Raw genomic sequence first — 72,089 nt, 5'->3', positions numbered from 1 at the left:
TGATCAGACTACTCGTTGTTGAGGTGTTGTTGTCTACTCTGAATAAACATTAGATAATTTTGTAACCTTAATCACCCCGATTCGTTCCTCACACATGGATCCATGGTTAGGGTCACCGATTTTATTTTTTTCGCTGCGTCGTAGGGGTGTCGGCGATCCAACAGTGGTATCAGAGCCACTTGTGTGATGCGGACTCGGGTTTAAATACTTGGGTGATGCAATTGTATGAGATGCATTCTTTAATTTTAGTAAATTTTGACTGTTTAAATCGTTTAATAGTAACCTGATAACCATTGCTTTTGACAATGGATTAAATGTTAATCATGATGTTATGGCCTATTTGGTTTTATGTTATTACAGTTAAGTGTTAATAGATCTATAATGGTGCGACGGTGGTGTTGACAGTTTCCAGAATGGATTACATGTTTGTGGAACAAGGGTTGTTCCGGCATGAAACTTGAGGGATTAAAATCCCGAAAACACGATTCTATTGATAAAAGTTATCAAATCGTGAGGTTTCACTTAAATGGGGTATGCGGCCCGCTCCCTCTGCCGCCTCAGCTCCCATTTTCTTAAATTATGTTTATGATAAATAAAACTTGGTAGGCCATAAAAGTTGAAAGGATATGTTATAATTCACCTTAATAAAGTGTTTAATTATGTATGCTATTTTTGACTTGCACGATGTTTGAAATGCATAATTATAGCCCAACGGCCCATTTGATAAAAAAAGGTTGTAATTTTATAAATACGGTCTGCGTGTCGTGCCTTGCTACTATTTTCTTGTATTTCTCTTCTCATCTTACTCCCTCGTATGTAAAACGAGTTTCTACATATTGTAATTTGTAAGAGTTGCTGTGGGCTAGCCGAGAAGGAAGATGGGCCAACTAGTGTGGACTGATAGCTTGAAAACCGGGTTACACCTTTAGGTTTCCTTTTGGTTCTCCCATTGGCTTGGGTTGCGCCACCTTAGTTTATGGGCTATAACTATTGCATTTATTTATTGCTTTATTCATGTATGAGATGCTATGGATGTCTAAAGCATGCCAAATTTTAAACATGTTAAAATTTGATAATAATAAACCACATTAATTGATGAGATCAATTAAATGGCTAAATGGACTATAGTAAACCATAATTGGTAAGATGAAACTATCTTAATAAAATCCCTCTATTAAAATATTAAGTCAACATAGCCTTCCAATTTTGCCCTCGTTAAGGCCTCGATCAATACTGTGTAGGTTTTGCTAAAGTGAAGTACTAGTATTTATCTTGGTTAAACGCGAAGAATAAACAAGTGATATTCGCAGGTTAAAATTGGTTAATGACTTGACTAGGTTATTCTAATAGGATTAGAAACCTAGAGGCAAGTAATTTGGATAAATCATAAGATGATTAGAACAAGAGTTGTTCACCAAACTTTAGGAGTTACATATGATGTAATTAGCAAGTGTTGCTTACCTAGATAACCATAATCTTGAGAGTAAATCCAAAGCTGACTTAAGAGGAGGTGAAATATAGATCCTTAACCCACTTGAAATGCTTTTCGAGAAAGCCTTTCCGAAACTAACATATGAGGGTATTAGTTTTGTAGTAAAATAGTGGGAACATCATTTAATTAAGTCCTTTTTAATGATTAATATAAATTTGATAAATTTTTACACGCATAATTTCATTGTTGTAGATATATTATGGCTGCAAACACAAATACACTATCATTGCGATCGATCCTTGAAAAGGACAAGTTGAATGGTTTAAATTTTCTTGACTGGTTTCGTAACTTAAGGATTGTCCTCAAATAGGAACGAAAATTATATGTCATTGAACAACCAGTTCCTAATGAGCCACCCACTAATGCCTCGAGGGCTGATAGAGACGCTTACAGGAAGCATCTCGATGACATGGTAGACGTTGGATGTCTTATGCTTGCCACTATGAATCCTAAGCTTCAGAAGCAACATGAGGACATGGTTGCTTATAAAATGATTGAGCACCTGAAAGAACTTTATCAGAGGCAAGCACGGCAAGAGAGGTTCGATATCTCTAAGGCCCAATTCCAATGTAAGCTGGCTGAAGGAAGCCCAGTAGGACCTTATGTCCTTAAGATGATTGGCTATATTGAAAGCCTGTCTAAGCTTGGGTTTCCATTGAGCCAAGAGTTGGCCACTGATGTTATTCTGTAATCGTTGCCAGATAGCTACAGTCAGTTTGTCCTCAATTTCAATATGAATGAAATTGATAAGACTCTGCCACAATTGCTCAGTATGTTACGAACTGCTGAAGGCAACATGAAAAAGGTTAGACCCAAGCCTATACTGATGGTCCGTAATAATAAGGGCAAGGGAAAGGCCAAAGTTCAGACAAAGCCCAAGGGCAAAGGTAGGCCCAAGCCTGGAAAAGTAACGGCTGCATTAAAACCTAAAGGAGGGGTAGCTAAGGAAGGAAACTGTTTTCATTGTGGTGTGACTGGACATTGGAAGCGGAACTGCCCTATCTATCTTGAGGAAGTCAAGAAGGCCAAAATAAGCGGAATGTCTGCTTCAGGTATTTATGTTATTGATATTAATTTATCAACTACTACTTCATGGGTATTAGATACTGGTTGTGGTTCTCACATTTGTACTTCTGTACAGGGACTGCAAAGGAATAGGACTTTGGCTAGAGGAGATGTGGACCTACGAGTTGGAAATGGAGCAAAAGTTGCTGCATTAGCTGTGGGAGCATATAATTTATCTTTGCCTAGTGGACTTAGTTTATGTTTAGAGGATTGTTATTATGTGCCCAGTTTGACTAAAAACATTATTTCAATTTCTTGTTTAGACAAAATTGGTTTTGAGATAATTATTAAGAATAATTGTTGTTCCTTTTATCTCAATAATGTTTTCTATGGTTCGGCACAATTGAATAATGGCCTCTATGTTTTAGATCAAATGAATCCCATCTAGAACATAAATACTAAAAGATCAAAAATAAATGACTCAAATCAAACTTATCTGTGGCATTGTCATTTGGGCCACATAAATGAGGAACGCATATCCAAGCTCCATAAAGATGGTTTCTTGGATTCATTTGTTTTTGAACAATTTGAAGTATGTGAATCTTGCTTATTGGGAAAAATGACTAAGTCTCATTTTATTGGTAAAAGTGAATGAGCTAGTGATTTATTGGGCCTAATACATTCTGATGTATGTGGGCCAATAAATATACAGGCTAGAGGAGGATTTCATTACTTCATCACTTTCACTGATGATTTCAGTAGATATAGGTATGTCTATCTCATGCTCCATAAGTTTGAATCCCTTGAAAAGTTCAAGGAATTCAAAAATGAAGTACAAAATCAACTAGGAAAAACTATTAAGACACTTCGATCTGATCGAGGTGGGGAGTATATGAGCTTAGAGATTGATAATCTTTTGAAGCAATGTGGGATTGTCTCACAACTTACTCCTCTTGGTACTCCTCAATGGAATGGAGTTTCTGAAAGAAGAAATCGAACTTTGTTAGACATGGTTCGATCCATGATGAGTCATGCCGATCTGTCGACTTCCTTTTGGGGACATGCACTTGTGACAGCTGCTTTCACACTAAATCGGTTCAAAAGACACCATATGAAATATGGACTGGGAAACGTCCCAGTATGTCTTTTATGAAAATTTGGGGTTGCGAAGCTTATGTTAAATGTCAGACGTCTAATAAGCTTGAACCCAAATCTGAAAAATATATTTTTGTAGGGTATCCAAAAGAAACCAAAGGATATTATTTCTTTAATCCCACTGAGAACAAAATACTTGTTGCTCGGACTGGTGTCTTCCTAGAGAGAGAATTTGTTTCTAGAAAAGGAAGTGGGAAAAAGATTGAACTTGATGAAGTTCGAGAATCGCAAAATACCACTGAACCAGAGATAGAACAACATCAAGTTCCACAAGGGGTTGAGGAACAAGTAATTGTTGTAGAAACACAACCACCGCGTAGATCTTTAAGGGAAAGCCAAGCACCTGAGAGATATGGATTTCTCGTTACAATGCATGGTGACATTCTACTGATAGATCAAGATGAGCCTAGGACTTATCAAGAAGCGGTGACGAGCCCAGACTTTGAGAAATGGCTTGAAGCCATGAGATCTGAGATGGATTCCATGTATGAAAACCAAGTATGAACTTTGGTTGACTCACCAGAAGGGGTTAAGCCCATAGGGTGCAAGTGGGTTTTCAAAAAGAAAACCGACATGTATGGTAATGTACAAACATACAAGGGGCGATTAGTCGCTAAAGGTTTTCACCAAGTTCATGGTGTTGACTATGATGAAACCTTTTCTCCTGTAGCTATGTTTAAATCCATCAGGATCTTGCTAGCTATAGCTGCATTTCATGACTATGAAATCTGGCAGATGGACGTCAAAATAGCTTTCCTTAACGGGAAACTTGAAGATGATGTGTACATGACACAACCTGAAGGTTTTGTCAATCCAAAGGATGCTGGAAAGGTATGTAAGCTACAAAGATCCATTTATGGATTAAAGCAAGCTTCTCGAAGTTGGAATCTTCGTTTTAATGATGCAATCAAAGAGTTTGGTTTTATCAAAAATGAAGATGAGCCATGTGTTTATAAGAAAGTTAGTGGGACCGTATGTGGATGACATACCTGTCATAGGAAATGACATACCTACCTTGCAGTCTATTAAGACTTGGTTAGGAAGTTGTTTTTCTATGAAGGACTTGGGCGAAGCAACTTACATCTTAGGAGTAAAGATCTATAGAGATAGATCAAGACGACTACTAGGTTTAAGCCAAAGTACATACATAGAAAAAGTACTGAAAAGGTTCAGTATGGAAGAATCTAAGAGAGGATTCCTACCTATGAGACATGGTATTTCACTCTCGAAGGAAATGTGTCCTTCAACTCCACAGGAGAGAGAACGCATGAGTAAAATTCCATATGCTTCCGCCATTGGATCTATCATGTATGCCATGTTATGTACCCGTTCAGATGTCTCATATGCCTTAAGCATGACGAGCAGATACCAAGTAGATCTCGGTGAAGGTCACTGGACCACAGTCAAGAATATCCTTAAGTACTTGAGAAAACTAAGGATGTTTTCCTAATATATGGAGGTGAGGAAGAGTTAAGTGTAAAAGGTTACACTGATGCTAGCTTCCAAACCGATCAGGACGATTCTCGATCACAATTAGGTTTTGTGTTTTGCCTTAATGGTGGTGCTGTAAGCTGGAAGAGTTCAAAGCAAAGTACAGTAGCCAATTCTACAATAGAGGCCGAGTATATTACAGCCAGTGAGGCAGCAAAAGAAGCAGTTTGGATCAAAAAGTTCATTACTGAGCTAGGGGTTGTGCCTAGCACATCAGATGCTATAGAACTCTAATGTGATAACAAAGGAGCCATTGCACAAGCTAAAGAACCTAGATCTCACCAACGATCCAAACATATACTTAGGCGCTACCATCTTATTCGAGAGATTATCGATCGAGGGGATGTAGAGATATGTAGAGTACCTACAGATGATAACATTGCTGATCCCTTGACCAAGCCTCTGACACAGCAGAAGCATGTTCGTCACACTAAGTCACTTGGTATTAGATATATAAGTGATTGGTCTTAGTGCTAGTGGGAGATTGTTAGAGTATGCCCAAAGATCAATCATGAGATGGTTGTAATAACATACTTGATTTATCATGTTTATTAATATAAGGCGTTACCATTATTATTTCAGTTTCTTTTCTGTGTATATAAATAAACTGTTTTATAATAATGTCCTGAGAATAATATGATTATTCTTAAAAGTTCCTTAGTCAAGTATTATTGTTGGATAGGACAACGATAATGCATTAAGACTAACATGTAGTTGATTGATGATAAAGAGTTGTCATTGATATGGAATGTCAGAATCATTCCATGAATATGTGTGTTAGAGAACAACATATTGGACTGACTCGTTATGAGTATGTTTCTTGGATTATTATGTAATTGTCACGACATTACTCATAATGATTAATATTTATATGATCCTCAGACTTGAGATCATTATAATCCCAACATCGTGAGTTGTATATTTTGGTACAGTCAAACGTACACCGTAACTGGTTGTTCTATAAAGACTGATGTTGGATATACCACAATCTATGTAGAGGGATATGGTTGGTCGATATAGGATAAGTCCCTCCTACATAATAGGAGTAATATCTTAGGCCACTTGATTAAGTGAGACTAGAAATGCACGGCCATGCTCAAATAAGTTGATATTAGATGTCATACTTATTTGTATATCGTAGTCTACTTAAGATATCAAGGAACATGGAATGGACAATGCAAGTGTGACTATTCCATGACTTGTGTCCAATCCAGAGATAAAAGACTTAAGGATTATTGCATAAAAGGTTAATCATAAAAAAAGGTTATGTCGAATCATAATCTCTTGTGACTTAGGTAGCAACGATGCATTGCTAGATGCCACTCATTGTTTGTAGCATTAGAATCATTCTAGTGTTACTGCTAACGTTACAGGAACCTACAGGGTCACACCCTATAGTTGAAATGAACGGAATAAACCCTAGTTGGTATTGTTTTTGGGGTCGCTTGAATTAAATTAATTATAGAATTAATTTAATTCGGTAATCAAATTTCCAACACATTATGTACAAAGTTGTTGTATGTATAGTGAGGAGATGAATTTGGTTAGCATAAGAATTCAAATAAATATATGGTTTACCGAACTTATATTATAATTAATGTAATTATAATTTTCAGTTTAAAATATTATTATATTTATTTAATTCCTAAAAACCCTAAAACAAAAGGATATATATAACCCCGTTTTTCTTTGTTTGAGCCTAGCAGCCGTCAAAGAAAAATAACTCTCAAAACTATTTTGGGGATTCCTTCCGTTCGTAGTCAACTGGGTGGATTACGTAGAGGCCGGGATCACGATAGATTGCGGCTTGGTTCGACAGCAGATCAGACTACTCGTTGTTGAGGTGTTGCTGTCTACTCTGAATAAACATTAGGTAATTTCGTAACCTTGATCACCCCTATTCGTTCCTCACACATGGATCCATGGTTAGGGTCACCGATTTTATTTTTTCGCTGCGCCGTAGGGGTGCCGGCGATCCAACAGTTTTCTCATAGTGTGCCACCAATTTTTGATGGTGGTAACTATCAAGCTTGAGCTGTTAGAATGATAGCCTATCTTGATGCAATGAATCTTTGGGAAGTAATAGAAGAAGACTATAATGTTCTGTCTTTACCAACAAATCCAACGATGAATCAACTGAAGACTCACAAGGAGAAGAAGACAAGGAAGTTCAAAGCTAAAGCATGTCTTTTCTCTATTTTTTCAAGCAAAATATTTATAAGAATCATGAATTTGGGGTCAACAATAGAAATTTGGGACTACCTCAAGAAAGAATGTTAGGGCAATGAAAGAACAAAAAATATGCAAGTGCTCAATCTGATCAGAGAGTTTGAAATGATGAAAATGAAGGAGATAGAAACCATTAAAGACTATTCTGACAAGTTGGATAAATAAAAAGGTAAAATTGTTAGGTAATGATTTTTCTGATGATTGAATAGTGCAAAAAATTCTTGTCACTTTGCCTAAAAAATATGAGTCTAATTTTTTTTTCATTAGAAGAATCTAAGGATTTGTCAAGTATATCCTTGGCAGAATTAGTGAATGCATTGCAGGCTCTGGAACAAAGGAGAAAGATAAGACAAGAAGCATCAGTAGAGGGTACATTTCGAGCAAAGTTTGAAAATTCAAGAGGCAAAAATAAGAAAATCAAAGATGAGACTAGCAATAAGAACAACAACGAGACATATCCACCATGTCCACATTGTAAGAAGACAAATCACTTGCCAAAATAATGTTGGTGGAGGCTTGATATCAAATGCAAAAAATGTGGTAATATTGGGCACATAGAGCGGGTCTGTAACTCTCAACAACATGAGGCAAAAGCATCTATTGAGAAACAAAAAGATGAGTTCCTTTTTGTGGCGACATGTTTCTCCAATGATTCTTGGTTGATCGATAGGGGCTTCGCAAATCATATGACCAGACCCAACACTTTTCAAAGAACTTGGTAAATTTGTTATTTCCAAAATAAAAATTAGAAATGGTGAGTTTATTCCAGTTAGGGGAAAAGGAGCAGTGGTTCTTGAAATTTTAACGGGTTTGATACATATAACTGATGTTCTATATGTGCCTAACATTGACCTAAATCTTCTGAGTGTTGGGCAGTTGATTGAAAAAGGATTCAAGATTATATTTGAAGAAAAATGGTGTTTGATCAAAGACTCAAAAGGTAGAGATATATTCAAAGTATAAATGAAAGCAAAAAGTTTTACTCTAAATCTAATGAAGGAAAAGTCAACAATGAAGCAATTGCTAGAGACTCATCAGTACTTTGATGACAACATCAATGATGTTCCAATTCGTGACACAAGATCTTTATCTAAAATCTATGAAAGGTGCAATGTTGTTGTATTTGATTCTGCTGAGTTTAAAGAAGCTGAGAAGGATGACAAACAGATTGAAGCAATGTGAGAAAAGCAACTTGAGGCATTCCAAGTCAAGGGATAGGAGGAGAAAGTCTACATGTTAAATAAGGCCTCATGTGGTCTTAAACAAACTCTTAGAGCCTGGTACAACAAGATTGACAGATACCATTTGAAAGAAGAACAGAAGATTGATGAAATCAAGTCTGTTTTTTGCAAGACTGAAGATCAAATTGCAGATATGTTAACCAAGGCTCTTTCAAAAGTTAGATTTAAAGTTTTAAGAAATAAATTAGGTTTTTGCAATTACTAAGGCAAGGAGGAGTATTGTGGATGTGCCTTAGACTTGCTTAATTATAGGTCTGTAGACCAAGTCTTTCGGGATTTAAATTTTTGTTACATAATTTTAAGAGTAAGTTAAGTGTTTGTGGCATGTTTTTTAGGAGTAAGTTTTGTATGTTATTTATTTATTTATTTATTTTTTCTATATAATATGAACAATACAACATATTATAGTGTGCTTCCAATATATCTTTCTTTCATATTTTCTATGTCTTATATTGTTGCTAAAATACCAACATATATTGTATAATTATTTTAATATTTAGTTTTAATTTACTTAAGTAACTTATTAATCTATTAACTAATTACTCATTAATGATAATAGGTAATGATTAATGATGATATGATTGTTCTCAACACTAATATGCATTACGAATGGTGTAATTGTTCTAAGGTCCTTAGTCAAATTACATATTAAATACCCTTTTTAAATTCTTTTGATTAAATTCTCCTACACTGCTCATTCTACAATTTAGTCTATGTACTATAATTAATAATCGTTCTACTTTAATTTCACATAATAATTCCACTTTTCCAGTCCAAACTTGACACTTAAATTATCCTATTTTAATTATTTAATATTTCAATTTAATAAATTCGGTCCAAAATATAATTTTCCGACACCGTTGAAAATCGAATTGTTACAAACAATTTCATTAGAACTCTGAAATACATTCGCTAATTGATGGTTCAAATCAAAAGATACCATCTTGTACGCATAATATTTGTTTGTATGAAAGATTATAAAGCAAGTTACTAACATTTTAAACTAAGGGAAGGTTGTTAATAGTTTATAATGTTGATAGATAGTAAGATTTTACCATCTAGAAAAATATTAACAAATTATAATTATTAATGAATAGTTGTGTTGTTTTTGTAAAACAACATTATCATATTAAATAGTATCTCATTAAAAGATGAATCCCTATGGAAGGATATCTCATGGAAAGATACATCTATGAGGTCTATGTAAAGAAATTTTCTATTCGTCTTTTTTATGATTCTGCTTGAAGTGTTGAGAGTTTTGTTGTATATTAAAAATATTTTTAAAGCTTTAAGAAAAATTTTCTATACCCCTCAAAGCTATATTATTTCAGTAACGTCATTTTATTTTTTTTCTTGTTTCAATTTTCCTCTCTTTTTTATCACCTTGTCGTCGAAGCCTTTTTGGCTTGTGATCGAAATGAAGGATTTACGGAAAATGCTGGAGATCATAATTATTATCGAATTAGACGGATATGAGTTCATTTGGCATGTTTGCATGGCATTGTTAGGGAGACTACATGATGCCAAGGAAGAGTTATTTTATACAATTTTATTTAATTATATAAAAATAAATTTTCATAAATAAACTTTTTTAAACTTTTTAATTTTTATATAAATTTTATACTTTTATTTTAGATTTTAATATATTGAAAGAACTTTTTAAAAAAAATTCAAATTAAAAGTTAATTGGTCAACGTCAATCAATCCCAGGTCAATATTAGTCAACAGGAGCACTTATGTGGGTTTTTATTCCACATATTACCATGTGATTATATATATATATAATATTTCAATTCAACGAAGGATCATTTTTCATATTTGAATAAAAAATACTTTAAAAGAAGGGGGGAAAAAGTCATATAGGTTAAAATGAGTCCTCTATTTGCATTACAAGTAAGAAATTGTTTTTGTAAATTGCATGAATGAAGTAGGCTTCAAAATTTTCATGGCATGAGGGAAAGCTTTCTTACTGTCACTCACTTATTTGGGCACCCGAGTGCATGCATGCATGTTGTTATTGTTCTTCAAACGACAAGAGACATCAATTAGCTTTGTTAAAAGTAGGGTCGGGAGAGGCTTCAATTTGATTGCAGTAAGTGGGAGATGATCCTTTTTTTTTCCCTTTTTGGTTTGGCTAACTTGTCTTTCAATTAATGGGGTGTTTTTATTTCATATAGCCTTTTCCTTTTCTTCTTTTGTCCGTGTCCATTCTTTTGCAAGTGCTGCTTTAAAAGTCTTACTATTTGGTCGACCAGGCAATTGGAAAATTGACTTCTGCTATTTCAAAATTATCACCTCATAGAAGAGAATGCCCAACTATATGATCATTTGTTCAAGGTCTTACTTTTGACATTTGTAAATGATTTCTCATAATTAATGAGGCATTGATGTTTAAATATAGGGATTGGTACGAGCTGAAGCTGAGTAGGTAGTTGACAATTGTTTCATATTGACATCTGAATTTATTTTAGTTTAAGTTAGTTTTTAAACTTAACAATTTCACATTGAGGTTTAAACTCTTTTTTTTCAAGTTAAGGTTCATTTGGGTGGATAGTGAGTTTGGTACTGGTGAGATTGAAAATAATGTTGGTAGTGAGATTAATACTATAGCAATGAGATTGAATACCATAACAGTGAAATTAAAACCAATGGTGAGATATGTATTTAGATGCAAACACAGCAGATGATGTGGTGAATTATTATAAAAAAATAAAATGACCATTAAGGATATTAGGTTAATTTTGTATATGAGTCATAACTTATTTAAAATTTCAATACATAATTAAAAGTTAGGGTTAAATATAAGATTAGTACCTGAACTTGTCCACTTCTCCCAGATTAGTACATATGGTTTCTTTTGTCCTAAATTGGTACGCGAACTTTTTTTCTGTGAGCGTTAATTTTTTACTGGCGTGGTAGTGCTAGCCAATCACATGTCGCCATGTAGCATCCTCTTATACCTCCTTTTCCTTTTTCTTTTTTATTTTCCCTTCTCTTCCCTTTTTCTTTTTTCTTTTTTAATTTTTTTTTAGTCTGCTTCTACTCTTCTTTACTTTCTTTTGTAAAAAAACCAGTTTCCTTGTTTGATTATGGTTGAGGAGTGTTTTCTTTTATTTTCTTTCTTCTATAAAAAACCCCATTTTCTTTTTCCATCATTGAAGAAGAAGATGAAGGAATCCTAATTTCTCTAATCCATTTCATTGTTTCGTTGCTCCTTAATCCCAAACCTACAAAAATCCCAACACAACAAACCCAAAAACCCAAGCTTTGACGCAGGATAAGAGTAGAAGTGAGTGCTTCAGGTGGATGATGGTCACTAAACTAACTATAAATATGACAAAGGCCAGCGCACCTATCGAATAGTAGTATAGCTATGGTGAGTAGAGAATATCTTATTTACGAGGACTAAAAGTATTAGTAATTACCGTTTTTCTATTATTTAGCCAATAATTTGGAGTGATGTGTTTTAATCTAAATTTACTAAACTAATTTAACTAAAAAAGTAACAGAGAATGAATAAAGAAAATAATCGAATATTAACCAATGAGATAGACAATACCCAGGAAAGAATCCACCTAGACTTCACCTATTATTATGAATCTGAATTAAATGATTTATTCACTTGTGTCTTGATCCGTAGAAATCCCTAAATTATGTTAATATCTCTTTCGAGAGTAAGAACAACTGAATCAAAGTTGATTAATTGAAATCTCTTTCTAATTAAAACCCCTATCGTCGCATTAACTCGATCTATGGATTCCCCTATTAGATTTGACTATAATCCGGTAGATTTATGTCGTCCTATTTATAGGACTGTGTGCAACTCTACTCAATTATACTAGATCTACTCTTGAATAGGGACTTTTCCTACACTGAATTAAGCACATTACACATGAATTAATATCCCAAAAATATTAAAACAAGAAATAAGCATACATAATTGAGAACAAAAATTAAGTATTTATCACGTAAATATAGACATTAAATAAAAGGATTCATCATAAGTTTCATCCTCCCTAGGTATCTAGGGAATTAGTTCATAATATTGAATGAAAACATCTCAACATTAGAATAACCACAAGACATAAAGAAACTCAATAAAACTTCGAAAGAAATTAAAAGGAGGTCTTCGATCTTGATGGAGATCCGCTTCCAAGTTGATTCCGATGGTGTTCTTCGAGTGTTTTCTTCAATCTTCTCTGATGACTCCCTTATGTCTTTTTCTAATCGGTATTTATAGACTTTAGAATGCTTAGAAATCCTAAAAATTGTGTTTTTCCGCATATTTGGGAAGCATGGTGTGAAATCGACACGAGCTGGCACATGAGTGTTTGTCTTGCCCATGTGGAAATGCTCAGGCATTGTGGCTCCTGAAAACAGCTCTATTTATTCGATTTTGGCTCATTTTTGACTTAGTTCACTTCTAAATACTCTCCTAAGTATAGAAACATGAATTTAGAGGATTAAGAGCATCAAATTCACTAATTTGCATAATTAATCATCCAAAAATGCATTAAGAATGGGATTAAAATATGTTACTTTTATAGCTTATCAGTGGATAAACTTCGATGCTCTCAACCTGGTTTAGATCATTTGACTATGATTGAAGAATGTTTCAACAATGGAACCCACCAGTTCATAGAAGAAGAAGCTATGCTACTATTAGGTTTTCATTTCAGTTGATGCAATATATACCCATAATTTTTTTTCTTTTCCCTCTCCTACACTCTATTACTGCTACCATAATGCGATTGGGAAGACGAAACCAACAAAGAAAAGTGGATAGTGAGAAACAATAGCAACATTGGTGAAGTTCTTGAAGCCAAACAAGGCGGTGGTTTTCCTTCAAGGTTGCTACGTCGGTCGTAAGGCGGTGATCGTTAAATACTTCAATGAAGGAATCCGTGACTACCCTTACGATCATTGTTTAGTTGCAAGGATTTAGAAATACCCAAACATATTCATCTATAGAAACTCCATGGATACGATAGTTGTTGGATGATGGCATTTGGTCTAGGATTCCATGATTTATAGGAACACTGGACGAAGGAGTAGGCACATAGAAAAAAAAGAAAATCACCATGATCTAACCTTAAAATTCCCTAAATGATAACTTGGAAAAAATAAATTGTACAATATCAAAATAGGCTCAAAATAATAACCAATCACAAAAAACTTTCTACCAACAATATCGTATGTATCAAGCTGTGAGAATGAGGGAATTTAAAAAATTTACCCTCCTACACAAATATATTGAAGTTGTTCATAAAAATTTGATGGGGTTTGAAGGAAAAAAAGAAAAAGAACGAAACAGACAGAATAGAGGTAAAAGACGAAGAGGTCAAGTAAAAATGGTGAAAGGAAAAACAAAAAAAAGGAAAAAATTTACAGCAGGCAAAGAGGTAGAAGAAGACATGGGGAAAGAAAATTTCAAAGGAAAAAAATGGAAAATATAAATTAAAGGATTTTTAAAAATATAAAATGAAATGAAAAATAATAAAAGGGGAATAATTTTTCAGGCCAAAAGAGAATGACATGTGGCAATGCGCCAGTGGCCAACGATGCCATGTCAACAAAAAAATTAACACCATTAGTCTTAGGTACTAATATATTGGACAGAAAAAATTTTCAAGTACAAATCGGGGACAAAAAAAACATAGGTACCAATCTGGGAAAAGTGGACAAGTTCAGGTACCAATCTTATATTTAACCCTAAAAGTTATATTGCAACATTATTTAATATATTTATTTAAATATTATAATTAATATGTTATTATATTATTTATAGTACAATGAATAAAAAATCTTAAAACCTGTGAATAAAAAAAGAGAGTAAACTACCAAAATAGTCACTTTTGTTTACCTCAGGTTACATTTTAGTCACTTATGTTTGAAATGTTACATTTTAATCACTTACGTTAACGTGTTGTAACATTTTAGTCATTGAGCAGTTAATTACTATTAACGGTGTAACGTTAAGCTGAAGTGACACCTTAAATCATCATTTCAAACAAAAATTTTAGCTTAAATTATACAACCGGTCCCCATATTTTTTTCGTTGTGAGCAATTTAATTTTTTTTTCTTGTATATTCGTTTAACTTTCCTTTTTTTTCTTTTTTTCATTCTCTTTTGCTTCTCCCCCTGTTTTCCTCCCTTCTCCATCTCTTTTAACATAGTATTTCTATATTTTCCATTTGTTAAAATTTTTTTATGTTTATGAAAAATGAAAAGGCAAAAGTTAAAACCAAAAGAAAACTTGCTTCACATATTCTTACCCCACAATTACAAACCCTCATTGTCCATAGTCCACAAGCTCGCCTCACTCGAAAACCTCATTAGTTGTGACTTATGGTAGTCTACCCTCAATAAAGCTTCCCGAGACCGTTCCCTTAACCTCCTAACCAACCTCAAAAACCACCTTATCTATCTTACCTACAACATTCTCACCCTTTTGAAACTACGTTGTTTTATTGATTCTTCAAACGAGCTCGACACTCTCAATGACTAAAATGACCACCATATGAAACTTACCCTAAACTTTACCCAAACCAGTTTAGTTCCATGCTCCCTTTCTCACTTCGGTTCATCCATGCTCGGTGTAACACCCTAAACTCGGCCTAGGAGTTATGGCTAAATCTGGCGGTGTCACATTGAGGTGTTTAGCGAAAATTGAACTTGTTGGTAAAAATTTGTTTCTAGGTTTAAAAGCCCCTTTATTATTATTTAACAAATCATCTAGTCAAAAATGTTTACCTTGTTATCTGCTATTGCTATAAAAGGTTGATCTAACATCGCAGAAGCTTTTGAAAACTCTAATGTTTAAATTTTGTGTCTTTGAAAACAATAATTATTTTGAAAATTCTTCTTCAGCTAAACTAGCAGTTTAAAATAAGTAAGAAAAAGCCCAATTAAAAATTTAAACAAACATAAATGGCCTTATTACATAAACAAAACCCAACACAAACTTTAATTTTAAATAAAAGCAAGTGTAAAACAGCAGCAGTTGTGTGGCCACCTCCAAGTCCCTCGCAGCACCGACCCGCCTACAACTGGGGATTACCTGTACAGTTAAACAGAAGGGTGAGTTTACGAAAACTCAGTGTGTAATCCCCTAATAAGCAAACAGTCAATTAAACAGTAGATAAATACAGTTTGGGCCTGAGCCCGTTACAGTAACAATCCAGTTCAGTATGGGCCTAAGCCCTTTCCCGTAACAGTAAATGATTGGGCTTGAGCCCATCACAATGTCAATAATCAATAGGGTCTTTGCCCAATTTTAGTAATAGTATCAGTGGGGTCTTAGCCCATAACAGTAACATATATCAGCCGTGCAGTGAACAGTATATAATATCATTAATCGATGCAGTAACAATACAAAATCATTAATTAGTGCAGATACGCAGTTAGAAATCCTACCCAATCCAACCTCTACACACCACTCTGTCCCGCCAAACACACCATGTGGGGATAAAATTGACCCACCCAGCCAGACACACCAAGATTAGCACCGGTTGCGGTACTAAACAGTATTGCAGCAAAGCTGCTAGTAAAATAAATGGCATATAGCCATCAATAGGTCCACAATCGTCTTGGGCGACCAGTGCAACCTTATTAGTATGGTACAATTCCTCCATTTATAACAATCCATCCCCATGCAATATATCGTGACATAATACCATACGTGTATGCAAAATGTCATGCTCAATCATAATCATACATATCATAGAGCAAATCAGTCATACATAACATAAGGCCATAACAGTCATTCCATCTCCTAGGGGTATAACAGTCATTTTACCCTATGGGTGTATTTCGATCATTTTACCCTACAGGGGTATTTCGATCATTTTACCCTATAGGGTATTTCAGTCATTTTACTCTACAGGGGTATTTCGATCATTTTACCCTATAAGGGTATTTCGGCCTAACGTGGCCCATTAGGGCCTAAGCCTATAGAAATTCTCATAGAGTGGTTACACACCTGATGGGATTTACAGATTTCCTTCGTTCCGAACACTCTTATTTCGAAAATCAATGATCATCTCACCTTTGGTTCCCAGGGAATGTGCTAATCAACCTCGACCACCACCAGTTAGGAATAGAAGTAATGCAGGTTGGAGAAAGCGACGAAAACCTTAAAAATCTCGCCGATCTCCCTTCGAGATCGAGAACAAGGAACAAATGAGATGGATATATATCTCTCCACAACAACAACCTCCTCAAATCTCAATATTCTCTCCTCAAATCTCTCTATGACCAGTTCAAACACCATTTAGCAGTATTTCAATCAAGCTCTACCACCCACAAGAATTAGGCATCAAAATAAATACTCCCTTTTTGATGTGCCATCACTCGAACCTTAGACCCCATGTACACTCCACACACCCCTTACCATTAGACCAACAACTCCTTCGTATCATAATTTATCAACATTTATTTTTAAGTCTACTGGCTAGAGATAGGGATTTATTCAATTAAAAACAAAAATTTTGCCCAAGCTAAGGCTTGAACCCAAGACTTCTTAAACACTCCCAAACACTCCTAAATCACTTAGCCACTGAAGCAGACATTCATTTATGTCACTTCCTTGCACAACTAAATATTTATGTACAGTCTCCTAACTGTTCCCTTGTTCAAAACCTATTTCTTCTAGGCCGAAAATTCGGGGTGTTACACTCGGCTTCCAATCAAGCTTGCTTGAAAATATCCAAGAAGGTTTAGATCAATCTTATTATTTTCTTAATTTTATTCTTCAGAAAATAAAAGAAAAAGGAAATGAATAACCTACACAATTTTGTAAAAGTTTGGAAACGGAAAAAAAATTGTTTTGAATATAAAGAATTCAATTTATGTTTAGACTTGATTAAGGATATGGTTTTTATATTCATTAGTTAGATCCAATTTTAGTTTCAAAATTAGGTTATATTCAAATTTAGATTTGATTAAGAATGATTGATATTCGATTTTGAGTGAAATTCAATTTAGGAATCATGTGAAAGAAATAAGGACTTGGCTTATTTGGTGGACAAAGATTATGTTTCTACAATGAAGAATATGAGAAGAGAGAAAAATAAAAGGGAAGAAGAAAAGAAAAAAAATTAAATGGTTCAAAAAAAATAAAAGTATAGGGATTAGTTTTAAAAATTGAAAAGCAGAGAAAATTACGTTAAAAGAAATAAGGAAGAGAGGAAAACAGAGGGAGAAGGAGAAGAGAATGGAAAATGAAGAAAAAAAAGGAAAGTTAAAAGAACATAAAAGAAAAAAAATTAAATTGCTCAAAATGAAAAAAATATAGGGACCAATTGTATAATTTAACCTAAAATTTTCGTTGAGATGATTTAACGTGCACGTCAACTTACCTTTACACCATTAACAAAAATTAACGCTTAGTGACTAAAATGTTACAACATGATAACATAAGTGACTAAAACAGAACATTTCAAACATAAATGACTAAAATGTAACCTTAGACAAACAAAAGTGACTATTTTGATAATTTACCCTAGAAAAAGTAAATAGTTTAAACTCTTTTTAAGTCAATTGTAAATGGAAATATAACGCATTGGTGATAATATATATTAATTTATTAAAATCATATTATTAAAGTTATTTCTAAGAGTTTAAAATTAAAAAACCAATAAACAAAAAGAGAAAAAATTATATAAATAAAAAGCAAGAATATAATAGGAAAAAAGAAACTCCACTTGGTTGATTGGCATAAAATGTTCCAGTAAAAAATCCACCTTCAGTGAGGTGAAAATTACTTTAAACCCACTGAACACTGTTACTCCAAGGGAAACTCTCGTATGTTTGTAATAAAAACAAGCTTATATGTTGATTGATTTTCACCAGATTCGAGAAAGCTTATTTAATCTCTAAATTTAACAATTGTTTTAACGTTGAAGTTTAAATTTTTTTGGTCTAATTTATTTTCAAGGAAATATCGTGGACTAACTTGGAAAAAAAAGGTTCAAGCCACAATGTGAGAATAATTTCTAAGTTCAAGGGTTAACTTGGATCAAAAAAAGTTTAGCCTCAATGTGAGAATAATTACAAAGTTTAAATACAAACTTGGACTAAAAAAAAGTTAAACCTTAATATAGGAACACTTACAAGTTTAGACCCCAACCAATGCATTAACCCTTTTTATTATAATGTTGTAAAAAATAATAATTTATGCCTCCAATGTGAAAACAATTGTCCAGTTCAATGACTAACTTTGATAAAAAATTTCAAGCTCAATGTGAGAATAATTGCTAAGTTAAAAGACTAACTTGGATAAAAAAAGAAGTCCAAGCTCAATGTGAGAATAATTGTCAAGTTCAAGGACTAACTTGGACTAAAAAAAAGTTAAGCCTTAATATCAAACACTTGCCAAGTTTAGGCCCAAAGTATTGCATTAACCCTTTTTATTATAATGTTGTAAAGAAATATTTCTTATATGAAGCATGCTTTAAACTTATTTTCCAGAACACAAATTTTTTTGGATGGGTTTCTCGACACCTATAGGTGTCAAAGTCCCTTATTCGTTACTATAATCATGGCAAAATATATTCTATGAAACCAAAAAACAAATCAAAATTTTATAAAACTCATTTTCTCTCAAAATTGATAAACCTAACCCCATTCTAGTTATTTTCAAAATTTAGTATAAATCATTTTATCATGTAAGTGTTTTTTTTTTAATTTTTATGATATTAGTGTAGCTTCAATTGTCATAAGTTATTTGGAAAATATTATGTTATTATTTTGTGTTTACCAATTCTTGATAGTAAATTCATAAGAACTTTTTTAGCCAATATTATGCTTGTATAGTTATTACCAATTGTTGAATACGTTATACGTATAACTATTATCAATTGTTGAATACATTATATGTATGCTAGAAGGAAGTTGTGTAATTGATTTTGTTTGACATTGTAATAAGTTGGTATTAGTTTTGTTGAATTCTTTGTTATTAAGAATTGTTTAAATGGTTTTTTTTTCATGTTAAAGATTTAATATTTGACAGACTCAAACGACAATATGGTGAACCGATTTATGGGTCAAATCCATTTGAGTGGATATATTATTTCAACTAAGGATGGTGCCATGTTCCAATATGAAGCTCCTTTTTTAACTTGACATTTAAGAATGATATTATTTTAGAAGACATGAAAAAAACGATTCTTAGGAAAATTTGGGTTGGAGGTATTAAATGAATACTCAATGGAGATATTAAGTGGATATTCAATCTGTAAGGTAAAGCAAAAGAGGTTGTGAGTATTACACTATGGATCTTAATGACAATGAAGATGTTAAGACGATGGTGTTTGGAGACTAAGAAAATGGTGATGTTGCAATGGATTTATTAGTGGAGGTTAAATATGTTTTTGTTAGTGGATACAAAATTTCCAATTATCCAAGCTTACCAATGATCTCAATGGCAACATATCAACCAAAGATTGTCCTAATCGATAAATTTCCTGATTTAATACCCCATAGTCAACAATGCTTGATATTTATGAGTTGCATGAAAGGATGACAGATACAATTTAGAGGACTTGAACCGGTCATAGCATATCATTTGAAGGTGCATACATATTATGAAAAGATATAAATGTTATGAGATAATTTATTTTAGGAGTAGTTTTACTATTTCGATTCCAAGTGCAATATGGCATATATATATTCTCTTATGTTGATGAATGATATTTGAGACTTTACCCTACTATTGTCATGGTATCATAGAGTTAAAACCCTAAAATACCACAAGTCAAATTAAGATGACCACGCCGTTGCCACTGTCGTCAAACAAGATTAAGACTAGTTCACCATATTTTTTTGGTCTACAGGACCGTCCAAGAGATTTCATCACTCCCATGCGTCTTCATCTTGATAATTTTGATGATTGGACACACGCTATTCGTGGTGCCTTTTTCCTCTTGGCATAAGTTTAAGTTCCTTGATGGTACGATAGTCGATTTGACACCATCATGAACGAAAGAGGTTTGGGTTTGTATATAATGTATGATTGTTTCATGTTTTATGAATACCATCGATCCAGAGGTTAGATCTATGCTTTCGAATTACGACAATGCAAAATCCCTATAGGATAATTTGAATAAACGTTATGCAATTTTTAATGGCCCAAGAATAAAACAATTAAAATCAAATATTGCTCGTTGCCAACAATCTAAAATGAATGTAGCAATATATTTTAGCAAGTTGAAGGTTTTATGGGATGACCTAAGTAATTATGAACCTATATTACATTGTAAGTGTGGTAAGTGTACCTGTGATCTTGGCGAAGCGTATAAGAAACGTAGAAAGGAAGAATAACTTTATCAATTCTTGATGGGTTTATACTCAGAATATTACAGCCAGATTTGGTCAAGGTTGTTATCTCAAGAGCCTTTGCCTAGCCTTAATCGAGCGTTTCAATAGGTTGTTCAAGATGAAAGAGTGCAATGAGTTACTTATATTAAAAACGAGAAACCGGATACTGTGGGGTTTGTAGTTTGCACAGAGGTCACAGATGTGGTTGAGTTGATAAGGTTGATAAGTTGGGCTTGGTCTATTCACACTACTAGTGCTTGGGTCATGATGTTGAAAATTATTTTACGATGATCGATTACCCGAATTGGTAGGAGAGTGGTATGGTCCATTTCTAAATTTAGAAGCTAAGGGCACAAGTAGTGATCGTGGAAAGACGTCTGCCTCTCGCCCTTCACTTGTTGCTCATCGAGATCGAAAGGGTTCGTGCGAATGCTACTACTGCAATGAGGGCTGATGCTACTACTGCAATAATGGTTGATGGTCTGGCAGGTGCATCTCTTACCCTAGCGACGAATGCGACACTATCTGGTTTTAATGTTGTGTGGTGGCAAGTGTTGGTAACAATGTTTGGTCATCCTTAAACTCAAATAAATTGCTTGAATAGTGAGTTTGATAATACTTCTTGGATAATTGAGATTGGTGTTTCTAATCACGTAACGGGAAATATTTCCTTTTTGACTGATATTCATGGCATGAACACTTGCCCTGTGATATACCAAATAGACAATATTATAGCAACTAAGCAAGGGACTCTTAAACTAACAGACAAAATTTCTCTTAATAATGTTTTTTATGTTACAAAATTACATTACATCTTGATTTCAGTTTTGTAGGTTGATGATGATATGAATTGTCTTGTCCAATTTTTTTCTAGAATGTATGTTATACAAGATCGACGTTCAGGAAGTTGATTGGAATGGGTGACAGTTGGGATGGACTTTATTACTTTCAGCGCATGTCAAGTGTTAAAGTGACTTCGATTGTAGGTTTATCTTCGGTGGAGCTATGGCATAAGCTCCTAGGGCATCCTTCCAAAAATGTAGTCAAATTACTTCCTTTTATTAGTAGGTGCAAGGAAAATTTAAATAAAGCATGTAAACTGTGTCATCGTGCTAAGCAACCTAAAGAGTCTTTTCCTTTAAGTAATAATAAAGCATTGTGAATTTTTGAATTAATACATTGTGATTTATAGGGTTCTTATAGTCCCTCGTCTTTCTGTGAGAAAGATATTTTTTATATTAGTTGATGATTTTTCAAATGTTGTATGGGTATATTTATTGGTTGATAAAACAAAGGTTTTTCAATTTTTTGGTCCATTATTATCATGATTGAACGCTAATTTTCTAAGAAAATCAAGATAGTATGGAATGATAATGGTATTGAGTTTAATTGCATGAAGGACTATTTTTTTGGCTAATGGCATCTTATTCCAAACCTCTTGTGTTGGCATTCCTCAACAAAATAGATGAGTGGAGAGAAAACATCAACATATTTTAAATGTTGCCCGTGCTTTGCGTTTTCAAGGGAACTTGCCAATTATGTTTTGGGGGGAGTGTGTTTTAGCTGCGGCACATCTGATTACTAAAACTCTCTCTAGTGCACTTCATAATAAAATTCTCTATGATATTATGTTTGGCTCTCCACCCTTGTATGATTACTTGTGTGTTTTTGGTTGTTTGTGTTTTTCTCATAATCAACAAACAAAACGTGACAAATTTGTAAGTTAAAGTCGAAAATATGTATTTATTGGGTATCCTTTTGGAAAAAAAAGGTTGGATGTTATATGATTTTTAGAGAAAAGTTCTTTTCGCATCTAGGGATGTTCGATTCTATAAAGATATTTTTCTATACTTGGATATTGACACTATTAATGTCGAACCTATACATAACTTGGGTGCAGATATTTTTGTGGACAAATTTTATTGTAGATGAGAGTGGGGAGCTAGAGGGAATGACAGAGGCTAGTGGCGAGCCTCATCCCTGTTTGTTGCCACAAACACAATCACCTTATGTCTTAGCAAAGGATGTGCCGACAGAGGTGGCTACCCAGCCGGGTAATGGTTCTCAAGGCTTAACTTCTAGTTCGAATGCTTCTCTTGATTCTTCTATGGGTTGAGGTATGAGAAAATTTCAAATTGAAAGATTTTGTGACACATACAGTGATTAAGAAAAGTTCATCTCCCGTATCACATGCTTCATCTCTTTCCTCAGATATGCCTTTTCTTATAGCAAATTATGTTAATTATGACAAACTTACCACGAAACATAGAAATTTTCTTGTAGTAGTAACTGCAAGGGTGGAGCCACAGTCTTTTAAGGAGGTTGTGAAATATACGGGGTGACGTAGTGTTATGCAAAAGGAGGTTCAAGCTTTGGAGGCTAATGACACATGGACTATGGAGTCTCTTCCTCTTGGAAAGAAAGCTCTAGGCAGCAAATAGGTGTACAAGATAAATAAATCTCTGATAGTACCATTGAGAGATTGAAAGCCTGTTTAGCTGTCCTCGGTAATCATCAGATTGAAAGAATTAATTATAATGAATGTTTTTCTCCGGTGGCAAAAATGATGACTGTTCGAACATTCTTGGTCATCACTGTATCAAGGAATTGAGAGCTTCATCAAATGGGTGTTCATAATGCCTTTCTGTATGGTGATCTTGATGATGAGGTATATATATGAAACTTCTATCATGTTTGGCACTTCAGATCTGGGTACGATGTGTAGGCTTCGAAAATCTTTGTATAGTTTGAAACAAGCATATTGATGCTGGTTTGCCAAGCTCATTGCGACTTTAAAGGGGTGTGGCTTCCTACAATTTTATTCTGATTATTCCCTTTTTACATATACTAGGGGTGTTGTGCAAATTGATGTGTTTCTGTATGTCGATGATTTGATCATTTCTGGTAACGATTCCACTGCATTGAAGTTTTTTTAAGGTCTATCTTAGTAATTGTTTTCATTTGAAAGATCTCATAGTACTAAAGTATTTTTTGGGTATTGAGGTTACTTGGTGCTCAAGGTTTGTTCTTGTGTCAACGTAAGTATGCACTTGATATTATTTCTAAGGCGGGATTATTGGGAGCCAAACCAGCTAGCTCTCCGATTGAACAAAGCCATAGAATTACACATGCTACAGGAGAATTAATTGCAAATCTTGAATCTTATCGGCGATTGATAGGTCACCTTATATATTTGGCTATTACACATCCAGATTTAGCATACTTTGTGTATGTTTTATCTCAATTTATGTAGCATCCTAAGCAGGAGCATTGGGATGCGCCAATTTGAGTAGCTCGTTATTTAAAAGGTACTTCAAGTCAGGGTATCCTCCTCCATAAAAATAGTGAGTTGTCTTTACAAGGTTGGTGTAACTTAGATTGGGCTGCGTGCCTCATCACTCGATGGTCTCTAACTAATTGGCTCGTGTTTCTTGGGAAATTGCCTATCTCTTGGAAAACTAAGCAACAACACACTATCTCACAATCCTCAATTGAAGCGTATATCATTCTATGGCCTCTGTTAGTTGTGAATTAAAATGGTTAAAGTCTTTTTTGCTCAATCTCGGGGTGCATCACCCTAAAGCTATTCCTTTGTTTTGTGATAGTCAGTCTACTTTGCATATTGCTCATAATCCTATTAATCACGTACATACGAAGTATATTGAGGTGGATTGTCATTTTATTCGAGATGCAATTCAAGAAGGTCTTATTTCTCCTTCATATGTCTCTGCTACGTATCAACTAGCAGATATATTTACAAAGGCTTTGGGAGCGAAAAGTTTTGATTATTGTCTTAGCAAGTTGAGCAATTATGATTTGCATGCTCAAACTTAAAGGGGGTATCACAGAAATATATAAATATTATGAGATAACTTATTTTAGGAGTAGTTTTCTATATTATAAGAAGTAGAGGATGAATAGGAGTAATTTTTTATATTATAGGAAGTAAAGGGTGAATAGGAGTAGTTTTACTATTTTGATTCTAAGTGCAATATGGCATGTATATATATTCTCTTATGTTCATAAATGACATTTCAGACTTTACCCTACTATTGTCAATCCATCTTTTGGAAGGAGACAGTCCACAATTAGATAAGTCCACAATGAAGGTCAACCGTATTCATTTGAGGTATTTCTAGAACCAAAATATCGTAATGACGAAATTGAAGGTTTCATTAAATCCAAAGTCAAAGTTGAAGATGACAGTGATCCTGAGTCAAAAGACAATCTAACAGCCCTTGTCTCATTAAGTTGTAATAATTCTATATGTCATCTGTCAATCTATTATTAGACCCTCAACCTTGACACTCATAAGCATGAATTTCAAAAAAATACTCATGAAATGTTGGATTTGAATTTTCATTCAATTGAAGACATTGGCGAGTGATAAAGGAGAGAAGCAAACGAATATCGAATTTAAGTTGTTCGACTCGAGAAAGAAGATTTGGATCTGACTAGAAAAAATAAACCAAACAGATTTAGGAAAAAATAAAGAAAATAAAAATAAGAAATTTAAGAATGAAGTATAAATATTCAAAATAATAACTAAATAAAGAAAAGATAGAATAAAAATGGAAAATGGATTGAATAAACCGATGGATGTGATGGATAGATGGATAAGTGTTCAATTGAACCTTTTGAGGTATAAACCCCAAAAAACTCAATTAATGACTCTAATCAACCCTCCAAGAAATAATCTTTGGTAAATTGAAGGATGAAGAATGAATTCTCACAACTCTTTAAAGAAAATCGAGAAGAAAATTGTCTTTAAAAATCACAAGAAAGCAATCTTGCACAAAAGAAACTAACTCCTGGAGTTGAAATTTTCATTAATGAAAAACAATTGTGTTTCTAATGAAAAATGAAAAGGAATTTATATAGGCTAGTTAAGTACATCCAAATAAAACTTAAGTATATTGAAACTCTGATTAATCTAAATTAGAAGTTGTTTTAAACTAAACTTTCTTGTTGGCTAAGAAACATAGAACTCCTAAATAACTTAAAATACTTAAAAAATCCAAATTTTGGAATAAATAAATAATAAAATGATAAAACCTAATAAATACAATATTGGGCTCATATATAGTAAAAATTAAGCCTAAAAATCAAACCAAATATGATTTAAACTTAAATTAAAAGCCCGAAACTCGTAATTTTTGAAATAAATTTGTCTAGAAATTTTGCTTGCGTAGTCTTCACTAAAAAGGTCATAACTTGAGCTCCCAAACTTGAAATTGAGTGATTCAAAGTGAGTTTCAAAGCTAAGAGATAGATATTCAAACACTATAAAGGCATCTCAACCTAGAAATGCCTAGATCACATCCAAAAATTTATCACAAGTCGACAAATTTCTAAACTTTAAAATTTATCACAAGTCGACAAATTTTCTAAACTTTAATAATTTTCACCCAATCCATGTATTTATCAATGAGCTTTCAATCAACTAACTATTTCATTAAAATAAGTTGTAGTTAGAAGAATCAAACACTACAACATCAAAGTTGGTGGGTTACAAACTCTTTAAACCTTTGTTGATAATTTATGTGACTAAATGCATAAAATTTGATGATAGCTACAAGTGATCGATCCAAGTAGCCTATACATGTGCATTGCTTCTAAGGTATTTAATAATCATTCAAAATTGGACTCTAATTTAAATTTACAATTGCGTCCTTGGGTAGTTCAAAGAAATGTTGACTATTTTTGTTTCAACTTTGATAGTTGAGATCCTGACCACATATTAGGTTTTCCTCTCATATAGAAAAGCATGGAAGGCAAAGCAAAAGCCAATCGAACAATTATTTGGAAAGTGGGATAAATCATATAATGATATGCTTAATTGGAAACTATGGTTTAGGAATATGCTCTCGATATGGTTGTTGAAATGGATACACTTCCTAAATATTCCAAGCCACATTTAGTTCAAGTATGTGTAGATTCCATCAGCTATTATGGACATTTAAGATTGAAGGATTTCCATGCTACAACCCAATTTTTTTTATATAAATGACACATTTTTGTATAGAAAGTACAAGGAGAAATTGTTCCTAATCGTAACTCAAGATGATAACCAAATCCACTTGCTTTTTCCATTGTAGAGAATGAGATGACCAATGGTTTGTTTTTTCTTTTTTTGAAAAATCAGTGACAACATATTGCTAGGACATCAAGAGAGTATGCTTAATATATAACTAACACACTAAGATCCTATCTTTGCTTTGGAATTCAGATAACGGGTGGACTGAACCACTTGCCTATTATGTGTTCTACAATTGACAAATTGCACAGAATTTCATAGAGTAGTGCCTAAACAAAAAATTGCATTGACTACTTGTAAATGTAGGTATGTAGATGATCTTACAATATCCTTCGAACCCTGCACGTATACGAACCATTGTATTTTTTCATGTCCTATACTTGCTTATTCTTTATAAATGTGGCCCTAATGCCCTAATTGTATAGATGTCCAAACATTACATATGTCCTTATGTCTTTGGATTCAATCACTTTGATATACTAATTCTCTAATATTGTAAACTTTGATTGCTATAAGCACGACATGTTCTGATGGAAATTTTAGCCCAACATAGAGATCACATTTTGTAAAGAAAAAGGAAAATGCCTTAGTATTATATGGGCATATTGAAATCCATGCATTGTATCAATGTCAATGGTCTGCATAAAATATAGAAGCTAATATGCATGAAGATTATGCGTATAGCCGACAATAATGACTATAATTTCCTTAACCTCAAAATCACTATCATCATCATCTTCGACCTCATTTTGAAGCTTTTTTGCTTCATTATATTCTTCGACACATTCACCAAAATCTTTGGTTTACGAATCAAATTCAAATGGAGAGTTTATATTATAATTGCTTGACAACCAAATTTTATATTAAACTATAGTTATTAAAGAATGTCTCTTACCAAAGTTTGAGGGAATCTCGAGCTGATATTGTGCGTCCGGTTAAATTTAAACTGATAGTGATGAATTTTCCAACAACCAATACAACTTATGAATTGACTACATTGTCAAGTCTTAAGTAGGAACATCGATAAAGGTTTAGGCCATCCTTGATTGATATTATTTGATCAACAACATTGATGCAGTTAGATAATTAGAAACTCCATATCCGCCGCCAACATCTTCACTCTTTTCATAACCTCGATTGCAATATTGCCACTTCCTTTATGTCCAAACAGCATTTATGATATCAATATCATCATGAAAAGTCACTACAGAATATAAAAATTATCTTTTAGTAGAAACTAGAAATCTACACTTAGGACTAGATATCATCTTTGTATTTTCAGCTTAGATTTTCCTATGAATTTTCTTCATTTCCTCCATAGTGATATCATTCTTAAAATGATGTTAATATGATCTTTTTATTGAAACACAACATCCATGTTAATCACCCTAATTGATTATTTATCTTGTAATTTGAGGTTGTAAAATATTAAATTACTAACATTAGAGAAAAAACTTTAACATCTCAATCATTACACAACATATAATATTTCAATAATCACAATAAACATAATATATAACATATGAAAAAAAATAAACACTAAGTTATTTTAACTGTAACACCCCTTACCTGAGACTGTTGCCGGAGTTGAGCACGAGACGTTATCTGACTTAACTTACTAGATCGGAGCATAAAAAAATTTTTCTTTTAAAATTAATTCGCTCACGTTCAATCAATATGTTCCTAAAAAGGACCCTCGAGACCCTAAAACATGCAACAGAAATGGTTCAGGTCCAGATTGAGAACATTAAAAATTTTTCGAATACTTAAACATATTAAAATAATTTATTTCACTGTTCAAAATAAAATTGTGGATATTTATCTTGAAGAACACAGTGGCTCCCTTCAACTGGTCAAACAGATCATTAATGCTAGGCAGTGGATATTTATTCTTTATTGTTACTTTGTTAAGTTGCCGATAATCTATACACAACCTCATCAAACCGTCTTTCTTTTTCACAAAAAGCACTGGTGCGCCCCATGGAGAACAACTAGGCCTTGCAAAACCTTTATCAGTTAATTCTTGCAATTGACCTTTCAATTCTTTCAATTCCAATGGGGTCATTCATAAGGAGCAATAGAAATAGGAGTCGTACCTGGAACCAACTCAATACCAAACTCAACTTCTCTAATAAAGGGCAAACCTAACAATTCTTCCAGAAACACATCGGAAAACTCACAAACTACTGGCACTGATTCAATTTTCAACTCTGGATCTTTAGTATTCAATAAAAAAGCAAGATAAGCTTCATACCTTTTTCTCAAACATTTCTGAGCAGACATAATAGAAATCATGGCAAGAGAACTATCTGACTCATTTAAATTAACCCGGATAATATCACTATTTTTACATTTCAACTCAATGTATTTCTTTCCGCAATTCACTATCACGTCATGGGCAGTCAACCAATCCATACCAAGAATCACATCAAACTCATCAAATGGTAATAGCATAAGATCGGCCGGAAAATAGTGACCTCTAATCATCAAAGGGCAATTTTTACATACTTTGTCTACTAATACATACTGGCTTAATGGATTCGATACTTTAATCACAAATTTGGTAGATTCTATGGCCATGTTCATACTAGGCATCAATCTCATGCAAACATAGGAATGAGTCGAACCCGGATCAATCAAAGCAATAAGACTAGTATCATAGAGAGAAAATGTACCCGTAATCACATCGGGGGAGGATGCTTCTTCGCGAGCGCGAATAGCATAAGTCCTTGCAGGTGCTCTAGCATCTGGTCTAGCTGCTAAGTCTCTGGACGTACCCCTATTACTTTATCCAACTCCCAGATTCCTCTGTGGTCTGCCTCTAATGGGAGCATTTCCCGATCTTGCACTTGGTATTACTTCTCTTTTAATTGTTTCAGGACAATCCCGAATAAAATGATCTAGTGCACCACATCTGAAACAAGAATTTTCATTTGCTCGGCACTCACCGAGATGACATCTACCACATTGAACACACTCTGGTCTAGGTGGTCGAGTACTACCCACACTTGCGACTATAGTAGTTTGAGCTCTTGAACCCACAAATCTTCTACCTCTATTTCGGCTAGGATACCTGACTGAAAAATTCGATCTAATAGAGAACACTCTAGGCCTCTTGGATGTAGACTGAAATGATCTGCTCATTTGTCTTTTCTTCATGTCTTGAACATCAATTTCAACTTTGCCCTTTTCTTTTTCTTTTAACAACTTCTCTGTCTTACAAGCTCTTTCAACTAGAACAACAAACTCTTTTATCTCTAGAACGCCAACTGATAGTCGGATATCATCATTGAGCCCATCCTCAAATCTTTTGCACATGATAGCCTCTGTAGACACACACTCTTGAGCATACTTACAGAGTCTAACAAATTCACGTTCATACTCGGTTACAGTCATCTTACCCTACTTTAACTCAATGAACTCTTTTCCTTTCTGGTCAGTAAATCTCTGACTAATATACTTTTTACGAAACTCCTTCTGAAAGAAATCCTAAGTAACTCTCTCGCTTGGTACAACTGACACAAGAGTCTTCCACCATTGATAGGCCGAATCTCTAAGGAGTGAGACAACAGACTTCATGCATTCCTCAAGTATACAGGATAACCCATCAAAGACTCTGATAGTATTCTCGAGCCAAAATTCTGCTCTCTCTGTATCATTATCTTTAGTAGCCCGAAACTCTTCAGCCCCTTGTTTTCTGATCTTATCAACTGGTTGCCTTTCTCTTATAATTGTACCTGCGACTGGGAAGCTACATGGGGAATTGGAAAATCATGAGGGAGTAAAGGTCTAACAGTCAAATTTGTACGAACGAACTCGGCAAACCATTCATTCATAGCTTGGAAGAAGGATTCTCGATCCCCTCCTCATTGACTAACTGTAACGGGCCTTTCACTACTATCTGGTGGCACCGTCCCTTCTGCGGGAGCGGGTGCATTACTTTCTACATCATCTATACTAGCTCGTTCGAGATCCATAACTATAAAAGAAAAACATTTTAAAATCGTCAAAAGTCGTCACACTATCAAAATACAAGTATGGCATGTATAGCTAGATTCTTATTCATACTGAATATTCTGAGAACCGACTAAATTATCACTCTGATACCAATAAATGTAACACCCCTTACCTGAGACCATTGTCGAAGTCGAGCACGAGGCGTTATTTGACTTAACTTACTAGATCGGAGCATAAAAAAATTTTGCTTTTAAGATTAATTCGCTCACGTTCAATCAATATGTCCCTAAAAAGGACCCTCAAGACCCTAAAACATGCAACGAAAATAATTCGGGTCCAAATCGAGAACATTAAAAATTTTTCGAATACTTAAACAGATTAAAATAATTTATTTCACTGTTCACAATAAAACTGTCCACCTGCGTAATAGTCACTAATTTAATTATAACTCGAGTTACGAAAATCAAATTTTAGATCCGTAAATTTTCACTGAAACTAGATTCATATTCTTTTTACCATAAAATTTCCAAAATTTTTGGTTTAGCCAAATAGTATAGTTTATTCGTTAAAGTCTCCCATGTTTCACTGCTCGACAATTCTGACCCCTCTTCACTAAAAATCAATTATCTCATTATACAGATTTCAGAAAATGTTTTTGTTTGCTTCTTTTGAAAATAGGCTCACTAAAGAATCTAGACATATAGATTATGACTCATCATTCTTTCTGTACAATTTTTAATGATTTTCTAAATTCAAAATAGGGGACTTTAAAAACCATTCTGACCCTGTCTCGCTAAAATTCAAATATCTCATAATATATAATTCCTTTGCCTACACCGTTTCTTTCATTTGAAAATACACTCGATAAGCTTTAATTATCTATCTCATTAACTCTCTAATTTCATTTCTACTATCCTTGGTGATTTTTCAAAATCACATCAATGTTGCTGTCCAAAAACTGTTCCATTGCAAATTTTTACTCTTTTATAATTTCTTTGTATTAACTATCATTTAGGCATACATAACATCAAAACATGTTCTTAAATAGCCATTTCAATAGCTAATCATTATCGAGTATTTCCATGCTATTCATTAGCCATATCATAAGGATACACACACACAAAAGGACTAAGTCCCTATACATGCCATAACTTAATCGTTCAAATCATAAAATACCGAGATGGTCTGTTGATAGTGTGAAACGATCTCCGATGCTCTTACGATCTCTGAATTGGCTTGGTGATACTATAAAAAAAATAAAGGGAGTAAGCGTAAAGCTTAGTAAGTTTACAAGCAAATAAATAACAACATTTATCATAAATAATTATACTCATAAATTATCATCAAGTATCATGATCTTTACTTTCTTCTTTACTTACTCTCATACTTGTTTACTTACTTGCTTACTTAAATAACTCATGATTATAACTTACTCCTCCCTTGCTGAAATTTCTTTCTCAACTGATAATTGAAATATTCTTAACCCTTATAACTCACCTAAATATATTTATTATGCTTTTACCTGAACTTTCATATAACATAGTCCATTTAGTAGCCCGTTGAACCACTTGGAATACTAAGGATACTCGGGTCTCCTGTCTAATAATAACATGTCAAAGCCATGTCCCAGACATGGTCTTACATGGGATGTTTCTTTTACTGCCAATGCCATATCTCAGATATGGTCTTACATGGGAGTTCTCATATCGGTGCCCATGCCATGTCTCAGACATGGTCTTACGGGGGACCTCTCATAACCTCAATAATTCCAATGCCATGTCCCAGATATGGTCTTACATGGGATCTCATTCCCTTAATTTCATGACATTTGTATCTGATACATTCCTCATGTTTCAATGGGACTTTTTAATTTTGATTCTCTATCATCTCATACTTGAGTCAACATTAAATAATTTCATGAAATAAGTACATAATTGCTGGAAAATAAAAACATTAATAATAATGATTGAAATATTACATTTATTTACCGTAAACTTACCTTAGTACAAAATACGATCAAATCTAGCAACTTAGTCCTCAACCTTTTTTTTCCCGATCTAACTTTGGATTTCATTCCTCTTGATCTATAATAGAAAATTTAGCTTATTTAATACTCACATTCATCAAAACAGTCCTTGACTCAAACTTTGGCAAAATCACAATTTTGCCCCTAAACTTTTACATATTTACACTTTTACCCCAAAGCCCGGAAATTAAACTTCATCCCTTATTCTTATGTTTTATGACACGCTGAACATTTTTCCCTTCTATGGAAACATCAAATTCTCACTCTAACATTTAATTATGAACATTAGGTATTTTTACCGATTATGTCATTTTACTTGTTTTCACTTAAAATCGCCTAGCAAAAGTTGTTTAACATAATTTCAAGCTTCATATTCTACCATAAAACATAAAAATAAACATATTTCACCTATGGGTATTTTTCCAAATATGAACCCTAACATGAATTAATGGTAGAATAAGCTAAACCGAGCTACGAGGACACCAAAAACATAAAAAAACAGGGCTTGGATGCACTTACTATGAGCTGGAGAAAGTGAAGAAACCCTAGCTATGGCGTCCCTTGAAAATTTCGGCCCTTATGGAAGAAGATGAGCACATTTTGCCATCTTTTTCCCTTTTAATTCTTTTTTTACCAAATGACTAAAATGCCCTTCATTAAAACTTCAGTTATTTTTATCTATGCATGCCCATTTTTGTCCATGAAAATCTAGTGCTCTAATTCCATTTAAGGACCTCTACTTCAATTATGCACTTCAATTAAATCCTTTATCATCTAAAACTCATATTTACCCACTTTTGCAATTAAAAACTAATGTGCAATTCAAACATGCAATCGCTGAAATTTCTTATCGGTATTCTAACACATGCATCCAATCAATCGGTAAATCATAAAAATTAATTACAATAAACTTTTCTATCTCGAATTCGTGGTTTCGTAACCACTGTTCTGTTTAGACCCTATTTTGGGATGTTACATTAACAATAAAAATAGCATTATAAACATATCATTCTAGACCAAAATACTAATTTACTATAATATTAAAGTACAAATATTTTTAACATATTATTCAATGCATTAACATGTAACCTTTCGACAATATCAATAAAAATAACATATAACACATAAAGTTATATACTATCTCATATTTTTTTTTACATATTATCTCATATTATAAATAAAAATAACATCACCAATTTATTATAAACAATTTTAAATATTAATACTTGCAATGGGCAATAAGTTGTAGTGAGTGTTTGGAAAGCCACATAGTAAATAGATTTGGATGTAATTGTTTATACTAAACATGTATTGCAAGTTTGGGTAATAATTGTAATTAGTTAATGCTATTGAATTAAGTTAAATTGGAACACCTAATTACAGTCTCCAATTCTTATAAGAGTTGAGAATAGGAAGAATTACATGAGGACATTAGTCATAATAACTTTCAAAAAAAAATTCAAAAAAAGTATTTCTTTTTAAAGATGTAGTTACACTCAATGAGACACACATATAAGGAATTAGAATTCTTTATAATTCCAAGTGTACAATTACTATATTGATAATGACACATTCTTGCAATTATTTTGTGGTGTCCAAGCATATTTTTAGTAATTTTTAAGAGTAAATGGGAGGGTTTACTAGTTTAGGGTATTTGGAGAGAAGTAAAAATTGAAAAGGAAGGGGAGAGTTGACAAACATCTAAAAATTAACCTCAACATTTATTAGTGTCAATGTCAAGACAAAATCAATTTTTTATCAATTAATGATGTACAAGATTTCTGACATAATATTTAAAAAAGATCTCGAATTTCGACACCCATTTATGTTGAAGTTAGAATTATGAGAATTAGATTGCATTAAGAATCTCTAAACAAGACACTTAATCTTAAAGGCTTAGTTAGGTTTGGCTCAGTTGAAATTTTTCTTTAGATTTTTCAATTTTTTTTAAAATTTTTAAATTTATTTTGGAAAAACTTGACTTTATTTTATAATTTTTTAATATTATTAAATGAAGTTTTAAAGTCTTTTCACAAATATTTTTAAAAAAGTTTAAGTAAATAAAAACAATTAAACACTTATAAAGTATTCTTTTGGAAATAAATTTTATACAATAGTTTTAAATTTTTTTAACTATTTTAAATGTAAAACAATTATATTTTATAAATAAATAAAACTGGATTCAGCTTAAATAATCATGTTTTTTTCTGAACTAATCCAAAATACCACGGTTTGAATCAACTTTTGTTTTCTCAATATTATAAGGAGATCTTTTACTATTAGAAGGGAAAAAAAGCACATTTTGAGACTTGATTTTTCAATTTTTCTTATTTTGGAAAATAAAAGAAATATTAGATTAATTAAACTTTTATTATAGTGGCCAAAGATCATGACTCCAGGGTTTGACCAAGGGTAGTTTTGCACTTCAAAAATATGGTTGACTAATTATGATTGAGTCATGATCCTTGTTGGCTGGCTTTGACAAATCATAATCATAATCACAACTAAGTACTGCACGTGCTTTTCATGTGATTGTTGAGGAATTCGTGATTAATTTTCTTTTCTACTCCAAAATTGCAATTAAAAGAATAAAGAAAAACAAAATGTTTTTCTTGGCTGATTCAAATTGCGTAAAAGATAAAATTGAATAAAAATATTAATTAAAACCATATAGTTGTAATCCCATACCCATATATATTAGGAATATGATTATATTTGAATTTTTATTACTTTAACATAATATTTTTTATAATTAATTTTATTTTTTTAAAATATATAAATATTTTTTTTCTTTCAATATTATCTTTTACATTAATTTATAAATAATTTATTTGATTTTTAAAATTCCAATATCTAAAAAAGTCTAATACAATCTTTGGTACTTGAATTTGATTTTTTTTCCTAATTTGACACCTAAACTTTTTTTGGACTCAATTTGTTACCTGAACTTGGCATTTTATTTCTTAATTTGGTACCTACGTTTTTTTTAGGTTCAATTTGTACTTAAATTTATTAGATGTTATGCAAATTACGCAAAACACTAACAATGTTAACATTTTTTTTGTTATACTATAAAAATATTGCCAGTGTTAAAGAAAATTAATGCTGCAAAATAGATATTGAGCTATGCTTAACGAATTAATATTAAATAAGAATTTTTTAAAACCCCAAATTAAAATAATTTCATTATTTTCAATTAATAAAATGATTAAATAAAAATAAAAGTGATTGAAGATATAAAATACAAAAAAATATCATATCACATGCCGATTATACATTAATTATTTTTGCTACCTCATAAAAGAATAACATTGTTAGTATATTGGATTAATTTGTAAAACGTTTGATAAGTATCAAATCGAACAAAAAAAATTAGGTACCAAATTAGGAAAAAGAAGTTAAGTTCAGGTACCAAATTGGATCCCAATAAATTTAACTACCAACTTAAGAAAAAAAGGTCAAATTTCAGTACCAAATTAAAAAAAAATCTCAAATTTAGGTACTAATTATTATATTAAGCCTATCTAGAATTAAGTATTTATGAAGAAAATGGCAGAAAAGCTACTTCATGACTCTAAAACGTTTCTGACGTTGGAAAAGAAGAAAAAAGAAATGTAAACATTTATAAATTTAAACAAAAAAATAGTATGAAAACACACAAATTAAATAAGAAGAAAAAGAACACTCTTGAAGAGTGACATTATGATTCTTAATTTAGAATATCTTAGTGCTAAAATCAACACCGATGACTTTTTTTTTTATTGTTGACTATGAAAAAGAAATATAAACATTATAAATTTAAAATACAATATAGAAGCACATGAATTAAATAATAATAAGAAAAAAAATCTCTACCTTAAATTCAACTACCTCAGTGATAAAATCATTGCTTCACTATTGACTAAACTTCATGTGAACATGTTTAAAATCAATTAGTTGATTCTAAAAAACAACGTACATTGTAAAATCAAGCTCTAAACAAAAAAAAAAAATCAAAAAGAGGGATTAGCATTCAAATTAAATAACAACTTAGATATAAATAATTAATTAAAAATAAAAATTTAAACTGTAATAAGAAATAATTAAAGCTTTGTTACGGTTGAAAGATATTGATTTATCAACAACATCTTGACATAACAAATAAAATCTACATATATACACATAAAAACTAGGCATATCAATAATATACATCAATATTGCAAAAGGATAAACAAATCCTTTACATATATATACACAAATAAAAAGATTGTAACCTTCAAAAGATACTAAAATGTAACTTTCAAAATTTAAAAACAATTAATTTAATATAAATAAAAATAATTTACTTAACAATAAAACAATATTAATTAAAATATATAATACAATTAAATTATAATTAGTGATAAAATAAATTCTCATAAGGAATATCAAGAATACCCTTTTGAATTATCAAGAGTATTTTTATTAACATCAATGACTTCAGAAAGAATTGAAAATATAATATATATTTTATTAAAAAGAAAAAAATCATTTGAGTAAAAAAAAAAGAAAATAGTAATAAAAAAAGAGTAAAAAAGCAGCAAAAAGAAAATTGAAGGTCGACCTTGGACCAGATATACTTTCAACAAATAAAAAAAAACAATCAAAAGCAGAAATAATTAAAATAATTAATTAGCTTTTGTCAAAATATCTAAATTGCGATTAACTTTTAATACTTAAATTACGTTTACTCCTAATTTTTAATACCTAAATTATCCCTTATGATTTCTAAAAGAATTGTTTATATATATATATATATGGATTGACAAAATTATTAAAAACCCTAAATTACAAAAATAATCTTTTATATTTAAAGAATATGTATAAGGTGAGATTTGAACTCATGCAATTTATAATAAAAGAAATTTTAAATTTATCATTCAACTAAAGTTTTATTTTAATTAATTTATATATTTTAATTATTTTCATTAGTTGATAATTATATGCCATTTTTAAACACATATTTATTTTCTAAATATATGGTTTTCACACAAATACACGTATCATAGAATTTTTAATATATATAAAAGAAATTTCAAAAGCTAAAGAAAATTAAAAACAAATTATAACTGCTAACTAAAAAAAACTACCCTAGACTTGTCCACCGAACTTCAGCTTAATTTTTTTTTGTTAAATAATGGTTTTAAAATTTTTTAATGTTAATCTATATGTTTTTTTAATAATAATAACATTATAAAGAAATCTACAACATAATTGGTTAGTAAAATATATAATAAAAAAACGAAAATTTTAATCTTGGGTAATTGACCTTTTTACTTTTGAGGTAGGTTGGTTATGGGGTTTTGTGCACTGGTGTGGCCATTAAAAGGAGATGGAATCCAAAGGCAGTGGCTTATGTATTTTGTTTTTTTCTTGCTCATATGGCACCTTTTTCCCACCCAAAATTTTCAAAGACTAGGGCCTCCGTTTTCCCAAACCATCCTCTCTCTTTTTCTTTTTCTTTTTTTAATAAAATAAATTTTAAAAAAGAAAAAGAATATCTTCCACATTTTTCTAATAAGGATTCCATCACTGTATGCATGATGTCCATAAAAATCTTGGCAAATAGTGTTAAATTTTAAATTTTATTTTTTGGGCAAAAATATATTCCAAGGGGTTGGCAATGCCAGCTGAAAAACAATGTTGAGAATATTAGATCTTTTAGGCTGCAATTTGTTGGACCATAGAGGGTTAAGAAATACCAGCAAAGTTGAATATGACCAAGTGACTAACAATGTCAACAAAATGGAACAAGTGTTTTAATAATTGATGGAGAACTGGGAACAGTGTTCCTTCAAAAATTTGGGTTGTTTTCTGAAATTTTATGAACATTCTCTTTTTTTTTTCTTTGAGAAGAAAAGCTGAAAAAGGACAAACAGAAGTCTATAAAATTAATCTGTATCCAACTTGATGTGCCCTTAATATATGGAAGCACAAGTCTTCTTCCATTGCATATATATTTATATATTTGTCTTTTTCTAGAAAAAAATTGATTAAATAATCTTTATTCTTGAGCCCTGACCTGGACCATAATCAACATTCAAATAGCATTCATCAAATGCTGCAAAAAACAAGGATTTTCTTTTTCATTCTTTTCCTCTTCTATGTTGGAATAATCAAAGTTTGAAAGGGTAAGAAAGCAAATATTATCAAGATTTTCGACATCTTCCTCTGGTGTTTTAAAGAGTTTCCTATTTATTAAATTGGGTTGTCAACCTTTGCAAATTGCAAACCAATCTTCTTTGATGATCTCATTTTAGATAATATAAACAAAAAAGCTAAAACTAAACAATCAATTTTTTAAAGCCTGATTGAAAGACACCAAAATAAAGTCTTTTTCTTTTTGGGCCACTTGTTCAGTATTGTGTTAGTCAAACATAATTTGTGCAGATAAAACCAATTGGAAAATTATATATTTATGTAACTTCTGATGGGAAGTTAAAATTTGAAGGGGTAATAGCAATGTATAGACTATAGATTCAGGAGGTGGATCTTTAGCTGCCTAGTTGGACAGAAAGCAGCTTTTACAGAGCAGCTGAATTTTGACTTTTTGCTAAGACTGTATAGGAAAAAAGCTTTATTGATAGGCCCCACCCACAACCCACAAAAGGGAAACATGAAATTAGTTATAAAAAAGATCAATAAATGTGTAAATATTAACATAGTAAAACAAGGATTTTTATATTTTGATTTGTGAAATCAATGTCCGTTTCTCACTGTTGGTAATGGGGAGGGTTCTTTTGTGTGGAAGATGAGAGTGTAAATGAGAGAGAGAGAGAGACTTGGCTATTAATTTTGGTTGTATGTAATTGGATTTACTGCTTCCACAAGTGAATGCGCATTTGATGTAAAGGACTTAGCTTGCTTTTAATTAAGAGAGAGAGAAAGAAAGAAAGAAAGGGAAAGATAAACAGAAAGGTGCATGTTTTTAGCTGGTTAATGGAGGTCTGGTTTTTGGGTTGAAGAAGGGATCTTTATACACTATGTTCTTCTTCTCTTAAACTTTTTTTTTCGGGATCTGGGTTTTGCGGGTTGTAGTTCTACTACGGCTTCAGTTGTTTAGCCTTTGACTCGTGAATCTCTTCATTGGGTTCCCTTCCAAGTTTTTGTCTTTCTTGTACTTTTTCCTTCAAAGAAATATGGGCTTTTGACTTTTTCTATACTTCCAATTCTATGTTCTTGTCTGTGTTGTGCACCAGAATCTTTTTTTTTTGGTCCTGTCATCGGTTTCTTTTCTCAGGTTGGAGCCTGAGATTTTTTATTTTTTTGGAATTTCCTTCCTCTTAAACTTTTTTGGTTCCTTATGAGTTGTTCCTCTCTTAATCGAATCCTTTTTAGCTGAATTTAGGGCTTTTCTGATCTGGTACAAGATTCCTCCCTTTTGCTTTGAGCCTTAGGTTTTGAAAATTGAACCCATTTGGTAGAAAAAAAAAGTGGTGCGGGAAGGGGGGTGGTTGTTGGATGCGTTAAAGACTTCTTGTGCTCTTCTTCTTCCTGGGTTTTGTCTCAAGTTTAGGCTTTGATGCATCTTTCACTGTGGAAGCCCATATCTCACTGTGCTGCTCTTATCTTAGACAAGAAGAGCAGGAGAAGATATGGCTCTGAATCAGCTGCTGAAATCAAGAAGAACCCGTCTGTTCTCCGAAAACTACACGAGAACAAACTCAGGGAAGCACTTGAAGAAGCATCTGAAGATGGGTCTTTGTTCAAGTCTCAGGACATGGAACCTGATTCACTAGCCGATCAAGATGAGAGCTTGGGACGATCAAGATCCCTTGCAAGACTCCATGCTCAGCGTGAATTTCTGCGAGCCACTGCTCTTGCCGCGGAGAGAACATTTGAGAGCGAAGATTCTATCCCCGGTGCGCTTGAGGCTTTCAATAAGTTCCTCATAATGTACCCAAAATACCAGTCATCGGAGAAGATTGATCAGTTGAGGTCAGATGAGTACGCACATTTGTCACCAAAGGTCTGCCTTGATTATTGTGGATTTGGGCTTTTCTCTTATGTTCAAACCTTGCATTACTGGGAGTCTTCTACATTTAGCTTGTCTGAGATAACTGCCAATTTGAGTAACCATGCGCTTTATGGTGGTGCTGAGAAAGGCACTGTTGAATATGACATAAAGAGTAGGATAATGGATTATTTGAACATTCCTGAGCATGAGTATGGCCTTGTGTTTACTGTGAGTAGAGGGTCTGCGTTTAAGTTGTTGGCTGACTCGTATCCTTTTCATACAAATAAGAAACTATTGACCATGTTTGATTATGAGAGTCAATCGGTGAATTGGATGGCTCAGAGTGCTAAGGAGAAGGGTGCAAAAGTTCACAGTGCTTGGTTTAAGTGGCCAACTCTTAAACTTTGTTCTACTGATTTGAGAAAGCGGATATCGAATAAAAAGAGGAGGAAGAAGGATTCAGCTACTGGGCTTTTTGTTTTCCCTGTGCAGTCTAGAGTAACTGGGGCTAAGTATTCATATCAGTGGATGGCATTGGCTCAGCAGAACCATTGGCATGTCTTGCTTGATGCAGGGTCATTGGGTCCCAAAGACATGGATTCACTTGGACTGTCCTTGTTTCGGCCTGATTTCATTATCACGTCATTCTACAGGGTCTTCGGATATGATCCAACTGGCTTTGGGTGCCTTCTTATTAAAAAATCTGTCATGGGAAGCCTTCAGAACCAGTTTGGATCAACTGGTTCTGGGATGGTGAAGATTACCCCCGAGTATCCGCTCTATCTGAGTGATTCTATAGATGTTCTTGATGGATTGGGTGGAATTGAGGACAATGAAGTTGGTGAAAATGGTGATAAGCCCTCTGAAAGCCGTTCGGGGACACAGTTGCCCGCCTTTTCTGGTGTCTTCACATCTTCTCAGGTTCAGGATGTGTTCGAGACAGAAATGGATCAAGATAATAGTTCTGAAAGAGATGGAGCAAGCACCATATTTGAAGAAACCGAGAGCATCTCTGTAGGTGAAGTGATGAAGAGTCCCGTCTTCAGCGAAGATGAGTCATCAGACAACTCATTCTGGATTGATTTGGGTCAGAGTCCACTGGGGTCAGACAGTGCAGCTCAGTTGACTAAACAAAAAATTGCCTCCCCTTTTCCACCATTTTGGTTTAGTGGCAAGAAGAACCACAAGCGGCCCTCTCCAAAGCCAACAGCAAAGATATATAGCAGCCCACTATATGATGATAAAGATGTTAACTTGGGACATGATGATCATCATGTGTTATCATTTGATGCTGCTGTTCTATCAGTTTCGCAGGAGCTGGACTGTGTGAGGGAGGTCCCTGAAGAAGAACAATTCTCAGCAGCAAACATCACCTCACAAAATCATGTCAAGGCTTCAGGCCGTTTGCATGTTGTGGAAATAAAGGAAGAACAGGAAACCAGCAAGCCACTTTCTGTGGGGACTGTATCTGGTTCAGCTATGAATGGAACTTGCTGCAACAATTCTTCTGTCCTTCAGAATAATGGCCCGGCAAATGGCTCAACTTCTGAAATTTCCTCAGAGATTAAAGAGAGTGCCATAAGAAGGGAAACTGAAGGTGAATTTAGGTTGCTTGGGAGAAGGGAAGGAAATAGATATAACGGTGGTAGATTTTTTGGGTTAGAAGATGAACATCCAAGCAGGGGAAGAAGGGTATCATTTAGCATGGAGGATAGTCATAAAGAGCACCTGAATCATAGTTTGGCGCCAGGAGAAGTGCCTGTGACCAGCCTTGACGATGAAGACTACAGCAGTGATGGAGAATATGGTGATGGACAAGATTGGGACAGGAGGGAGCCTGAGATAATATGTCGGCATCTTGACCATGTTAACATGTTGGGGCTCAATAAAACCACTCTTAGATTACGGTTTTTAATTAACTGGCTTGTAACCTCATTACTACAGCTCAAATTACCTAATTCAGATGGAGATAGTAGAGTGAATCTTGTTCACATTTATGGCCCAAAAATAAAGTACGAAAGGGGTGCAGCGGTGGCTTTCAATGTGAGGGATAGAAACAGGGGCCTAATAAATCCGGAGATTGTACAGAAGTTGGCTGAAAGAGAAGGTATCTCTGTAGGTATTGGTTTCCTCAGTCACATACGAATATTAGATGGCCCACGACAACAGCGAGGGGCTTTGAACTTTGAAGATGCTACCCTATGCAGGCCTACGGAAAATGGGCAACAAGACAGGAAAAGTGGGTTCATAAGAGTCGAGGTTGTTACAGCTTCTCTAAGCTTCCTGACAAATTTTGAGGATGTCTACAAGTTGTGGGCATTTGTGGCAAAGTTCCTTAACCCTTCATTCATCAGGGAGGGTACACTTCCGACCGTTGCGGAGGAAGAATCAGAGACTTAACGTCTGCAATTGAGCAATTCAAAATCATTTGCAAAATAATCCCAGAGTCTGAGTGGAAGCTAAAGAAGACCCTGAGAGGATTTGGTGGTACCATTATATGCATATGGTTTGCTCTTCGTTAAGACGTTTGGATGCAACAGGGTGAATTTGTTAATTCATATTTATTGTTGCTTGAAGTTTTCTTTCTCTCATTTTGGGTTATTGTAGAGTTGGTTTTAGTTTTAGAAATATATTTGTACTATTTTGGATGTTATCCTGACCTTAAAAGCAGAAGTATATTTCCTACCAGTTTTCAGTCTGCTTTTGGTTTATACACATTTCATTTATCTTTGTAAAAAGAAGCAGCTAATTTTTACCTTGTTGGATATAACTACATTCACTACTATTCTGATTTGGCTTATATATATGTTGTTATTTAACCTTTTTGCATTTAGTTTCAACGAGGAAAAGAATCTTGTTAATAAACGAGGGAGCTTGACTGAGGTGGTGTCCGGTCACCAGTTGAAGCTGTCCGGCCACCAGTAGGAAACGTTGACAAACTTCATCTAATTGGAGATGCTGTCCGGCCACCAGTTGAAGCTGTTAGATATACAAGGTTTTGCCTGTCATCATCCTCAACTGGTAATCATCTGATACAAAAATGTACATAAAAAGCTTCTGGATGGGGCTAAGGACATATGTCCCCACTAAAAAACTTGCAATTCATTATCATAAAATAAAGGGATAAGGTACAATGACCTTTACAGATAACTAAACCATAAATAATGTCAAGGAATGAAAATAACAGATGGGTGGGAAATTGTATTTATGATCCCTGCATCATCTAAGTTACTCCTGTCATTATTCAATTGGCTCGACGAAACTACTTGACAAAGATTGAAAATGAGCAGGTAAGTAATGGACGATCAGGATAATCTCACCAGAGAAAGGTTTTCATGCATTCCAAAAGATTAATGTCCCACAGGCCACTACCCTTTTGGAATTTCATTATCGCTAATTAAGCTCACAAGTTCCATGAATATCAGTAATTATCAGGCATCCCTTTTATCTCAACTGTTAAGAGAGAAAAAACTTGGACTGATAGGTTTCATTTTCCTCTAATTTTTGCATATAAATTTATCCATCTGTTATTGTTTTTTTTCTTTTCCTAACTTCTTCCGTTAACTGTTGATTTTCAAGTTAGCACTTTAATGGCAAGGTTTAACTGTACTATCTAATTGGATTGATTTTTGAATGTTTGTAAAGTACAATAATCTACTTCTAATAAATTAAAATAGGTACTTAACGTTTATATATTTTTTTTATAAATTTGACATTTATTTTTTTAAAACTAAATTTAACCCTAAATCTTCAAAAAAGGGTCAAATTTGACCATCAACCTTTCAAAAGAGTTGAATTGTTATTTTTAACGAAAATACTAACTAAAATATTAAATTTTTAAACATGACAGTTCGCACAGGCAATTCATATGTACTTTATGTTATTTATTTTTAAATGAATTTTTTTATTTTTTATTTTTTTGTTGATAAAACAAATAGTGTTATGTCAACATAAAGTACACGTGTACTACCACACGAATTGTCATGCCAATATTGTTGAAAAAAAATAACTTTTGTTAGCATTTCCATTAAGAAAACATTTGACTCTTCTTGAAAGTTAATAATCAAAATTATCTAAAATAAATAAATGCCAAATTGACAATATATGTAAATGTTAAGGGCTAAATTTATCATTATACCATTAAAATAAAGAGACTACCTCTTCATTTTTTTAATATGATAACGTATTACTTTGAGAGAGAAAAAAAATGAGAGGCTAGTGGTTACTTGTTGAAGATCGGACTCTCAACACGTCAGGTATCATCAGGTATTATCCTCGGTAGAAGTTTGTCTCTCATTTCTATCGAGTGAATTAAGAGATAGTGAGTTTACAGAACACAAATGCTTTGTCAAAGGCTAAGAATGTTAGTCAACTGGTATCATTTTGACTCATTAAGTCCTTATAAGTTCGTGTTTTCAAGCACTTGATGATATATTCTGATTTTATGGACTTATCATTTTTTTTTGTTAAATGTTGGACTTCCAACACATCCACTATTGCCTTGCGTGGAGGTTTTGTTTTCTCTTTACCAAAAATTTGAGTGTTTAAACAGACAACGAATTTACAAGGTAACATTATCTCATCTAGTGCCTAAACAAGCACCCATGTGAATGTGCATGATTGGACTTCAACTTATGTCCTATAATTTATAGGTCACTAATTAGTGAGAATCTTATCACTCACTATTCCTATCCTACTTGAAAAATAAAATTCTCACCAGAGACATTACCAAATTTGTTGATGATTCGAAATTCATGTGAGAATTTTATCTACTAACTCGACCGAGTATTTGAAGAGGAGATGAATTTTACGAGAGAATCTTAAGCAAACCATGGGTGATTGAGCTTGATATTTATATGCTATACATAATCGCATATAATTTGACTGCTTAAGCACCCGATGAAACGTTACAACTATGTGAACTCCTGCCTCTCCAAGCCACCTCCTTAAGCGCACGAAATTCTCTAGTACTAGTCTTGGCTACAACTGGTTGACTGTCATAATCACTCACCATCAGGATCTGAAAATCTCTAGGAACAACGGAGTTTTAGTTGGTAATTTTGTAAGTAACTACGAATATATTTCTGCCCAAAAAGGAAAAAAAAACTACGAATATATGAACCATTTATTTGTTATAGCTGTTTTGCATAAGTTTTCCAAGAACTTAATTTCTGAACTTCCGTCACATTCGACTATGGCTTATCACCATGGTAGAGTTGATGGTTATTCACCAGAACCATACCATTTCTTCAAAGTCATTCTTGAAAGTACCATTCGGGATGGCAAACTTGTAAGCATATATTCTCTCTTATTTTAATGAAGAAATTCTTTTGGCTTCTTATTGGTGTCTTGAAATGTAATAAATGAGGGAAAATGGGAAACTTTCAATGGCATTTCCCCTTTGACTGAAATACTTGTAAGCATAGATTCACTTGCTCTTTTAATTCTCTCTACATTTATGAGTTTCTATCTGTACTATGCAAGTCTACAATTACCGGGTAGTTTCCACATTTTTTCCCTATAGATTTCAGATTCCCCTTCACAGGTAATTATAGCAATTAGCAAGATTCTAAAGCTTTTTACTTTTAATTAATGGAGTCTTCAATTAATGTTCTTAAGTAGTACCTTTTACTGTATATTCCAATTTAGAATATTAGCATGGTTTATTAGAGGGTTTTTTTGGGGGGGGGGGTTGACAGGGAATTCCTCACAAGTTTGCAAAAGATTATGGAAGTAAACTGTCAAGCCCAGTATTCTTTGAGGTTCCAAATGGTGAAGTGTGGGAATTGGAGCTGATGAAACTTGATGGTAAATTGTGGGTTCAAAATGGGTGGCGAAAATTTACTGAGCATTACTCTTTGGAGTTGGGACATTTCTTGGTGTTTAGATACCAACGGAATTGCCGTTTCCATGTTCTCATATTTGATAGAAGTGCTTCAGAGATTCACTATCCATACGCTAATAACATCTCTACCGACATGACAAAGAAACCAGTGTTGCAATGTCCTCGCCCTCCAAAAATTATGAGAGCTAGTAATAATGGGTTTTCAGCTACAAAGGGAAATGAAAAATCTAAAGCTCTGGAGAGAGCTAGCAGTGCCTTCAAGTCTGGAAACCCATTCTTTTTGGTTTTCATGCAACCAACATATGTTGGTCTTCACTCCAAAGTTAGCTGCCTTGTAAGCTAGCATTTTGAAACTATGCTTAATCTTTACAAATGGTGTTTGTTGTCTTCTGCTTTTGTAATAATTTCATTTTGTTGCAGAGTATACCTAAGGAGTTTTCCAGGAAATATTTGATGGATCATGGTGATGTCATTCTCTGTGATTCTAGTGGGAATACTTGGTCTGCTCAGTACCGCGCTACTCTAGGAATGAACGGACAACCTTATGTGAAACTCTTAAATGGTTGGGATGCTTTTGTACGCGACAATAACTTACAAGTTGGTGATGTTTGCGCCTTTGAGTTAATCGACTGCATTGACATCTCATTCCAAGTATTCATTTATAGTAGTAAGAAGGCAGATTTTCATGGATCGCCTGCACAAATGGAAGCCGGAATCACATTGACTCGTTCCGAATGCCTGGAACCAGTGAAGGCCCGTGAAACAGCTTTTCACAGAGAGATGAAAGTCCGTGAAAAAGCTCTCCAAAGAGCACTGGCTTTCACATCTGAGAATCCCTTTTTTGTTGTTGTTTTACGACCATCATATGTTCAGTCTCATGCATTGGTTAGTTTTCACTACAGAAACCTGTTAGTCATATTACCAGCTCTTGCTGATGAATTTACTGGTTTATAATTTTCTACCAGTGTATATCCAACGATTTCACAAGGAAACATTTCAAGACTACCCTCACCAACATCGGTATAGCCCTTCGTCATTCAAATGGGAAATCATGGCCGGCAGAGTACCATCAGTGAAGCATTGGAAATCCAAATGCAAGGATCTGTAATGGTTGGAGGGCTTTTGTTAATGACAATAAATTGAAAGTTGGTGATGTTTGTGTCTTCGAGTTGGTGAGTGACACTCAAATTTCCTTCAAAGTAATCATTTTCCAGGCTATTGCAGATGAAGATTCCCACCCATCACAAGGTGTGCAAGTCCGCTACCGTTAAGTCATTAGTGACTAAATAATTAAATTTTGTCGAATCAATTAACTGATACATGGAAATGGACTTGGTGCAGGAGCTAGTCAGGAAGCTTTAGGCTTGACATCACAGTCTGCTAAAGCTCCATTAATCTTCCGACGAGTTGTGCTGCCATTACACCTTAAGGAAGACTGTGTGGTAGGCTTGCTATCTATGAATTCCTACTACCTATATACTTGGACCAGTGCAACCTTTGATTGATATCTGAGAGCAGGACAATAGTAACAATATTCTGGAAATTCTACTTTCTGCAGGATATACCATTTAGATTTGTTGAACAATATTTTGAGCCCAATGTCCAGAAGTTGATACTTCAGGTTGCAGATAGAACATGGCCTGTCGAGATAACAAGCAACCCTCGAATTCGCATAGCTAAATTAACAAGCGGCTGGATCAAATTTGCGAGGGAAAACTCTCTAAGAGAAGGTGATATATGTGTCTATGAGCTGGATACAGTCAACAATAACTTGCTTAAAGTATCCATTTCAAAATATGCTAGTTAAACTGTAATGGACATTCCTGCTGTTTATGGAAGCAATCAGATTTAAGTATATGAGGAGACAAACTGAAGTCCAGAATCTGAGTATTTATAAATCTCAAGATTTTATCACTTCTAGTGTGATTTAATGGATATGAACTATAATTTTACGGAAAAAAGAATTGATCTAATTAGATGAATTGATATATCCTGTGTACAATGCACTCTTTTGTTCTGTATGTCATGAATCGATATATCCTTGATTACCTACTAATTTCTTAACATTTTATCACCCACAACTATAACTCATAACTTCACATACACGAATGCATCTGCTTCATAAAATAGAGATTGAATATGAGATTTAAAAGAGTGATTTCATGGATTTTCTAAAAATTTTATCTAAAAGAAAATGTAAAAATTATAAAGAATTTCAAGAAAAAAAAAAACCAAATCAATCAAATTGTTCACTTTTATTGCAGTTTCCTCAAAACATTCTTTCATTTAATCCAAATGCCTGTCACAATTCTCTTTTAACTTGGTTGTGTTGTGTTTTTGTTGATGCAATATCAACTAAAGAGAGAAACAAACAGAGGTATGATGTCAGTTTACTTGAATAAACGGAGAGCTATAGAAGAGATGAGAGAAAAAGAGGAAATCTGGAGAGAGAGGAGATATTCTTATGTCTGTCTGTTGATCCTTGAGGATCTTTGTATGGAGGATTGAGGTGTCACGTAGAAACATCCTATTGGTAGACATGTCAACTCGTCGTCTCTTAATGAAAGTGACAACCTGACCTTATAAAACTGTGATGTGATGTTATAAGTTGAGCTAGTAATAGAGAGAATTTTAACAGTAATGATAGGTGAGCAGTCTATGAGGTGGAGGTATATCAGTTGATGGTGTTTTCTTGGCAGGAGGCTCAGTAGAGGTGGTATAACCGTTCTCAAAGACCGGTTCTCTAGAGCTGTTCAAGATACAAAATTGGCTGCTTGGCTGAAGCCATTATAACACTGTTTCTGATGCTGTCCTGATGAGTACTTTTCACCTGGACAAGGTAACTTCTAATTTTCAAGTAAAAATAGTCTTGAAGAGATAACTTCTCCATTGACATAATGGCGTCATGTTTTTATAATTTCATGTATGTAATAAACACATGACAATGCAATATATATACATTTTTTGTTTTTAAATTAATAGAAAATAATAATTCAAAATTATAATCTGTTTTATAAAATCGAGTTCAAATATGCCATATACATTAATATAAAATTTAAATTATTATTTATATAAAGCAAATTTTAAATTTAATTTTACATAAATTTATTTATCAAATATTTGTTAATCTGTATGAGATAGAATAGGCTTAATTAATGTTTTTAAACTAATTTTTTGTTTTTTTGTTTATCATAGTTATTATAAAATAATAATTTTATTTAAAAATGAGTTAAGTATAATAATTAATCTATAAAACAAATTAATTAAATGTAACTCATATACATTTTCATCAATAATTAATTATCATTTTTAATAATTGAATTAAAAATTTTAAATTGAGAATTTTTTATGTTTAATTTTTAAAATACAAAAATTAAATTTAATACATGGACAAAGATACCGTATTTAATTAATTTAATTGTGCTAACAACTTTTATTTTTAATTGTGCTAACACCATGGACAAAGATATCCAGTTCTAATGTGATCTCCTTAGTGTCATGGTTCTGCCATAGTATTTTCACAAGAGGGAGTCGTTTCCTTCTCAGAACCTTTATCTCGCGATATAGAATTTGTACAAGTTCCTCCTCAAAGGACAAATTCGGTCTCACCTCAATCTCTTCTATAGGAGTGATATGGGAAGGGTCGGATTAGCATCATCTCAACATGGAGACGTGGAATACATCATGGATGCAGTCTAGTTCAGGAGGTAACTCTAATTGATATGCAGTTGGACCATCTCTCTTGAGAACTTTGTAGGGTCCGATGAATCTAGAACTTAACTTGCCTTTTCTTTCGAACCTCAACACTTTCTGCCATGGGGACACTTTTAGGAAGACTCGGTCACCGACATCGTATTCAGTGTCTTTTCTCTTTAGGTCTGCATATGACTTCTGCCTATTTGAAGCTACTTTTAGTCTATCCTAGATTAACCTTATTTTCTCCTCAGACTCTTATACCACTTCGGGATCCAAAATTTTCCTTTCTCCCAATTCGGTCCAACACAGTGCTGTTCGACACTTGCAACCATACAAGGCTTCATAGGGTGCCATTTTGTATACTCGATTGGAAGCTATTATTATAGGAAAATTTTGCTAGAGGAAAATGTTCCTCCCAACTACCTCTAAATTCGATGATGCAACCTCTCAGGAAATCTTCCAATATATGAATGACTCGTTCAAATTGTACGTCAATTTGCGGATGGAAGGCAGTCCTAAAATCCAAACGCGTACACAATGCCTCGTGAAGCTTTTTCCAGAATCGAGATGTAAAACGAGGATCTCGATCTGAAATAATTAACATTGGTACTCCATGAAGTCTTACAACTTCCAAAATATATAACTTAGCTAGCTTTTGTAAAGAATAGTCCGTGCGGACAGGTAAGAAATGAGTTAACTTGGTTAATCGGTCTACTATCACCCAAATTGAGTTTTTTTAGTGGGTGTTAAGGGTAACTCACTAACAAAGTCCAGCGTTATTCGCTCCCACTTCCATTGAGATATTTTGATTGGTTGTAAAAAACCAGAAGAGAACTGATGTTCAGTTTTCACTTGCTGATACACTAAGCACTTAGCTATAAATTTTGCCACATCTCATTTCAGTCCAGGCTACCAATACAGTTCCTTTACGTCCTGATACATCTTATTTCCTTCAGGATGCATGGCATAAGGACTAGCACGCATTTCCCGAAGTATAGTCTACTTTAACTCTTTACCGTTTGGCAATATATATATCCACGGTAGCATAAAATACCATTATCATTGAACCCAAAATCTCCAATTTTACCGTCTTCCACCTGCTTAATCCATGACAACAAGGATACATCTAAGGTTTGTTTAGCCTTGACCTCATTGGCTAAGGTGGGTTTCACTTGTAGCTAGCTAACTAGCAAGCCTCCCTCATCCACTGAACTTAACCTAACAAATATTACTCTTTAATCGACCATCTATTTTCTACTTAAAGTGTCTATCACTACATTGGCTTTTCTAGGGTGGTATTCAATTACACAATCTTAATCCTTTAACAGTTCTATCCATATTCGTTGCCTCAGGTTCAATTCTTTTTGGGTAAGAAGGTGCTTGAGACTCTTATGATCGATATAAATGTATCACTTCTCACCATACAAGTAGTGCCTCCAAATTTTTAGTGTAAATACCACAATTGCCAACTCCAAGTTATGATTCAAATAGTTGCACTCATGCTATTTCAACTGCCTCAATGTATAGGCAACTACTTTATTGCCTTGCATCAACATACATCCAAGGCCTGTGTAGGATGCATCGTTGTACACTACATACTCTTTTCTTAACTCAGGCTAAATTAATACGGGATCTTGAGTTAACACGACCTTTAGCTTTTCAAAGCTAGATTGTTGCTCATCTGTCCACTTAAATGGAATATTCTTTCTCATCATCTTAGCCAGTGGTGTAGCTACTAGAGAGAACCCTTCAAAAAATCTACGATAGTACCCGGCTAAACCAATGTAACTTCAAATTTTAAAAACATTCTTAGGTTGCTTCCATTCTAGGATGACCTCTATCTTCTTCGAGTCCACTCTGATGCCCTTTGCGTATACCACATGACCCAAAAACATAACTTTATTAAGACAGAACTCTCACTTACTTAATTTGACATACAATTTCTTTTCTTAAAGGATTTGGAAAATTTCCTATGGTGCTCGTCATACTCAATTTCGGTTTTTGAATAGACTAAGATGTTGTCGATGAATACAATAATGAATCGATCAAAGAAGGGTGAAAACACTCGGATCATTAAGTCCATGAAGGCGATCAGAACATTGGTTAAATCGAAGGGCATTACAAGAAATTCATAGTGGCCATATCGGGTTCTAAATGCGATTTTATCCGCCTCCTTCACCTTCGGTTGATAATACCCTTACCTTAAGTCTATCTTTGAAAACAATGTTGCCTCTCAAAATTGATTAAATAATTTATCGATCCTAGGCAGAGGGTATTTATTTTTGATGGTCAGTTTATTCAACTGCTAGATTGTTGCTCATCTGTCCACTTAAATGGAATATTCTTTCTCATCATCTTAGCCAGTGGTGTAGCTATTAGAGAGAACCCTTCAAAAAATCTACGATACTACCCGGCTAAACCAATGTAACTTCAAATTTTAAAAACATTCTTGGGTTGCTTCCATTCTAGGATGACCTCTATCTTCTTCGAGTCTACTCTGATGCCCTTTGCGTATACCACATGACCCAGAAACATAACTTTATTAAGACAGAACTCTCACTTACTTAATTTGACATACAATTTCTTTTCTTAAAGGATTTGGAAAAATTTCCTGTGGTGCTTGTCATAGTCAATTTTGGTTTTTGAATAGACTAAGATGTTGTCGATGAATACAACACTCGGATCATTAAGTCCATGAAGGCGATCAGAACATTGGTTAAATCGAAGGGCATTACAAGAAATTCATAGTGGCCATATCGGGTTCTAAACGCGATTTTATCTGCCTCCTTCCCCATCGGTTGATAATACCCTTACCTTAAGTCTATCTTTGAAAACAATGTTGCCTCTCAAAATTGATTGAATAATTTATCGATCCTAGGCAGAGGGTATTTATTTTTGACGGTCAGTTTATTCAACTGCTAATAATCTATGCACAATTATAGGGAGCCATCTTTTTTTTCACAAACAAGACCGAAGCTCCCTATAGAGAAACACTAGGTTTAATAAACCCACAATCTAGAAGCTCTTGAAGTTGGATTTTCAATTCTTAAAGCTCTTTAAATGTCATGCGATAGGGAGCAATGGACATTGGAGCGATTCCTGGAAACAATTCAATTCTGAATTCTCCCTCACGACCTGAAGGTAACCTCAGTAACTCCTCGGGAAACACATATGAAAACTCACTAGAGCGATTCTTGGCAACAATTCAATTCTGAACTCTCCCTCACGATCTGGAGATAACCTCAGTAACTCATCGGGAAACACATATGAAAACTCTTTAACGGTTTGGATGTTATCTAAGATAGAGCTATTGATATTATCACCTATTACATAGGCTAAATAAGCCTCACATCCTTTGCGGACTAACTTTTCAATGACCATAGCGGAGATTACATTAGATACATAGTTTCGTTGCTCCCCAACCATAACAATCTCACTACCCTTTAGCATTTTCAAGGTTACTCTCTTAGAGGCATAATCTAGGCTAACTTGGTGTTCCATTAACCAATCCATACTCAAATTTAAGTTGAACTCCCCAAATGGTAACTCCATAAAATCTGCTAGAAACACTACCCCTTGAATCTCCAATGGATATCTCCTATAGATTTTATTTACAATAATCACTTGTCTTAAGGGACTTATTGCAGTAACATTAATAGTGGTTTCCTCTACCCCAACACCCATTTTATCAGACATATTACAAGTAATATACAAATGGGTGGATCCTATGTCTATTAAGGTAAAGTATGAAACTGAATGAATGGTAAAAATACCAGTGGTAACATCAGACACATCTCTATCCTCATGTCTTCTAACGACATAAATAAGGGAAGGTTGTCTAGCCTCAGTTTGGTTTGCGCCAGTTGCTATAATATTTACGACCCTATTTTAACCTTAACCCCTTAGAGGCAACTAACCCGTTTTTTAATTTTGGGTTTGATTTTGTACCATAGTTTGCACCTTCTCGACTCGACGATGATAATTTATCACCATATGTTCTGTCGATCCACACATCAGACAAACACCTAACTTTTTCCAGTACTCGCCCATATTGCGTTTATTACCGTATAAACAATTGCGAGTCCTACCCTTAGAATTAGTCATGGCAACCCTTGTTGTGGTCTACCCTCTTTGGCTCGTTTTATAGGATGAGAGTTTAAACCAGTTGAACCAGAATCTCTCTTAATCGAGACCTTACGTTTCTCCCATTTTTTTATGTTTTACTAGTTTAATCTTCTCTAAAATTTTGGCTTTCTTCACTAGGATCTTAAACACCTATTCTTGGTGTGGAGCAACTTATATTTTGAGGTCAAATAGCAGCCAATTTTTGAACCTCATGCATTTGTCCTGCTCCATGTCTACCATTCCTTAGATATAACAGCTAAGCCTAAAAAATTCACCATTGTATTCCGACACAGTCTTATCTCCCTGTTTTAGCTAGGTAAACTCGAGTCTGTGGGCCTCCACATACCTAGTGCCCACATATTTCTTTTGAAAGGCCTCTTGAAAGTATTTCCAGGTTAGATGTTCAGCCTGTATACCCCTTACAACAGACTGCCACCAACGGTAGGTTTCTTCCCTTAACAAGTACACAGTGCCCTTCAACTTTTGCTCCGGAATACAGTCTAAATTCTCAAAAATCCTTTTCGTCGACACCATTCAGTACTCAACCATAGTAGGAGTCATTCCAGCAATGCTTTTGAATGTTTTTGCCCTATTCAATTGGAGTCTCTCAGCAACAGATCAATGCCTCACTGATCCAGTTTAGGCGCTAACAACCCTTTGTAACACCCTCAGCATTGCCTACGACACTGCGTCGTCCCTGTTCTCATAGCCTCCACCACCATTGGTGGTAGAGTTCTCAACATATTCCTCTTTAGGGATTGGGTTTTCTCTCTGAATAGTGGGCGGCTCTACAAGTCCAGCCCTACGTGGCCTACCCCTACCACGTCTACCTTAGTGTTCATAGTGTTTCTTTTGAAGGCTTAAAATCTAAAGCATATCTACAGTTTTCAAACAAAATTCAAACAATAGTTGTTTCTCCTAAGTGTTCATAATCTAAGTTTTACAATTTATCTAAAGTAAGAGTAACTAAAGTAGGACCAACATCGGAGTCTCATATTCAATTTTTTGCAGAAAATTAATTTTCAAAAACTTGTGGCATGGTTATTCCCAAAATACCTCTTTTTATGACATGCATGCAAACTCATTCAATTTCCACAGTCTGAGTTTAGAAAACCTAACCTTTAATACCACCAATTGTAACCTCCCCAACTCAGCCTAGATGCCCGAATTTGAAAGATTACACTGACAACCGAAATGGCCCAGTAAGCTATCTAGTTTTTATTAAAATAATCATTTTAAAATATTTGTTTATTTTAGAAGAAAACTGAGTTTATTTTCCTTTGTATTGGTAAAACCAATTAAGTTTAACATTTTTCTTGAAACGGTGATTACCTTTGAAAACTTAGCTAATTCCTAATTTATTTAGGTTTTTTTTTAAATTTAGGGTGCGTTTGGTTCGCTGTATTGGATTAGAGGTGTAATAGCAAATCAACTATTTGGTTGAATGTAATGGAATAGAGGCGTAATAGTAATCTTGTGTTTGGTTGAATGGAATAGAGGTGTAATAGCATAATGGAAAAAAACTAAAATGACTAGAATACCCTTAGCATAAATTTGTTTTGGTAAATGATTATTGTTATTGTTATTTAAATTTTAATAAGATTATTATTATCAATAATAAATATTTTAATCATATTTAAACATAATTATTATTAAATATATTTTAATTAAAATATATAATTTAATAAAATTCTTAATAATTAGCAGAAATTTGTTTTGGTAAATTATTATTGTTATTGTTATTTAAATTTTAATAAGATTATTAATATCAATAATAAATAATTTAATCATATTTAAATATAATTATTATTAAATATATTATAATTAAAATATATAATTTAATAAAATTCTTAATAATTAATATTCTTCTATGAATTTACTCAAATCATAATATATGACACTATAAATGAAAATTTGAAATAATTAATATTAAATATATTTTAATTAAAATATATGATTTAATAAAATTTAAAATAATTATAACTAATAAATTATATTTTATGAATTTGTATAATTTAAAATAATAATTATTACATATAATTTAATAATTAATATTAAATTTCATAAAATTCTTGATAATAAATTTTCTTATATGAATTTATACAATTTAAAATAATTAATATTAAATATAATTTAATAGTGATATATAATTTCATAAAATTCTTAATAATAAAATGTTCTTATATGAATTTACTAAAATCAATATATAACTTGAGAATTATATTCTGCATAAACATAATTAACTTATATTGAGAAAAGGTTAGATGAAAATGAAATTGTAAATCATAATCCATATGTTATATAGTTTTACAACATCAAAAAGTTTGAACATTGATATTTAATGGTGAGAAAGAAATCTTCTGACCCATTCCAATCGGGCAACAGAAGGTAAACTAAAGAAAACGATCATTTGAGTTGAATGATCGGGAATTTTACTCAAAGCATCATACCGCTGATCGTCGGTTAAACCTTCAATTGACCATAAGGCTGAATATAAATTTGAAGCTTTCTCTTCCATTTTTTGATGTTATTTTGACTTCTGCTGAACTACCACCTCGGAGGCAATACTCCTACTGATTTGATCGCCAACGGCCTGGATTTTTTCCCCCAACAAAGTGGCAGCCTCATCAAATGAAGAATACACATTATCACGAGCATCAGATTTCTTTTTTCTCTTGTTTGAAGATGAGGAACCCCCTTGGTCTCTATCTCCTCACGGATCTGTACCAGAAACATCCATGTCGTCTAAAGAGACGTCAACTTCGCAGTCATAGAATGTGTTTCTCTCTTCATTCATATCTGTAGTACGTTCATCCTCAACATGTATTTCTTCAAGAACATCATCAGCTGTTTGAGCGTCTTTCCCAGTCGTCCGATCTCTTGCGTATATGGCAGTAAGCTGGTTGTAGTAAGGGAAAGAACGATGTCTGAACTGAGAGGCTTCTTTGTGACTCTAAAAAAAATGAGGAAATCATATTAGTTATAAGTTTTGTAAAAAAACAAATAAATACTTGAAATACATTTTACCTTTACATAGGATTCCCAAACTGCATCTTCAGCAACAACGAGCTGCCTATGCTCGTCCCAACCAAAACCGCTGTTGTTTTGGCCATTAAGCATGTCGTAGACAACTGACCATTCCCTTTTTAGGCACCTAATCCGAGATTCAATATTTGGCTTCGCCTTCAACATTGCTCTTGGTAAAGCCTTTTCTAGCATTTTTTCTAGCTCGTTCAAATAACCGGCCTTGAACCCGGTATCAGCATTAAATGTTCCTACATTGTGCAAATCCACCATGCAAGAAACCAAGGCTGCATCTTCTTCTGGAACCCATTTTCTTTTGCTTCCTCGAGCAGCTTGAGAAGAAGCATGTGATTGTGGAACACCTGACATATTTATCTTAAGAAAAAAAAACAAATTAACAATATTTACTATTTTTAATATCATGAATCAAAAGGTGAACAGTTTATAATATTATATCGTTAGTTCAATACTAGATACATAAAATTTAGTACAATACAGAATTTTAATCAAACACCACCAAAGTTTCATATACTAGATACATAAAATAACATCAACAAATCAATTCAAACTCAGTTTGTCCCTAAACCTAACTAATTTCTAGATGCTTGCCATTCATCGAACATTTGGTTGGCTAGTTCCATCCTCCAAGTAGCCCAAGCATCCGATGGATGAATATTTGTGATATTCGGTTCATCGTCATCCACCACATTAGTAGGTAATCCTTCTCCCACCTCCGCTTCAATGGGATCAATACTCATATGGGTTCGAATAAAATTATGGAGCAAACAACATGCAATAATAATTCTATTGTGCACCCTTACAGGATAAAACGATGGACTCCTAAGTATTCCCCATCTAAGTTTTAATAAGCCAAAGCATCTTTCAATAATATTACGTGCTGAAGCATGTTTCATATTAAAAAACTCTTGCGGAGAACTTGGCTGGTAACCCTGATGCCACTCGTTCAGATGATATCGCTGTCCTCTAAATGGTGCAAGAAATCCCTCACAATTTTTGTATCCAGCATCAACTAGATAATAACAACCTATAAAATAATTTTTTTTAAAATGATTAATTCAGCACACAAAGTTTGATCTTAATGAATAATTCAAATTCCTCTAACTATACACTTTACCATGAGGAACTTTTAGTCCATGTCTTCTACTAATGGCATCTCGAAGCTCCCGTCCATCGGCAACTGAACCTTCCCAACCAGGAAGAACATAAACAAATTGCATCTCAGGTGTACAAACACCTAGCATATTTGTTGCTATGTCACCTTTTCGCGTTCGATATCTAGGTTTATCAACTGTTAGCACCCTAATCTTGATGTGGGTTCCATCAAGAGCACCTAAGCAATTCTATATCACATGATACAAAACCTTGAGTTAGAATACTAATTTAAATCTAAGTCAACTAAATGTTGTACAAGCTATATATAAAACTCAGTCCAATACCTTAAACCATTTCCACCTTGTGTCAGAAGAATCGGCTGTAATTGGCTCCGGCTTTTTAAATAACACATCTTGTAAGCGTATGACAGCATTTAAAACACTATGAAATGCTCTGCTAACAGTTTCCCCGGACCTTCTAAAGTGATGCTTGATAACTTGATTTTTCAGGTGATGGGATATGATATGTAAAAACTTGCTACTTGCTCATCAACAAGCATGTTTCTTGACGACTTCAATCCCCTTATCGATTCTAACATCTCACATAGTTTAAAAAAGGCAGTTCTATTCCTCCTAACTTGTTCAATACAAGTCTCATCACTAGCATATACAAGCCTTTTCACATAATCCCGTTTTGCATAAAAATCTAAGGTATATGACCTAATCCTTGGTCTATAAGTCTGTAGGCTAAGGCTGGCACCCATTCTAAATAAGAACCAAATCGCAATTCTACAGATTTCCAACCATAGTGTCAATGCAATACCAATTCTTTTACGTCTCTCACGTTCTGCAATTAAAGGCAGACGGGCCATTAATGTAACATATTAAAATTAGAAGACACTATCAAAGAATTGAAGTTGCAATTACACATTATCAAATAAAAATTAATTGTTACAAATTTTTATTCAAGGGAAGCTAGATCCCTGATTGCCCTCCCTTATATTAACAAAATCAATCCCTTAAATGACATAATCTCCTTAGTAAATTTCTAAAAAATGAAACTAAAAAAAGAAAAAGGAAACACTAGATCTAAAATTACTAAAACTACAATCAATAAAACATCGACACTTGAAAATAAACTGAACCATTATTAGTGCCACTGCTATCAAAGAAAGTAGAACCAATTTTATTTATAAACATGCTTTCGCTTAATAGTACTTTACGAAATTAGTTGATTGTATCAATCATACATATTTATTTATATTTTATATTTTTATTTAAAAATAATTTATAATTTTCTATGAGGGAAAATTATAAAAATTTTGTATTTTCGATAAAAAAAGAAGTTAATAATATATTTATTTATAATTTATATTACTATTTTAAATGTGTTTTGATTATTAAATGAATCCCAATTCAATTAAAAAAATTAAAATGTAATAATATTTTTATAAATCATAATCCATAAATACATTTCTTTAGTAAAATTGTAATCAATAATCACCATAGATAACAATGACTAATTCATAGCAACCTTGCTTCCGCTAGTTTTGGCTGCATGAGTATGTGAATGCTAAATTTGTGTAATCCAAGCAAGATTAAAGATAAAACTTTTGAGGATCCAAGCCATGCTTCAATTTCCAGGATTGAAACTATAACAGTAACAGAAGAGGTCAGACTACTTTCAACCCTCCTTTCAAAGTTAGTATAATATTTTATGCAAATGTAAATGTAATAGGGACTGCAAAAGACTTGTTGAATTCACGTTCTAATGACAAACTGGATTCAGATTTTAGTATAGAACATGGTTAACTCAATGAAGAACCTTGTCAAATCAAATTATCAATAGAAAACAAAAACCAAAACTTCATATGTATACGATAATGGAAAAACATAGTTGTATAGTATGTCTAATCTTGTTCGTTTGTTCATATCAGTTATCACCATTCAATTGCTTCTCTTCATTTAAGTAGCAGATTTCTCAAGCCCTCGACTAATGTATTAATTTTGAACAGAATGTTTTGCCAGCACTAGCAGGTTTTGAAGAAAAGCCCAAATCTGACTCGGAACCCGTGGCTGAAGACCAAAGTAATGAAAATGAAAACGAGGTTACCAAGTTTGTCGTTTTGTCTGAAAAGGTAAAGAGCTTGTAGAGATATTTTGTCTTCATGTTTATTCAAGGTGCATTTCAGTTACATTATCATTGTTGGCAGGTTGATAAGGAAGTCAAGAAAGCTGATGGTAGTGAAGCCATCAAAGAACATGTCATGGAGGAAGAAAGTAGTACAAATGAACTTCCTCCAGTATCAAGAGGAGATGAAGCAAATAAGGTCATCTTAGTAATTCTTAATAAATAGTTATATACTTCTATTAAAATAGTTCTTTTTATATGTCAAAATCTCAAACATTTTAACTATGTGTTAACAGGCAAAAGACTACAATTCAGTCTCAACTGAATGTATCAAGGAAGCTGAGTCCAGAGAGCACATAGAAGCAGAACAAACAAAGGTTGAAAGAAAATCAACCCATGACAAAGAAGGATCCCACATTATAGAAGAATTAGAAGAAAGGAGGCAGGGTGAAGAGTCCACAGATCCTGCAAAAGTGTCCAGTGAAGATAGAGAAGCAGAAGAAAAAGCTGATATTATCGACGACTTGAAACTCTGCCATGAAGAGAGTCATATTGAAGTTGTGACAGACTTAAGAGCACAGACGAGCTTAAACGATGCTGTGAAGGAGGAGCTCATAAATACATTGAATATCACCTCAGTCAAGATGGTTCTAGAAACCATTAAAGGTGATGCCAATCAAGAGACTAAAGAAGTAGAGATGGGGCAGCTTGCAGATATATCCTCCGACTTGGCACTTGAAGTCCCACTTAATGACAACAATGAAGCGGAGGTAATCAAAAGAGATGCTGATGCACTTTACATGCAGAAAGATCAGGTTGCTGAACCTGAGAAAGGGCCAACAGCAGAACTGGAAGCCAATAAAACTGAAGACACTGAAGAGAAACTGGATGAGTAACTTCAAATTTCTGCTTGCACATTGCTTTCTGAGGGTGAAAATATTAGAATTGCAAACCCGATTGAGAATATTGAAGAAGAGATCCACAAGGATGCTGAAATAAAACATGAGAGCCGAGAAGATTCTTCTGACACAAAGAGAATAGAAGAGGTACGCTTGCCAAAAGAAGAACAAGGAGAGCTTAAAGCAGTAGACACAATTGCTGATGAGGGTCTTCCTAATGAGGAACCAGAGGAGAAAATTCAAACTATATTTTCAACATTGGCTTCCAAGGAAAGCAAACATGGAACTGAAGCCATAAATGAGGAGATAGAATATGGCAAAACAAAGGAAGAAATACCCACAAAGCTAGATGCTATTGCAGGAGATGAAATAACTGGCATAAGGGAGACAGGAATGGGCTTACAAGTAATGTAATAAAATAAAATACGGGACACAATTATCAGCCAGATAAGAACTAAACGATCAAAGAGATATGTAGATGCAGGAAGGAGACTATCAATTTTCTCAACCCGAAAAAGAATTAAAAGAAACAATTCCTCACCCAAAAACAAAATAACTATGGAAAACTCACCTGTAAATGAAGAAATCCGGGCACAGTGCGATGAAGAAGAAGCTGTAATCAGAAAAGGGGAAACCGATTACATGCAGAATCAGCAGAGTGAAAAAAATCTGAAGGGGATTAACTTACCAACAAGGAAAAACTACTCAGTTATGCCAATAATATCATAAAAGAAGAAAACTTGAAGAACCCATTAACTTACCAACAAGGAAATCAGAAAGTGCAGTTCGAAAGCTTGAAGAAGCTGCAGCTAAGGCTTCAGCAACAAGGAAATCTGGAGGGGATTAACTTACCAACAAGGAAATCGGCAGAGGCTAGAAGGAACAGAAGAGAAACAAAGGGGAAGCAGATGGGAGGGTATAACAGGGATGGTAAACCTATGCGGCGCCTAATCTGGGCAAAATGGAGGGATTACAAATCAGTGAAATCCACCGATTAAATCAGTAACCGATTACAATGGTATTAGCAATACCATGAACCAAACATAGGAATGAGGGGGGATTAGCCAATACACCCAACCAAACACAGTGTTAGTTATAACCTAGCACTAGAAAAGTGATACTCAATTTAGTTTCAATTAAGTTAAAATAAAATTATTTAATGCATAGCTAAATCTAATTCCATATACCATATTCTAAATTCAAATTTAAAAAAATACATGTACGCTAAATAAACCCTAAGCATAAGTTTCATGCCACAATGTAAATAAGACAGTACAGTTTCGAAATAACAAGAATTATAAAAAATAAGGCTAATAATACTTTTATATAAATAAAATAGTTTCAAGCCCTCCGTATGTCGTGTCTGCATCCTAACTTGGTGGGTTACCTGTAGAGATAAAAATAAATAGGGGGTGAGCTATAAAGCTCAATGTAATATCTATCATAATAAAGTTAGTGCAGAATCATAAACCAAATCATACATATAACAAATTTCAGTACAATAACATTCGTATAGTATAACGAAAGTTAATAATTCATTCGAGCATTCTTACGTATGTCAATGCAATGCAATTTCAATTTAACAAAAAAATGTCCACAGTAAGAGTTCCCCAGAACTCTTTTAACCCGGACACTCCAGTTTGTGGATGAACCTTCAGTGTTTGCAGGTTTATATGCTGCCAATAGGTTGTGAATGCACAACGTGTTTGCTGATAAAAGCTGCTAGTAAGTTTATGGACAAACCACCAGTGTTTGCAAGTTAATACACTGCCAGTAGGTTGTGAATGCACAATGTGTTTGCAAATGAAAATTGCTAGTAAGTTTATGGATAAACCACCAATGTTTGCAGATTATTAAACTGCTAGTACTTCCTCCTTTCAATCGTCTCACCCCATGCAATGCAGTATAACATGCTAGTAATAGAATAGTACACTACAGAAACAATAGGCATGCTTAACATGTATTTGGTTCAACAGTAGTAGTAGGAATGCTTAACATGTATTCAGTTCAACGATAATAGTATACGTCTTTAACATGTATTCAGTTCAATAGTGATAGTAGGCATGCAACCAATAAGACAATGGTAATAATAACAATATAAGTATATCAGAAAGATAATGACAGTAGACATGATATATTCACATATCATCATTAATCAGTAGCAGTTCAATCATCCAATCACAAATTCTAGCATGTTCATAATATCAAGGACTTAATCGAGTTAATAAAATTTCTAAAAATAGTTTAGGGTTCATACAGGGGCTAAACTCAATAATTCACAAAATTATGGGCAAAACTATAAATCAGGGGTCACATAACTGTGTAAGAGGCTATAGGCCATGTGGAAGGGTTACACAACAGTATGGCCAGGCCGTGTGATAATTACAAAATTATCCTACAAGAGGGATTCGACTATGTTGTAGCTAATATGGAAGGTTCTTGATCGTGTGAGATTCAAACTAGCTTAGGGTTTGAAGGGCACATGGCCGTATGGTCCACCTGTGTGGTCCACACGTCTGTTTGGGAGATTGTGTGACCCTATTTCTAGACATGGTTTTTCTCAATTTGCTTGGAAAAGGACACACACCTTTCACCGGGAGACCGATTGACGTTCCTCATGCTCAATTCTAACCCGATTCACCTAAATTAGGTCATTCAAATGACATTTATACACGAGTTAATGATTGATTTCAAGATTTTCCAAGAACTAAGCAAGATTGTGTAATTGGATTACAAGATTAACATGGATAGGAGTTCTACAAGATTAAACACCTGATTAAGATGTAATTACCGATTCTTTGACAAGGTTTGGGATGCTATGGATGGCAATTACGAATTCGGTAGAAAAACGGGTAACAGAGAATGATTTAATTTGAGAAAGAAAAAATATTCAGTAGCAAAAAGATGTAAAGTTTTATGCAAAGAAAATGTAAGTCTTGTTAGGATTTGAAAAGAGGAATATATAGTTTAATTGGGAAAAGAAGAGTTTGGAAACCCTAGGTTGGCAAGGGTAAATAACCTAAAGGTTTGGCCCAAAAATAAAAAAAAAATGAATTTTGGGATGGAATGGTTCAAACTTGGGTAAATAAGGGAGGGAGGTATGCTCTTAACCGTTAGGCCTAAGGTCTATTTCTTTTTAAATTTTTACTCCTAACAATACTTGTTTTAGTCTGGTTTTCATCATAGTTTGTTGAAAATAAAAGAAAACGAAATGGGAGAGTGACTTAAACCTAAAACCTCTAGGGAGTACACTAACTACTTAACTATAAAAACTAATTCATTTCTTGGTTAACTATTTCAATCAACTCCCTATATTTTGGGGTGTGACAAAATATGTAAAATTCAATGTACAGGGTTTGTTCTACGAATTATGGAAAATTGGTGTATTAACTAAGTATATTGAAATAATAGATTGCGTTTAAATTTGGATATTAGAAAATTTAATCAATTGGAATTTCAATATGTAATAAATTGTTTATCTATTATTGACTAACATTACATATATGTATCCTATGCTTGAAATCAAAAGTTCTTTTATATGTACATATTGGATGTGGAATAGAGAGGAGGAGGAGGAGGAAAAATAAATAGAAAAAAATAAAAGAATAATATTGTCATTTCTCTTGAATTTATTTTTACTTGCCATTAATTTAAATATAAATTGATGAAGAAAATTATTATATGTACATGTTTACTTTCAAAATAAAAGAATAAGAGTGTTGGTGAATTAATATCATAGTTAAGAAATTCATATAAGCTAAGTAAAAATTTCATGTGAAGTGCCGATAACGTTAGAAAAGAAAGCAAGAGTTAGAGATTGTAACTAAAAATTTTAATATGATATTCTTTATTAGTATATATTAATGAGTCAATTGAAGGGTGTTACAGACTTCTGGAAATAGTGAGTCACGATGTGACGTCAGACTATCAATGTCTCAACTAGGGAAGCCAGTGAGTTGTGTCGCAAGTTTGAACCCTCGAAGTCGCGATGTCAACCCGATAGTTTAAAATTTTTACGCATTAGTCTTTATTTGACCTCGAATTATAAAAAGAAGCCATTGTAAGTTAGTATACGACCCTAATATGGTTATAAAACATTTCGTGAATGCGTAATATACTAAATAACATGTGTATATGGTTAAATTGATTTGTAATTGGCCGTAGCTCCAGCAACAAATGTGGCATTTTGTAGCTCAAGTTTAGTGATCAGGTCGCGTATGGGGTGATGTAGTTATATAAAAATAAAAATAAAATAAATTATGAGTGTTGAGATGTATGATTGAATCATGAAGTAAATGAAATATTAAAAAAATGAAATGAATGAATGAAATGTGTGAATATGGATTTGTGAATTTATGAGTTTGTGTGTGAAATGTGTTTTGAAAGAACTGTGTATGAAATATGTGAAATAATAAATGTGAAATATGTTTTTATGATGTACATATATAAGACGTGTTAGAAGAAAATAAAATAAAATAAAATGTGAATTATGTGTGATATAATTGTATAATAAAGAGTTATAAAAGATTTTGAATTGTTAAGTAAAATTAGTTATTAAATTAAAATTTTGTGAGTCTATAGATTAAGAAATAATAATAAGCCTTCAAAAATAACATAAAATACTATTGAAAAAACAATATTTGTTATAAATTGATGTAATTGATATGAAAAATAAGAGAAGTGAAAAACAAGTGAAACAATGAATTATTGTATATGGAATAAGAAAAGTGAAATAGTAAGATTTAAAATGTAAATTTAACTATAATAGAAATTAGTAAATGTGTGAATGTAAATGTGAATGTGTATATGAATGTAAAATTAATACGAGAGTATTTAATGTGTGAATTAATTAAAGACTAATAAGAACTAATTGAAAATTTTACAAGTACTAAGCCTATAAAAGTGAAGTATAAATGAGGTTATTTCTGTATATTTTTGTTTGTCTTTCTTATGGGATTGATTTTTATCATTATTTCTTCTGTATATTTTCTCCTTTTCTCCATTCTCAAATGATCAACTTTTTTGGTACACTGTAATGAACTTTGAAAAAGAATCTTTGAAGCTTGGAATTGAATCTTGTGAACAAAAAATACGGTCTGCAACAAGAGAAGTAGCATTCAAGAACTCATTTTGAGCACGAAGTCTAGCTAATGATCTTGACCGTCCATTGGAACCATCTTGATTTAATGATGATGGATCAATGTTTTGTGATTTTGAAAGTGACCCATGTTCAAATGCTTCTTCAAGTGCTTCTTTAAGCTTATTTTCTTGTAATTGACGAAGGACTGATAAACTAGAACCACGACCATTGTTTCTTCTTTTGGTCTTCTTCTTCTTCTTTTTCTTCTTCTCTGCTATTAAAGCTGTACAATGAGATATTGGTTCCATAGTGAAAATGCATGAATGGTTGCTTCTTTTTTTTCACAAGAACCAAACTTTTATTAGGCACTTTAATTCAAAGAACCAAACATTCAAATGGGGTTTATGTTTTTTGGTTTTCAAGATTCAAGCTTTAACTTTTTTTTAAAGCCCTTTACTTTATTGCCTAAAAACATTCAATAAAAATAAAGATTGTTGAACACTCAGAGCTTTAATAAGATCAAAAGGAATAAAAAGCAAAGATAAGAATTAAACAAATAAAAAAAGCTTTAGCTTTCATCAAAGAATTAATCTCTAGAGTAAGAACCCTTAACTTTCAATTCAAATTCAACTTAACCCCCCAAAGATACAAAACCCAAATTCGAAGACATCAAAGGAGAAAATACAATGAAGAAGAATGGGAAGAAAATGGGGTTTTTTTCTTTTTTCAATAAAAATTTTTATAAAGGAAAAAGGTGAATCCTTTAAGACCAAGCAATTCCTACATTTACTAATGGCAGTTAATACAAACATGTCTGCATTGAATGCTGTTTGCTGCTACCTTTCTTCCTTTGCCCACCATTCTTATTACAAACTTACTTTTTTTGTGTACCATATAGTTTTATCCTTAAGTTGCTTCCATGCACTGCCCTGCTTTGTTTCCTTTCTACCAATTGATTTCATGAAATAAATGTACTATATAAATTAGTATATATGAGTGAACTCATTTGATTTATTTTTTTGGCGTTTTCAATTTTCCATAAATATCAGTAGTTGCATTTGTCTCCAAGTACACTTTAGGTTTTTTCAATTATAAATTTTTTTATTCTATGGATGAAAATGAATTTTTGAGTGAATTTATTGATAAAATCAGTAGTTAGTACAATATCTTTTGTAAATGATTGATTTGGTTTAATTTATTTCCCCTTGACCTTTTTGTGATTCAAGTGACAGCTTTGCTCCTGCAGTTCTGTCTTTGGCTCTAAGGTTTCATTTGTGAATGTTATTTGAATCAATTTAATATAGTAGGATGGTATTTTTGTGTTTTGTTGTAGGTTCTTTTCACCTACAATAAACTACTTGACTTCAAAAGGGCACAATCTTTACCTACCCTTGGTTCTTGGACTTGACAAAGTAAATCCCAGGTTTGTGAGCTTATTATGTTTCTTTCATTGCTTCTACCTTGGATTCTGAATATCATAATATAAAATGCTACATAAACTTAGTACCCACTGCGAAGAAGGGATCGAGTTTGGATCTTGGGAAGAGATTTATAGAAAACAATATTATTGGTTGTTGGAACCAAGATGGAATGGTTGGTTGGATTAATTAGATTAAGAACAAATGATTGGTATGTCAATCCGACAAAGAGTTGAACTGGTTTTGAATTGACTTTTGAGGGAATCACTCAGAACTAATTAAATTGAGTTAAAAATTTGATTGAGACGGTGATTGAATTGATTTTTTTTTTAATTTTTGTGAAATTTTATGAATTTATTTAATTAAAATTGGGCTAATAGATAGAATCAGTCAAACCGAGAATAATATTGTAATAAGAACTTTTAATACTAAAAGTTATTAAAAGATTAGGGAACAAACCAACATTCGTTTATAAAAAAACTTTTCAAAAAAATAATTTAAAAAATTAGTGAAACACATTCAAAAAAGCCTTTCCAAACAAAAATTATGACGAAAACTAAATATCAACGAAAATTCGTTGGAATTAATTATCTGTTTGATATTAAAGTCAAAATTAAATAATAAAAATACCCTTGTAATACAATAATACTATTGCCTAATAATTTTATTATTTATCATCTAATTCTAATTTTAGTCCATTATGGTTTTCTTTTAAGAATTTAAATTATGATCATATTGATTAACATATAGAATCATTACAGGTAAAATTAAACACTACAAAACTCAAATCAGACATAATTTGCCTAAATTAGAATACTTCTAGTGAAACCCATGTATATCGAGATTTAATGTGGCAAGATTTAAATCAGAGTAAATCTGAACAATATCTACACACAATTTACATAAGGTGGCACTCGAACTTAAACACTAAAAATTCGAAATCTTAATTTTTGTTTACTGTAACAAGGCATCATTAACTTTATTCTCCTTTCGTTAAAATTTTAAAATTCCACATGGATCAATCTACTTCTATAATATTTTTTAAATAGTTAATTGATACAAAAATAAATGTTTCCCTTAGAATAATGACATACGTATCTTTTACTGTTATTTGTTCATGTATATAGTTAGAATTATGTTGAGTTTACATATTATCTTAAGGTGCTTATGGTTGGGTTGGGGGCTAAACATGATATTAACATACTTTATGTTTGTTTAAGTTCGGCTTGACTCAAAATATGGATTTAAAATTTTGACACACATGTAAACAAATATACTTATGTGACATTTGATTTTCTTGATTGTTTTACTGGCTGAAACGAATCTGTTTGTATACACAATAGATGAGTACTTCGGCGGTTGAAGTTAGTGGTGAAAAAGTGAAAGCAATGTGGGATAAGAGATTGAAAGAAATATTTTGTGATATTTGTATTAAAGAGATATTGAAAGGCAATAGGTCTGGTACTCATTTCACAAAAGATGGATGGTTGAAAATAATGAGCAACTTTGAGAAAGAAAAGGGCAAGGGTTTTTCACAAAGGCAACTTAAAAATAGGTGGAATGCCCTAAAAAAAGAATGGAAAGCTTGGAAGAAACTTAAAGGCGAAGATACTGGTCTAGGGTGGAACCCTATAAAAATAACCGTTGATGCATCAGATGATTGGTGAGAGAGTAGGCTACAAGTACACTAATAATTCTGAATACTTTTTGTTTTTTTTTCTTATTTATGAGGTTGTTGATAATTACTGTTATTAAACTATCATTTTATATGTAGGTTGTGCCTGAAGCTCAAAAATTTAGAACATCGGGCATTGATCTTGAATTCGAAGGGAGGTTGGACCAAATGTTCATGGGGATAGTTGCAACAGCTGATAAAGCATGGGCACCTTCTTCTGGTACACTCCGTAGTGATTTTTTTTGAGGATGTTAACAACGAAATACCTGAAGAGAATGAAGAAGAAAATATGAGAAATGATGTTCAAATTGATGGAAATGGTCAAAAAAGAAAAAAACCTTGAGATATCAAGTTCACATTTTAAAACTGGAAGAAAGAAATCCTCAAAGCAAAATGTAGGGGCTGCATGATTGTCCAGCCAAATAGACAACTTATGCAATGCAACTGAAAATATGAGTCAAGCCACATCTAGTTTGACTCCTGTTATGGATCCATATGGTATTCCACAAGCAGTCAAAATGCTTGACAGCATGTCGGAAGAAGTTCAAGAAGCTAGTCTGCTATACTTTTTCGCACTTAAATTATTGCTCAATAAGGACAAGCGAATTATGTTTTTATGAATTAATCCCAAGATTAGAGCTTTGTGGCTTAAGACGAAAATGGAGGATAGTTGAAAATTTTCTGATCTTCTAGGGTTCAGAGATATTTATTTTGTGACTAAACAACAATGCTAAACTAGTTTTATCAATAGTTATTTATGTTTGGTTTTTGGATATTGAATTTATGTTCTACTTATTTATGTGTAATCTAGTTTTATCAATGGTTGTTTATGTTTGGTTTTTGGATGTTGAATTTATGTTCTACTTATTTATGTGTAATCTAGTTTTATTAATAGTTGTTTATGTTTGGTCTTTGGATATTGAATTTATGTTCTACTTATTTATACTAAATTAGTTTTATCAATAGTTGTTTATATATGATTTTGGATATAAAATTTATTCACAGGTGATGAGTATAGTTGAGGATTACAACGATGAAGAAAGTGATGATGAAAGGGAAAAGAAAGAGATTTTACAACGCATGGAATGTTTTAACCAATTATTTGTTGTTACATCTTCTTCCGTGCAATTATTTTACGAGAAGTATATATTGAGGCAACCATGCATGGATTCTAAACAATCAGGTGAGATATGGATCCAAGAGATTCTTGACGGTCACGAATCACATTGTATGGTTAATTTTAGGATGTCTAAAATGATATTCACAAGTTTGTTGAGAGTTTTGGAGACAAGATACAACTTGCAAACTTCAAGAAACACATCTTCTAGTGAAATGTTAGGAATTTTTTTATACATCTTGGGCACCGGTGCAAAAGTTTTCCAATGTCGAGAAAGATTTCAAAGGTCTGGGTCAACAATAAGTCGACACTTTGCAATTGTGCTTGAGAAAGTTTCAAGGATGGCCACTGATCTAATTGCACCTGAAGATCCTTTTTTTAGCTCAATACCCGAACAAATAAGTAATGATTCTAGATATATGTCACATTTGAAGGTTAAAATATAATTTTATATTATTATATTTTAATATATTTGGTCGACTAAAAATATGCACGAGAGTAATATGATTATTTGTTCAGGATTGCATAGGTGCAATTGATAGTACTCACATTACCGCTATTCTTCCACCAAATGAAGAAATTCCCTATATTGGAAGAAAAGGTATCCCGACTCAAAATGTTATGGCAGTATGTGATTTTAATATGTGTTTCACCTTTGTCATGACTGGATGGGAAGGATAGACACATGACACTAGGATATTTCTTGATGCAAGTCGAGATCCAAAATACAAATTTTCGTACCCACCAAATGGTTAGATATTTTATTTATATGTGATTTTTTAAATAATAAAGTATAAGTTCTTTAATTGATAATTTTCATAAAAAAATTCTTGAATTAATTGTTTGTTATATTATGACTTGTAGGAAAATATTATCTTGTTGATTCTGGATATCCTCAAATGAAAGGTTATCTTGGACCATGTAGAGGTCCGCGATATCAATTACCTGACTTTCGTAGAGGTAGACCGGTATCTGGTAAATAAGAGATATTCAATCATTCGCAATCATCACTATGTAGTGTGATTGAACGAACTTTTGGT

General features: G+C 33.1%; 3 protein-coding genes and 1 long non-coding RNA gene across 5 annotated transcripts; all 4 read left to right on the top strand.

Moving 5' to 3' along the window:
* Window positions 1-39,585: 39,585 nt before the first annotated feature.
* On the top strand, window positions 39,586-43,694 carry LOC107913129 (uncharacterized). Its single transcript, XM_016841599.2, has one exon. It carries the CDS (start codon window positions 40,493-40,495, stop codon window positions 43,325-43,327), a length of 2,835 nt encoding a protein of 944 aa, XP_016697088.1. The 5' UTR covers window positions 39,586-40,492; the 3' UTR covers window positions 43,328-43,694.
* A 1,907-nt stretch (window positions 43,695-45,601) lies between these two features.
* On the top strand, window positions 45,602-48,670 carry LOC107913128 (B3 domain-containing transcription factor VRN1). The gene is made up of 5 exons (XM_016841598.2): window positions 45,602-47,106; window positions 47,193-47,657; window positions 47,738-48,020; window positions 48,114-48,214; window positions 48,331-48,670. The coding sequence occupies exons 1-3, from the start codon at window positions 46,723-46,725 to the stop codon at window positions 47,846-47,848; spliced, it is 960 nt and encodes a 319-aa protein (XP_016697087.1). The 5' UTR covers window positions 45,602-46,722; the 3' UTR covers window positions 47,849-48,020; window positions 48,114-48,214; window positions 48,331-48,670.
* A 12,088-nt stretch (window positions 48,671-60,758) lies between these two features.
* LOC107911356 (uncharacterized) lies at window positions 60,759-61,771 on the top strand. Its single transcript, XM_041106530.1, has 2 exons — window positions 60,759-61,059; window positions 61,157-61,771. Exons 1-2 carry the CDS (start codon window positions 60,898-60,900, stop codon window positions 61,754-61,756), a joined length of 762 nt encoding a protein of 253 aa, XP_040962464.1. The 5' UTR covers window positions 60,759-60,897; the 3' UTR covers window positions 61,757-61,771.
* Window positions 61,772-66,693: 4,922 nt separating this feature from the next.
* Window positions 66,694-70,712, top strand: LOC107953184 (uncharacterized). 2 transcript variants are annotated; one of them, XR_005921281.1, is made up of 2 exons: window positions 66,694-68,251; window positions 70,032-70,712. It is a non-coding gene; the product is annotated as an uncharacterized lncRNA (long non-coding RNA). The 2 variants fall into 2 exon arrangements; XR_005921282.1 differs by having other exon boundaries at window positions 66,694-68,262.
* Window positions 70,713-72,089: the final 1,377 nt, after the last annotated feature.

Source organism: Gossypium hirsutum, chromosome D11 (assembly GCF_007990345.1).
Source record: "Gossypium hirsutum isolate 1008001.06 chromosome D11, Gossypium_hirsutum_v2.1, whole genome shotgun sequence".
Lineage (NCBI taxonomy): Eukaryota > Viridiplantae > Streptophyta > Magnoliopsida > Malvales > Malvaceae > Gossypium > Gossypium hirsutum.
This window is presented reverse-complemented; position numbering and strand designations above follow the sequence as displayed.

Excerpts from the sequence above, each read along its gene's own strand:
- LOC107913128 (XM_016841598.2), top strand. The coding sequence starts at position 46,723 with ATGAAACTTGATGGTAAATTGTGGGTTCAAAATGGGTGGCGAAAATTT. Across the intron at positions 47,107-47,192 it reads ACTCCAAAGTTAGCTGCCTT|AGTATACCTAAGGAGTTTTC; the intron begins GTAAGCTAGCAT and ends ATTTTGTTGCAG. Across the intron at positions 47,658-47,737 it reads ATGTTCAGTCTCATGCATTG|TGTATATCCAACGATTTCAC; the intron begins GTTAGTTTTCAC and ends ATTTTCTACCAG.
- LOC107911356 (XM_041106530.1), top strand. The coding sequence starts at position 60,898 with ATGTTTATTCAAGGTGCATTTCAGTTACATTATCATTGTTGGCAGGTT. Across the intron at positions 61,060-61,156 it reads GAGGAGATGAAGCAAATAAG|GCAAAAGACTACAATTCAGT; the intron begins GTCATCTTAGTA and ends ATGTGTTAACAG.
- LOC107913129 (XM_016841599.2), top strand. The coding sequence starts at position 40,493 with ATGCATCTTTCACTGTGGAAGCCCATATCTCACTGTGCTGCTCTTATC.